The sequence below is a fragment of the Leptinotarsa decemlineata genome, unplaced genomic scaffold (assembly GCF_025532065.1).
Source record: "Leptinotarsa decemlineata unplaced genomic scaffold, Ldec_3_MD MMD2_tig00000090_RagTag_RagTag, whole genome shotgun sequence".
Classification (NCBI taxonomy): domain Eukaryota; kingdom Metazoa; phylum Arthropoda; class Insecta; order Coleoptera; family Chrysomelidae; genus Leptinotarsa; species Leptinotarsa decemlineata.
This window is the reverse complement of record NW_027412541.1, coordinates 142,341-214,429: the sequence shown is the minus strand read 5'-3', so window position 1 is coordinate 214,429 and position 72,089 is coordinate 142,341. Positions and strand designations below refer to the sequence as shown.

Genomic DNA, 72,089 nt, shown 5'->3' with positions numbered 1-72,089 from the left:
CACTATTATCCAATGGAAACCCTCTGCCAAACTCTAGTAGAGAAGGTGCTGGCATGATCAAACCGCCAACCCAAAAAAATATATCAGAAATAAGCATATAGATTATGTATATTGGAATAAACTCGAAGAATTGATTGATCGCCTTCGATTACTTTGGAGTTCACGAATGGCTGGTCATACCGGCCACGATAATGAAATATTGTCCATAATTGAGGAATTACGTGAAGAAGGATTAGTCTATTAATTACAAAGTCATAAACACAGAATCAGTTTGTGAAACTGACTCATCACTAAATGATTTGAGGAATGTGGAAATGTGAATTAGCGTTATAACTGAATTGATTGATACTTTTACTGAGCGAGTTGGTGAATTTGATCAGTCAGTAATTAAACCTGCACTTGAACAGTAGAGAAGTGAATCCTTAACATAATAATCTTGAGTAATATGAGTGATGCAAAATGGGAGATTGTGAAAGAAATACATAAGCCAGCGCGTCGAAATTTTCCCCGTCGAAAGACAATAATAAAGGGATTTTCGGACTTGTGGCAGATGGATTTGATGGAAATGCAATCATATGCTAAAGAAAATAACGGTAATAGATACATACTCATAGTAATCAATTGTTATTCAAAATATGTATGGTCAAAACCGTTGAAAAATAAATCTGCTGATTCAGTTACTGCAGCTATGGCAAGTGTGTTGGAAGATGCAAAGCATGTGCCGAGAAACTTACAATCTGATCACGGTAGTGAGTTCTATAATTCAAAATTTTCATCGTTAATGAGGAAACACCATATCAATCATTACTCAACATTCAGCACAAAAAAAGCTTCAATTGCCGAACGAGTTATCAGAACTTTGAAAAGTTGGCTTTATAAACAATTTTCACTTCAAGGCCATTACAAGTGGTTGAAAGTTCTTCCTAAAATTACCAATCAATATAACAACAAAGTTCATCGCACCATTGGCATGAAGCCTGCAGAGGTAAAACCATCTACAAAATTGTTCGTTTATACAAAATCTGAGAAGCCAATTGGTAAACGTGAAAAAAGTCAATTCAAAATTGGAGATATGGTGCGAGTTAGTGAATTTAAAAACATATTCGCCAAAGGTTATACTGCAAACTTTACCACTGAACTTTTTAAAGTTGTGAAAATTAATAGTACGGACCCTATAACTTATGAGCTAGAAGATGTGAATGGACATCCAATCAAAGGTTGCTTTTATAAAATGGAGTTGAATAAAGCGAAAGATCCCAATACATATTTGGTTGAAAGAGTTTTGAAAAAGAAAGGACGTCGCCTATTTGTGAAATGGTTGGGATTTTCTGGAGATCATAACTCTTGGATTGATGAAAATTCATTAATGTAATTGCAGTATTATTGTTTTTGATGAAAAATAAAGATATATAAATGAAATTGAATTTTTTTTTTTTGAATTTTGATTCTAAATAGTAAAAAAAAACAAACAATATTCAAACTGATTTTATTCATCACATTTATATCTATTAATGCATTTGTTTAATTATTAGCGTTCGTTGTGATAGGTGGCACCATAACCAATGGAATGTAAGATCGAATAACGTTGCCATAGATTTCTAGTGTCCTCATCTGATCTTCACTCTCCAAACACCAACAATCCCGGAAGTGAAAGTTCTCATCGGGATGGAAATCACCAACATTTTCACATGATAACCATCCATTTCTACACATACTACATAAATTGTTCCAACAATCTACTTTGTAGTTATCACAACGCATACAACGTTGAATTAGTAACTCGCGATTTGATGCACAATTCACACACATATTTCTACAAATTCCTATATTGTTATACACGATTTTGGTAAAACATTTGTAGCACTGATGATGGACGCATACTTCAGGAGATGAATCATTTGACGTCTTCGGAATTGTGAATGGACTCGGAACTGGAACTGGATTCTCCAACACACATCTACGACACAAACCAGTACATGGATTAATATACGTCTCAGGCCAATAACCTTGACAATTATTACAAAATATAGTTTTATCAATTTTAATTGGATCGCCACACACTTTCGGTTTTGAATTCCATTCTTTCGGAAAAGGCATATTAGTATTCACTATTAGATGCTGCAATATTCAACTGACAAATTCAACTGCACTCTCATGAACCTATTTTTCCTATCATAAACTCATAGAGAGAATAGAGGGAGAAGAGTGGTGGGGCTACCACCTCCACAATCGAACAAATCATAAAAATCGAATGCTGATTCTAAAACTTCACTTCACTAGTACTATTAGTAACTTCAAGCTTTTCACTCAGAAATAAAGAAAAATGAATTCTGCAAAAATTAATGAAGTTTTGACAAGGTTGACACTTGAAGATGAAAATAATTGGTTTTCGGATGAAGAAGACGAACTTCCCAACATCATTATCGAAGGAGAAGATAACATCGGAGGAGAAATCGATATATTCGATGTAGCACAAGAAGATGGTGGAGCCATAGCTGCTGCTGATAATTTGCAGGATAATGATGGTGTAATGGATCCAGAACTTGAAGATGAAGGCATTGATGATGATCCAGCGACAGACAATGGCAACATTATAATAGGGAGCCGGTGGATGAACATTAGTGAGACAGTGGAAAATAATTTAGATCTGTACTGTGTGACGGACTCTCATGTGCGTATACGAACCATTAATGATAGCATCCACACATTATGTTGGTGTTGTTTTAGATTTTATTCCCATCGAAATAGAAATAATGTAGGCGAATATGAACATATGGATTTACATTTCACTATATCGATGATGGAAATAACACAAACTTGGTGTGAATCTTGTGACAGACCTCTGACGAATTTTCGCCGTTTAGATGCGTGCATTATTTGTAACAATGTCCCTCCACAATGAAATGTTATAATAAATATCATTGATTTCACTATTGTTGATGTTATTTTAATAATGAACCTTTTGATGGAGAAGAAAAGTCCTTCTCAAAAAATATGATTGACACAATATACATGATAAACTAAAGTATATTGTTAAGACATCCAAGTTTTTTTCTTAAAAAATAATTGTATTCTAGTCGACGATTTGAATTCAATTGAATTCTTCTTCAGAGCTCAAAAAGTCTTTTTTTCGTGTTGATGATGTTAATAATTTAAAACCTATCAGAGATAGTAGATACATATTTGAAAAATAAAAATCATTGCAACAACAAATTTTCGAGACAACATCAACACAAAACGAGATGAAACAAACAAATGGCTTTATCTTTATATTCATCATTCATTTTTCACATTGAATTTTGTATTGAACTTACCTAATTTTTTTCTAACATCTATAAGTGATAGATATGAGTAATCAGTTTTCAATAAAATAATGTCTTAGGTTGAACACTGTCCCAAACCACGCAGTATTCCGTGTGCACCAACCAAATTATGTACACTCCGAGTACACTAGCGTAACCTAACCATTCTGATCATCATCGATAACGACTATTTCAGGATCTGGAGAATCAGCTATCATAATGATTTCTGGGGGGTCGGCGAATTGATTTTGTACAATTTCTTCATCCAAATACGGTTCCATAAGGTCAGGGCTGGGTGAATCCCGAAAGATTGGAAAAAATTCATTCATCACACCAAAGTCGGCGTCGCTATTATTTGGGTCGTCAAATAGACCGTATTCGTCAGCGTCGAATTCGAAACCACGGTCCTCATCCAAATCAATTGTGGTGTCTGAATATCCATCAAAGTTGTTGTCCACACCCGTTGAATTGATAATTTCAACTTGAATGTCTCCATAAGCTGAATCCTCAGAAGGAACGAAATATGGTTCACTCGTTGAATCGGCTTCTTGCACAACCGGTGTTACTTGATTCATGATGAGGGAACAAGTGGTCTGTTACTTGCAGTGTGAAGCTGAAAATCTCCAATCTTTCGACATTGACAATGAATGACATCACAAATCCTTGGGATATTTTGTGTCACATGACCTCGATATATGAACACAACTTATTTATATCTCATATGACCTTGTGTTATGAAATGTCATATACCCTCCGACATGGAGTTTTGGCCTTGGTTTTACTTGATTCATTATGAGGGAACAAGTGGTCAGTTACTTGCAATGTGAAGCTGAAAACTTCCAATCTTTCGACATTGACAATGAATAACATCACAAATCCTTGGGATATGTGTGTCATATGACCTTGATGTATAAACACAACTTTGCGTGTCTCATGATCTTGTATTATGATCAAGTCATATAATCTCAGATGACATCACAAGTCGCTGAGATATTTATATCTCATACGACCTTGTGTTATGAAATGTCATATACCCTCTGACATGGAGTTTTAACCCTAACGATTGACTTTGTTTTCGACAGATAACTTTTGAATGTAATGAATGATAATCTCATTCTGTTTTCTGAAAAATAACCATTGATTTGTCTTCATCTGAGTCATCCATCTCAATATAGGATGTAGAATTTTTTTTGATCTGTGGCATTGACGACATTTAATAATCAATGCTACAATCATTTTAATTTTTTCAGAAATTGAAAATAACTTTCTAATTGTTACTTTTATATATTTTTTAAATAATCAGATTTGCACTTTTAGTTATGAGTAGAAAGTAACATACATAAATATTATTTGTTTTTTAGAAATAAAAATGACTCATCATTACTTTCCTTATTTATTTTTCAAAATATACTTTTTTACATATAAATAGAAATTGCATTACATAACTTTATTTTGTTTTTTTTAAACTAAATGATTAACTGATACATTCATTATTCATTTTTTCAAATATGAATAATCAATTTTACACTTTTAAATATGACTAGAAAGTGACATTCACATATAACTTTATTAGCAACATACAAAAAAAAATATTTACAAAATATTTATTGCGGGAGATTTCTCGACACGATTGCTCTGAATAATACAGATATGGAAATAATATAGAAAATATTATGATACATGTATTGCAAATGTACAGGGAAAGATAAAAATTTTTACAAGAGATGTAAGATGGAATTTTCATGTATCTCCTTACTGAAGATTTCCAATTGTCGAATTTTGGGAGAAAGTTTTTTCATGTGAGCAGATCTCTCTCGTTGAGCTGCTCTCATTTGTTCACATTCCACTTTGAGGGGAGAAACTTGCTCTTCCAGTTCAACAAGTTTTTCCCTCTTCGCTATATATTCCGTTTCGAAGCCATTGTAAGCGTGATACATCTCTAGAAATTTGTCTCTCCTGGATCTCATAAATGAAAACCAATCGTCTGATTTTTCGAGGTCAATCGTTGGGGGAGGCGTGCTTCCAGCACTGAAATTGTCGTATTCAGGAACCTGTGGAATGAAAGGATATGATGAACTAACATCTTGTCGCGTTTGAGTAATGATAATTACCTGATGGAGTGATGTAGAAGGTCCTGCTATGACTTCCATCTCTCTCACTTTTATCGACTTGACTTTATCCCTTTTTTCGTGTTTCGCCTTGTGTCTCCTTCTAGATGGCGACTTCGAGCTAGACTTTTTAGACTTCTTCGCCTTCTTCATTATTTTTTCATCACTCTCCATTTTTTTTCTTTTTCGTCTCTCAAGGTCATCATCCGAACTGTTCTGAATGATTGAACTATGTGGAGATCCCATATTCTTTGAATATGTTTCCTCCATCTCTAATATGTTACTCACAACAGTTTGTGATAAGTTCGGAAGTGACTCATCAAGATTCTGGGTGTGAGTCGCCATCACATTATCAATGTTTGAGGGATTGTCATTCATCTCCACATGGTTTGGATTGAATCCATTTAAAAATGATTTAGCATTGTGCATCTGCTGAATGGAAGTCATCACCAGTTGTGGTATCTCCCCGCCTTCCTGAATGATCACGTTCTGGTGGACAATTACATCCCTGCGCTCCATTTCACACATTTCTGATCGGTTCACAGAGCTTGATGGTTTTAATAAAGCTTCTTTCAACAAAGACATGGTTCTGAAATCAAAAAATAATAGACAATATAATATGATTAAATTTAATTAGCTAACAAAAAAGTTTTCATCTTTTCTTTTCATCACCTTGATTCAAAACAGTGGAAATCTTTAAGAAAAAGCAATTTCAAAAGAGGTAACTATATACGAAGAAGTAACGTTTAATCACAATGTACCCTTTCTAAAACAACTACTTTCAAAAAAACATTGAATTACATGAAACAAAAATTACATTCAAATTAATTACTTTCATATGAACACTGAATCATACAAAAAAAAAAATACTTTATAGAAAAACAAAAACCGTTCTTTACCAAAATTATTCTCATCTTAAAATATAACCTTTTCAGTTTGATATGAATAATATAGTAGGTTGTACTCACATCGAGATGAATTTTCAGCTGCTAAGATTTGAAGGCTTTGATGGAGTTGCTTCACCTGGCTGCTTTATTGAACTGAAAGGAAGGAATCAATTTCAAAAAAGAATTCCATATAACATCATCAAAATCTCAATGACCTTTTAGAAACCTTCAAACTTGTTTCACACTTTTCAAGGTTGTATTACGTTCACATAAAAACAACTACTTTCATAGAAAACAATGAATTATATGAAAAAAAACTCTGAACTAATAATTTGATATGAACACTGAATTATACAAAAAAAAAATTTTGAAACTGAAAAGAAGGAAGCAATTTCAGACAAGAATTTCATATATCATCATCACATCTCAACTTCCTTTCAGAAACATTCAAATTTTGTTCAGAATATTCAAGGTTATATTAAGTATAAATAAAAACTCTCTTTCGAAAACATCTACTTTCATGAAAATCAGTTGATTTACACAAAAAAAATACTTTTGGAATAGATAATTTTATATGAACACTGAATTGAATACAAATTAGAAATTCAAAAAACTAAACACTCCTAAAATTATAACCCTTTCAATTCGAAATGAATAATATAAGTACACTGTACTTACATTGAGATAACTTCAACTGCTAAGAATCGTTGATGATTATTGGATTGCTTGAGTCAACTATATCACTTGACTTGACTGTGTCACTGCAAGTTAGTTCGATGGGTAAGAGATACTGAAACAGAATGATGTGTCGTCCCTTCTGATTCTGTTCTGCTGTTCGGAAAGGTCAGCCCTTTCTGGTGGGGATTGAATTCGAGTCTTATGATTTGTCCCAACGATACAAAATTGAAAATGGAAGAAAAGGGTAGTAACAGTTTATTGTTGGTAGAAACTAATTTGAGATTTTACAATTGTTCAGAGTGCAGGGTCATATAATCACAAAATTGTTAGAATTCCGTCTTTATTACCCTATAAAACTTCCCGAATGTCCTAATGGACATTTCGACGGTTTCTACCTCAATTATGTCAATGCACCTCTGAACGTGCTAATGAATTTTACGATCAGGGTTTCCTACCCGAATTTTTTTTCAAATAAACCATTCAACCTCTTGCATCCCTTCAATAAAATAATATTGTCTAGACACGCTATAAAAGTTCCTGAATGGACTCTTCGAGGGTTTCTATCTCAAATATGCCAATGCACTTCTGAACGTGCTAATGGATTTTACGGTCAGGGTTTCCTACCCGAATTTTTTCTTCAAATAAACCAATCATCCTTTGGCATACCTTCAATGAAATAATGAGATTGAGTAGAATACTGCACCATATAATCATAAAATATTTTCTCTCCAAAAATAAACCAAACAACCTTTTGCATCCCTTCAATAAAAGAATGAAAATTGTCTCGACATCAACAGCATATAATGATAAAATATTTTTTCTCCAAATAACCAAACATCTTCTCGCTTCCCTTCAATAAAATAATGAAATTGTCTAGACTTCAGAGACATATAATCATAAATTTTTGTTTGAATATCGATATTTTCTACCCACAAATTTACAAAACTCAGATACTAAACATCCTTTTTTCCCAAAAATGGCGAATACGCGCAATTGTCAGTTTTGGAATAAAATATAATAATTGAATATTTTTTCTAAATCATATACTCGCGCTAAACTAATTGTGACTCAATCACTTATGAACATGAAATCTTAATTCTAATTTATAGTGACACCACAAACGATTTGAACGATTCTTTTCGTCAAATATGAATTTTCCAAAATGTTAAAAGCAAAAATTAGATTTGTAAAATTCAATTACTCGATTGCTCTTCCAATAATGCAATAAGGAGATCTAGGTTTTCATCGATGGTATTGTTGGAATCTTTCATTACTTCCAAAAGAATTCTCAGATTCTGTTGGGAGCTTGTTTGATAAAATTCAATATCGGAATGACCCCAAGGTAATGTTTTGGTAGTATTCGGAATTATGAATCTTTTATCATCGTTATGCGACAGAGCGACTTTATTACACATCAAAGTATAAATATCATGTAAATCACTTCTGAATACATTCATCTTTCGCAATATTGTTCCACCTGTTTCAACAATCCTAATGTAATCGTCAATTGAAATCCGATTTTTAATCACGGATTTTTTGACACCCTTAGCCCTTTTAATTTCACTTGACACACTTTGGATGTGATATGCTTTTGCTCCAGTCCCATGAAAACTAATAATAGTATCGTTTGGAAGTTCGTCTTTCATATTTCCAATTACCGACTTCTTAACTGGCACATAGAACTTATTATCCAACGAAGTGTCAAATTTATCAACATTCTCAATGATAAATTCATAAAAATTATCTGTCATTATTTTCAAAATCAAAGAGTCTGTGTCAGTGTAGAGAAGAGAAGAACGTGATCCGAAATGTTTTTTAATAACATCATAGAAAAAGTCGTAAATGACAGTTTTCGACATATCCAATATACTAAACCCCAGATACAATGGTTTGTTGTAACAAACCTTAACTTTATCCATATGTATGACTACAAAGTCTTCTGCAATTATGGATAATGTTTTGAAATTAGGGCGAGCTATCAAAGCGTTGGCACCCATTCCTCCCCGTATAGATTCCCAATGTGTAACAATTCGAATGTCTCTCCTGTTGTAAACATTTTCCAAAGTTTTCCCATAAATAGAGTTCACATTTAATTTGAAGTAATTCTTCTCAAACTTATTGGTGGCTTCATTTCTCAGTTTAGTATTTAAATCGATATATTTTTTCAACCATTGTGACTGATCGAATCTGAGAACTCTATGGGTTCTAATCAGCTTTAAACCATTACGAAGCGCCTGTTTCAAATTTCTATAATGAACGATATATTTATTTTTATCATTCAAATTAGGTATAAGTTTGGCTATTTTAGACTTTGACCCAGGCGGTATGATACTTTCAACCAAAAATGGTAAGTCTGAATGTAAATCGTGCATTTCAACGGGGTAATGAATATCAACTTCAAGAATGTATCCTTGAGAATTTTCATCTGGAATACTGACGATATCTAGTTTACTTATTTCATCGGAGGTCAACCATGTGAACCCTCCAAAAGGTAGTGATTGAGACATGCTATGACCATACAGATTTGTTGCATCCAAATACATGATAAATGATGAAGCTTCATTAGGATTATAATTTGGAAGGAATTGATTATTTGCAATGTGCTGTCTCTCCGAACATTGACTAACACCGCCACGAATACCTTTTTGAAAAAAATGCACCATGTCTATATCAGTTAATAATTCCAACTTGTTGCCTGTATATTTCAACATAGCGTCTCAAGAAAGTCCTGGAGATGTGAAATAATGTGCAGGTTCCAATTTATATGTACTCAAACTCATGTTTCTGAAATTTTAGAAAATATCACACAGTAATAGAACATCTGATTTTAAGTAAATATCAGAATATTCACCCAAATCACGACAATTGAATGTTTTCCATACCTGCTTCACTCTATCATATTCATTATCAGAAATATGTCTTTCATTCAGTTTGTCAAAAAAGTCCGCCTTTGATGGTATAGATGAATAATTCAATTTATCTAAAGAATCGATGAAACTGTATGGAAAAACACTTTTCTGTCTCATAAGTTCAAATTTATCATTTTCTGGAAAATGTTTTCTCATTTCCACAAAATGTTTCTCATCTAAATTATCGCCCAACTCTTGAAGAGATGCACTCATAAATTTGAAACTATCAATGAACCTTAATTTCAAAAATACTTTTTTCAATTGCTCATTTCGATTTAATTTGTTTTCCATAAATAAATGTTTCGTGAAAGAAATATATTTCTCTTTAGTTTGAGCGAGGACGTCAACTTTACTTTTATTGGTGCATAAATCTTTTATGAACAAGTGACAGTCATACCCACTAAGATTATGGAAAATGATCGGAATGAAATTGGGCAATTTGAAATTGAGATTACATATGGAATGTGTTGCTCCAATTCTTTTTTTTCCTGTCAGGTGACAATGATCACGGATTTTAATGTCATTCTCTTCGAATGTCTTTCCACATATAGCACATGTAGTGGCATTATTGAAATCATTTTCTTCCTCAACAGTTAAAGGGTTCATTGGAACGATATTTTTCAAATATTTGTGATATATATTGGTGACGTCAGCCTCCAACTTTGAAATGAAAACTTTAGATGCATCAGCCCCTCTATACAATACGAATTTTGAAATTGAATCATCAAAAGAGCACTTTATGAAATATGAGAAAGCGTATGGTTCATGAAGATAGGTTCGATTTGTGAAAGACTTAGCAGGATTTGGCTCATTTGTGTGCAGTGGTTTAAGAATTGATTCAAAATCACCATACACCGTGAATGGAACCCTCAACTGTTTCTCAATATTTTCAATTACAATCATTCAATTGATGTCGCAATAAACCCCGCTCATTACTGAAGTATAATAAACAACCATCACAGAAATATTTTCTATGTTCATGTGCTGATATTTGAGATGATACTAATCTCGATAAATCTTCAATCCAACAATAATGACTGTTACCAGAATCATCCATTATATTAAGCAGATTCACATGACTATTAAGTCTACGTTTCGAATAATGTAACGGGCCTACAACATCAAATGAATCTTTACCGTTTTTGAAACATTTTTCTAAACCATAAACATTGATAGAGCAATCATTCATAATCTCAAATTTAGGAATATCTTTCAACTTTACTGGAAAATCCATACCTGCTACATTCAACACGGTAGAGAAGTGAGGATAAGATGAAATTTCACACACTCTCACACTGGCAGGATACAGAGCTGAAGTTACAGCCCATGCAAAACAGTATTGATCTTGATTAATAACATTCACAACACTTTTCTTCAACTCAATGAATTTGGGTAACTTGATATAAGAAGAGCCTCCAAGGGGACTATACTTGTTGACATTTACTTCCATAAACAGAATTTCCTCGATAGTCCAACCTGAAAATTTATTTTCTCTCCACATCTAATAACAAATTTTGTGAATACATCACTTACCTGAATCTCGATGTTGAAATTCCATTGCTTGAGCAGTTAAAGCATCAATAAAAATGTTATAAATCACATTCAAATCATTCGATTGATCGACAACTTGATTGGGACTATTGAATGATTTTACTTCTAAATTCTCCTTAGTTTGAAGATAGTAACGTCCAAACACCTCCATATTGACTTTCACACTTTTATGGATAACTAACACTTCTTCGAATATTTTAAAAACTTTTTGCTTCAATTCATTGAAAAATTTGTGTAATCAATGTGATGGTTTTGACTATCCACTCTATAGCTCACAATTCTACACTTGAATGCTGTGCGTATGATTTTAACACCGTCCCCATATTGAATACATGCATTTGTTCTATGTTGCAAAGTCCTCCGATGAATATTCATCTGATCACTTGCAATATTCAAATTGCAACACAAACAGGTTTGCATTTCTGGAGATAATGGAGCGTTTAACCTAGGCCTCTTCGACATTGATGGTCCTTCATTATTTGCAAGAATACATGATTCTCGCTGATGACGACGCAAGTTATCACTCCGAGTGAAACTATTTCCACATTCACTACACGTATACATCTTTTATATAATACCACACGATTATGATGAGAATACGGACAAAAAAGAAACATTCACAACACACATGTTATATGTGCATAACCCCCCACTCCAATGCAAGGTAAATCTACGTCATTTTATTAAATATCACTCAAACTCAAGGTAATACATCAGTAATATCGTTCAAAATTTTTCCCAAGGTCATATGACGTGTTCGAAGCTCGAAATCGCTTAGGAAATTTCCTAGGTCATGTGACCATGCAAGGCCTAATCATAGCTGTACAGTAAAAAGCGGTTCACGGTCATGACATCACACAAATCTCAATGCCAGTCATGGGCGGAGAGTAAAAAAGGGGTTTCACCTCATTATGTTACACATTACTCAAGGTCAACTCATAGGCAGAGAATAAAAAAACGAATCAAGGTCACAGTCAGTGTTGTGGATCTGGGGGGCCTAGCCTTGGGGGGAGGTCCAGACCCGTCTTTCCCCCTCTACTCACCTGAACAGTTGAGAATTGAATGGTTAACTTCATCACTTTGAAGAAGTCATAGAGAAGTAGTATGAGTAATGCAAAATTGTAGGTCGTGAAAGAAATACATAAGCCGGCGCGTCGAAATTTTTCCCGTCGAAAGACAATGATAAAGGGGTTTTCGGACTTGTGGCAGATGGATTTAATGGAAATGCAATCATATGCCAAAGAAAATGAAGGTCATAGGTACATACTCATAGTAATCAATTGTTATTCGAAGTATGTATCGTCAAGAGCATTGAAGAATAAGACTGCTGATTCGGTTACTGCAGCTATGGCTAGTGTGTTGAAAGATGCAAAGCTTGTACCGAGAAACTTACAATCTGATCATGGTACCAAGTTCTATAATTGAAAATTTTCATCGTTAATGAAGAAACACCATATCAATCATTACTCAATAGGCTGTAATTGCGGAAAGATTTATCAGGACGTTGAAAAGTTGGCTTAATAAACAATGTTCACTTCAAGGCCATTACACCAGGCTGAATATTCTTCTTGAAATTATCAATCAATATAACAACAAAGTTCATCGCACCATCGGTATGAAGCCTGCAGACGGTAAACCATCCACAAACTTGTCCATTTATGCAAAATCCAACATGCAGCGCGGCAAATATGAAAAAAGTCAATTCAAAATCGGGGATATGGTCCGAATCAGCAAGTATACAAAATTTTCGCTGAAGGTTATACAGCAAACTTCACAATTTAACTTTTTAAAGTTGTAAAAATCAATAGTACAGAGCCTATAACTTATGAGCTAGAAGATGTGGATGGGCATCCGATTAAGGGTTGCTTGTATAAAATTCAGTTGAAAGAAGCGAAAGATCCCAATACATATTCGGTTGGGAGAGTTTTGAAAAGAAAAAGACGTCGTCAATTTGTGAAGTGGTTGAGATTCTCTGAAGATCATAACTCTTGAATCGATGGAAGTTCATTAGTGTAATTGTAATATTGATGTATTTGATGAAAAATAAAAATACAATGAAATCGAATTTTTATTAAAAAAACTGTTCTCAACAAACCGGCACTATGAAGTCATCCACTGTCGACATCAAAATAGAATTCGAAACACCCAAGGTGATGTTTTCAGCAAACACCAAAGTATATACATTCGCGTTCGCAACATCTCACTATTCATCATCGATTGTTCCCACTAACCCAAAGCTATGAACTCGTCCACTGTCGACATCAAAATAGAATTCGAAACACGCAAGGTCTTGTAACTTCCTGATCTCACCCGTTATCCAATTCTATATGACCCATTGTATGGCCAGCCATCGCTGGGTTACAATTTGAACATAGGAAGATACAAGTTGTCTTATAGAAAAAATGGTTTTACATCAATAATTATTGATATTTCATTTGAAAAAAAAAGTTTTTCACACCATTGACTTCTACGTAAAAAAGTGCTTCAGAAATGTTTCAATAGAAACGAGGAATTTTTGCATTTTACATTTTGCAACTCAGAAACTATGATAGATATCTTCCACCATTAAGTTTGTTATAAAATTTGAATTTCAAGCACATCCATCATTTTCCATCTATTCAGTACGAAAACAAGAGTTTTCGATACTCTCTATAAACGGCCATGCCAGAATAGACTACACTATGAGCTTTCAGAAAATGAAGGAATTGATTACTTTATTTCCATCGCAAATCTATTTTACTCTTCAGGACATTATGAGAAATATATACAAGTATATACGAGTGAAATCGCTATCGACAACTTCTACAATTATGAAGTATGAGTGCCCCGAATCTAGTACATCGCACCCTTGCTGTCAAAGCGGCACTGTAATGCATTCTTGCACCACCGGATTCTCGTTCTGACTAAATGAATCACAGTAACCGTCTGCTCAGCGAGCAAGTGTGAAATGTCAACCACAAGATGGAAGGCAGGGGTCCCGCAAAGAGCAGTCCTTTCGCCGCACCTCTTCTCCGTATACACAGCGGACGTGCCCAAGCCAGAGAACAACTTCAAAAAGTTGACGCTCTACGTGGACGACACGGCCTGCTGACGAGATCCACGAGCCAAGTACATGTCACAACAGGCGAACAGATAAGAGGAGTGGGCCAACCTGTGGAAGATCAGTATAAACCCTGACAAGAGTCTGGCGATACTGTTCACTCGCAGGTTTGTAAAACCGGAAGGCATTGTCACCTTCAACGGACAAGAAATTCCGTGGACCAACAAAGCGATATACCTGGGAGTCATCTTAGACAGGAGATTAACATTTCAGTCTCATGTACGGCAGAGAATCGGAATGGCCAGACACGCCAGACAACGACTGGCACCAATCATAGGACGCAGAAACAACATGGGGTTGAAAGTGAAGTTGCTGATGATCAAAACCGTTCTCATGCCCATAATACTGTACGCCTGCACTGCCTGGGTCCAGTGCACACAGACATACAGGAAGAAGATACAGTCGTTCATAAACGCGAGAGTAAGGGCCGCCGTGAACCTATCGTTCTTCATCCCCGACAGATTTATATACGGAGACTCAGACAAAGCGATATACCTGGGGGTCACCTTAGACAGGAGATTAACATTTCAGGCTCATGTACGGCATAGAATCGGAATGGCCAGACACGCCAGACAACGACTGGCACCAATCATAGGACGCAGAAGCAACATGGGGTTGAAAGTGAAGTTGCTGATGATCAAAACCGTTCTCATGCCCATAATACTGTACGTCTGCACTGCCTGGGGCTAGTGCGCACAGACATACAGGAAGATGATACAGTCGTTCATGAACGCGAGCGTAAGGGCCGCCGGGAACCCACCGTTCTACATCCCCCACAGATTATATACAGAGACTTAGAGATACAGAGACTTAGACCTGGATACGCAATATGTGGACGTGTATATGAGAGAACACGCAAAAAGCGTGTTCGATAGAATCAGATTGCACAACAACCCAGCGCTACGCGATCTACACGATGCGTTGAATATGGATGACTCCAGATTCCGAGAAAGGGACAAACACCCAAGGCCGACAAAGTAGAATCTACGACCGCCCCCCCGAGTCGCCGTTAGGCGACTCCCCTAAGAAAATTAATCAGACTTTCTTTCAGCAAGTTCACCGCAGAACAACTCGACCGCGTTTCACATATCCTTGGATTCACTGAGGAATGCCCGACGTAAGAAACAACAGCCGCCGGTTAGTTTTTGGGGGCCCCCATGTAAAAATTCAGTTGGGAATAGCCATGTCATAGCAATAAACTGATCGCGAGAGAAAAGCACCCAAAGGCTGACTTTCGACCAAAAGAGGTTAGATATCAATCTTGCTGAAGTGCCCATCAGTAAGTTGAGGACCGCTCGAAGAGCGGGTGTAGATGGATTGGGGTATTAGGTTCTCCTCGCTAACTAGCTAGTTCCCCCTCCAGCTGGGGGGGGGGGAAACTTCTACTTCAGGGCACTCAACTCGGGAGGGGGCATGGAGGTTCGAAGTTCAGATACTTTTCGAATTGAGAGCGCTATTGATTGATATTTGAAAAGACTTCTACAAGCGATTATTGCAAATTGGAATTCGATCTTCGAGGAGTTATCGACTTGAAAATTTGGAGATTTATTCAAGGTTGGATTATTTTGGATTTACTTAATCATACCTTAGTCTGTGCAGGTTCCTGCTTGGCCCAAAATCCTACGAAGGAAAAGTAGATCCCTACTAAAGTTGCCCGGTATTACTCCACCTTGCGGTGTTGAAGGTCGAGGTGTTTCGAGATTAAACTCGGGAAGGGGGGGGTCAAGACTTCATCAGTTACGTTCTTTGGGCGAACGATCCAATTTAACCGTTGAGACCTTACCAGGACATCGATACATATCCTGCGAGCGGCCCTCATCCTAAGGTGCAGTTCAACAGTTAGGTTCCGAAACAGGAGACGTTTCGAATGCAACGAGGGAATCTTCAATGAGGAATCGCCGGCAGGCGTTGAACGTAGAAAGGGCCTCCGAAATACAGGGTGTTCCGGAAGTGTGGATGAATATTTCGAGAACGGATAGGAAGTTTTCATCGATGGTTCGCCGGCGGGCGTAAAACGCAAAAACGACGCAGTTAAGGATGTCTGACGCCAGGCGTCGCGTTGCCCCCAAGCGACAACCCTCAGCGGTTCCTGGGAGGAGTGGGACGTCGTGCACGCAGGAGTGCACAACGTCCGAAGGGAGTTTGAAACTGGCGTCCTAACGGATGAGTTAGGGGGTGATGGAAGGCCAGTGGGTCACCTTGAAACCGAAAGAGGCTTGGGGGTGGCTTAATGGCGTGGCCGGTGTACCAAAGAGACTCCCTTCTCGCTCTCACAACGAGACCAGCTGAAGATCGTGAACCTCCAAGAGAGGAGGAACTCAGCAAAATGTAACTCCTAGACGAGGAGAAGGTGAATCTGCAGGAGGGGCCTATGGAGACGTCTGAAGGTCAACGCCGATTCACGAGTGAACGTCGTGTCGGGGACAGACGAAGATCTCGAATCGTTGCACTAGAACACAGCAGTACGCAACGCAGACAGAGCACTGCTGCGACGAGGGATGAACTGCAGAACGTGTACCGTGCAGCAACGGGGGAGGGTGATAGTGACAGCGACGATGAGGACGTTGGACTTACGGTGATAGTGACCAGTACCCTGGTACACTAGAACCTTGTGAGTGGAACGAGTACTTTCCTATTGGGGCCGAGAAGGGTGCCACGACAGAAACCTTGTCGTTCCATGACAATCATGACAATCAGGTGGTTTAAGGGGCCCTTTCCCTCTCTTGGGCCGCTGATGGGGTCACGTCCTGTCGAGCAAGAGCTGTTACATTGCACTAATACATGTGCATGTGATGTACTGACGAGCGACACAGATTGATAACACGTGACTCGGAACGACTCACGTGTCGATTGTAATTAAAGGGGAGGAAGTGTCGTGAAACAAAACTGTTTACTTCTGTTTCCCGAGCCTCAGTGCGAGCTACGCCCACTCTGAGGGCACAACTGGAAACTTGGAAATAATGCTTTCCACTGATATTTCGGCTCAGTTTATGGAAATTAAGATTTGGAATATCATTTCCTATATGTTAGGGAAAATCTTTTACAAGATTGTAGTTTTCGCAAAATTTTTAAATAGGGAAAAAGTTGACTTTTCAGAAAATGGCTTTTTCAGTCATTTAGATAGGAAAAATTGTGCTTTTTTCTAAGAAGCACCGATAGACTTTCCAATTAGCTTTCGTTTGACACCTCGATCACGTCTCTAACGTGAGTGGGTCAGATTTTACGTAGACTCGGAAACGAAAAAGATCACACTTTCAAACTCATTTTACAGCCAGAAGGAATGGAAATATCGAAAAATGTTATTTGACTTTTCGATTCGGATTGATGCAAATCAATGAATGAAATGAAAATTTTTGAAAAATGTTTGCAATTTCCGAGTATTTCCGAGAATTACCGACCGTTGCCCTGATGGCAGAAATCACACTACCAGCTAACGTCTGATTGGCTGTAAGCGATCAAATGATTATTGATTTTTCGTCGATCGAAACAGATCGTGATTTTGTGAGCGATATGATTGGCCGAATAGAGTTCGTCCAAGAATGTATGAATATACGGATTTTTACATTCGAAGTTCACAGAGATTGCTGACTTCCGTAGAGAGCAAACGTGTCCCAGCGATTAGGTGTGTTTTTGCCGATTTTTCTTGTGAATGAACAGCCGTGCTGTAGTGTTTCTGGCTCGGCGTAGTTTCGTGCGTTGTGTTATTTGTGCAAACAAAAAAAACGTTTCTGGTGAGTACGTTTGAATATTTCATTTGAGTTACATTCATTATGCTCACGCTTGTATTGGTGCTCTTTTTTGTTGTAAAAAAATGTCTAGCAGTATGGAGGAACTGCTTCGCAATCTGGCTGGGAGGGACAAAGCCGAGATTGTTAGCATCGTTTGCCAACTAATCTCGTGCTTTGGCCTAAACCAGGCAGACTTGCATGGCAGCGCATTGCCGGTTCCTGGGGCCAGTTGTCAAAACCTGACGGCTGCGAAACAGGGAGTGGCTAATGCTCCGACTGGTAGTAACTTTTCAGACCAAGAATCGGATACCATAAGCGTACTTTCCTTCTCCTCCTCAGCGTCGAAGAAGCGTCGTATCAGCGACGATTTTCCACCTTTACCAGACGTATCCAGCCGCAAAATAAGTGACCCAACGACACAAAATCGGGTCGACGAGTTGACCGCACCTAGCGGCAATACACAAAGTGAAGACGAAATGGAAACTGACATAAGAATCAATCACAGTGCTTCAAAAAAGCCAAAGCCCCCCTATTGTTGTCCGTCAGAAGGACGAATGGGTATCTCTGTTGAAGTTGACGACACAGGAGAACATCAAGTTCTCCAAAGCCGTCAACTTGCATGACGGCATTTGAGTCCAGCCGGAGACTTCTGACGATTATTGTCGGTTGTCTAAACTCCTGGTGAAGGAAAAAATTCCTCGCCACACATACTCGCTCCCTGAAGAACAACAAATCCGTGCCAGAACACTTGGCAACTAACGATGTTCGTGAGGAGCTCGAAACCAGAGGCTTTGACCTCGCATCAGTAACGTACATGAAACGCTTCAATAAGCCCATGAATAGTTCTTGTTCTATTGAGCAGGGACCAGAAGCATATTTTCGAGGTCAAAGACCTTCTGAGCATGAAGATCCAGGTTGAACCTCAACACCCAAAAGCTTCGGTGGGTCAGTGCCACCGATGCCAACGCTTCGCCACTACCAACGCAACGGCTAAGCAGTCCCCATATGCGTAAAGTGCGCTGGCAGGCATCTAACCAGTGCCTGCAAAAAGGTTAGGACTGACCCCCCGAAATGTAATAATTGCAAGGGGGCCCACACCGCCAACTACCGTGGCTGCCCGGCGTACCCGAAGGTACAGCAAAAGGGAAAGTCTTCCGCCAGGAAGCCAACCCCTCCAAGAAGACCCGCGGGGTCTGGACGCGTCCAGAAAGGGGTCAGGTTTGCTAAGGCTGCATCTAAAGGTGCAAAGCCCACCCCTTCTCAACCTGGACCCTCTCCTCAGACGCAGGGGGTTTCAGACATCTGTTCCGCATTGGATCAGATGAAAAAGTTGTTCGTGCAATTCCCCGTGTTACAGAAAATGTTCACGGTGAATACTGACGTGATAAACGGAACTGCCAATGTCTAGAAAACCGACATTGCCTGAATCTCTGAAGATTGCTTTTTGGAATGCTAATGGCATTCGTTCTGAAAAACTCGACTTTGAGAACTTTTTAACTGAAAATAACATCGATGTGGCTCTAGTCCAGGAGACACATCTGAGAAACGAATCTTTTGTCATTTCAAATTACAGATTCTTTCACAGAGAACGTTTCGGACGTGCTGGAGGTTGAGTTGGCATTTTTGTCAAACGATCCCTTCAATGTGTCCAATACGGTGTTGACAGTGTACGATTACACGGAACTGAGGCTGTAGGTGTCGAAATTCAACTGGGTAGAGGTTGTCACAGAATAATCTCTGTCTACAATCCCCCGAACAATCGATTACTCTCTGAATCACGGGATGAACTGTTGATGGGAAGCAACACTCCGACAATTCCTGCTGGTGACTTCAACGCCAAGCACAGACCATGGAGCAGAGCCACTAATCGAAACGGCCAAGCGCTCCATGCGCACGTTGACAGACATGAATATCTTGTGCTGGGACCAGATGAGCCTACCTACTATCGCGGGCAGATCAGGCCTGACGTACTAGACATCGCGCTCCTCAGAAAAGTCTCTCTGACTAGCGAAATTTACGTTCTGTCGAAACTGGACTCTGATCATAATCCAGTAATCCTGGTATTGACCGATGATCTTCCTTTCCCTGACTATCACGTGAGATCCAAGACGGACTGGAATGTCTTCACAGCCCAGCTCGGAGAGATGCGCGCCCCTCCTGAGGCACTTGACTCTCCCGATGAACTTGACGTGGCAGTCGAACGTTTCGAGCTTTCTGTAAATGATGCGTTTCGAGCGGCTACCTCCAGGAAGGAGTGTCCGCTGACGAGCTACAATGAGTTCACCCCTCGTATCAAAGCCTGAGAAGGCTCTATCAGCGAACCCTTTTCCCAGGGGATAAAATTGCGGCAAATAGGATGGCCAATCGAGTAAAACAGGCCATCTTTGATCACCGGAACGAAAGGTGGGAAGAGCTTTTGGAATCTTTCGAACCTGGGAGTGACGAGCTTTGGCGAGTCACTCGCAGGCTCAAGGGGAAGAAGACTGCTCTCTCACCCATTCACGGAGAGCGCGGAGTGTGCTACTCCCCCGTTGACAAAGCGCTAGCCTTTGCTGACACGATGGAACGTCAGTTTCAACTTAACGTTGACGACGATGACTACATCGACCGGGATATGCTGTTGGAAGACCGGGTTTACCGACTCCTCAGGGAGGATGACGATGACAACATCCTACAGGAAAATTGCATCGAATGTTTACTGAACATTATAAACAGTTTGTTGGCTCTCAGACACTTCCCCAGAAGGTGGAATCATGCGGTCGTCGTCATGATCCCAAAACAGGGTCAGAACCCGCTGTTCCCACAGAACTATCGCCCGATCAGTCTACTGTCATCGGCGGCTAAGCTGGCTGAAAGAGTTGTTCTTCAAAGGCTCAGCGAAGAAGATGAGGACCGGAATGTTCTGCCTGATGAACAATTTGGCTTCAGTAAAGAACACTCCACTGAGTTACAGGCTCTATGGCTGCTCGAAAACACCATCAAAGAGCTTAACTCCAATGGAAAAGTACACATAGTACTACTCGACATCTCGAAGGCCTTTGACCGTGTTTGGCACGAAGGCCTTCTACACGAATTAAACGAGTTCGACCTGCCTCGGGGCCTCATCCGGTGGATTGGGTCTTTCCTGAAAGACAGGACATTCCAGGTTAGAGTAGAGGGCTCTCTGTCTGACAACAGAGAGATCCTCGCTGGAGTGACACAGGGGGCCGTGCTCTCTCCGACGTTGTACTCACTTTACACCAGTGACCTTCCAAAGCACGAGCGTGTGAAGATATCTCTGTACACCGATGATACGGCTCTCCTCTCATCTTCCATGGGTCGAGAGCTCGGTGTCATCTACATGCAACGGGCATTGGACGACCTCGAGCGCTGGTACCTTGATTGGAAGATCTGAGTGAACCCGGAAAAGACTCAGGCGATAACCATAGGAAGAATGAAATCTTCTCCGGCCAGAAAAGTGAGAATCTCTGGAAGGGAGATTGACTGGCAAGCGCGGGTAAAGTACCTCGGCCTTCTACCGTAGGCTCACTTGGAACCCGCACATAATGACCGTTAAATCTAAGATCGAGGGTCGGATAACACGTATATACCCTCTGATCAACAGAAGATCAAAAATGAGTCGTCTTGTAAATAAGATTTTCATCTATAATACGAAGGCCAAGCCTGTCATCATGTATGCTTGAGGCGTCTGAGGACAAGCGGCGAAATATAATATCTCCATTTTGGTAGTATTGCAAAACAAGTTAATGAGGATGATTGTGAATGCTCCTTGGTTAGTGCGGAATGAAGCCATCCTCAGAAATTTGCAGCTGCCTTCCATTCGGCAGTCCATTCAGTCGAGAAATCAGAGAGTTTTTGATGGTGCAGAAGCTCATAAAAACCCATTAGTCAGGGAAGCTATGGATTATACTGTAGACGACCCCTCCTGATATAGAAGGCCCCGACACTCTGTCGAATGAGGCCCCTATGTCCTCCGTTGAAAGATGAACAATTTCTTCATCCCACCCACCCCATCCAGGTAGGGGTACACCGTGATGGGCGGTACTGATGTCTGAGGACATTCATGCCGCCATACCATCAACCCACCATCAGTTATGACCCGTTCGTCCTTCTGAGAAACATCAGTCCAAAGGGTATGGGAGCCAGGCTTCAACCTGTCTGAAATCAAGACGACGTGTAGGTTCGAAGTTCAGATACTTTTCGAATTGAGAGCGCTATTGATTGATATTTGAAAAGACTTCTACAAGCGATTATTGCGATTCCTGGCTGGCATTTGAAATACTTGTTGGATATTCGAAAATTATTGGAGAGAGATTTCTGCAGTGGATTGTTGGATATTCTTCTGGGTTATTTTGAAGGATTCATTGATATTCTATAGGTCTTATTAGAACTGAAAGAATTCGTTTATTTTCTCTTGTTCTTATCAAAACTGAAAGAAGAAAGATTTTCTTTTAGGTTGGACTTTGAGTTAAAGAATTCGAGAGAGTGTTTTCTTGTACTTTTCAGAACTTTTAAGGAAACAAATTGAGATTCGATCTTCGAGGAGTTTTCGACTTGGAAATTTGGCGATTTTTTCGAGGTTGGATTATTTTGGATTTGTTCAATCATACCTTAGTCTGTGCAGGTTCCTGCTTGGCCCGAAAATCCTACGAAGGAGAAGTAGGTCCCTACTAAAAATGCCCGGTCTCACTCCACCCGACCACCTTGCGGTGTCAAAGGTCGAGGTGTTTCGAGATTGAACTCGGGGGGTCAAGACATCAGTAGTTACGTCCTTCGGGCGAACGATTCAACTCAACCGTTGGGACCTTACCAGGACGTCGATACCTTTTATCCATATCCTGCGAGCGGCCCTCATCCTAGGGTGCAGTTCAACAGTTAGGTTTCGTGTTCCTGAAATATTAGTTCAGTTCACTCTGTAGGCCTTGGTTAGGGAAAGATTAATTTCGTGAAAAAGAATGAACTTGAAATTTGAACTTTCCGTGTATCCTTCCCTCTGTCTATTTCCAAGCCAGAGTCATTTTAGGGAACTTTTTCGAACCGAATTTGCAGACTAGGGCCAGACAAGCGCAAGCGCAACTTGCAATGGGTACGACAGTGCCTACACGCGAGGTCACACATTTCGACCGACTTATCCCACCTACAGACAACTTTAGTCGCCCTATTGCGACTTCGACTGAACTACGAGGAAACCCAATGGAATCTGTGTTCACCGGACACATTATTCCGAGCTGAGACAGCTAGTCTGAGGCTGTCTCATGCTAATCGTAATATTTTTGCCGACTAGACCACAAGTACCGTGGTCGCAGAGCGACAAAACCCAGGCACTATCGGTTCTGTTGTAAGCCGATTAGATAGAGAAAACGATATGTCACAAAGGACTCAGTCCTCAAATCGCGTAAAAACTTCGGGTTTTCAATCTATTCTATACCGAATTGAAGATTCTAAAACGCCGAAAAACCAGCAGCACAGTATTCTCCAGGAGGAAAATGAAACGACTTTCCAGGAGGAAAGAAATGTCAGGGAACGTCAGGAGACGTTACCCGTGACACGGAAAGAAGCCAAGACACAAAGCGCGCCCCAATTAGGGCTCCGCGCTATGATGAGTGCGACAAGGAGACCCGCTATACTGAGATCGGTCGTGAAGAGGGAGAGTCGCCGAAATGCATTTGCCGGAGAAAAGGCAAATTGCGAAGAAATTTACCGGCAGAGTTAGAAGGAGAATGGAATCCCTCCAGAGACAATTCTGTCTTAGAATAATGTTTTCAGACAAAAAGAAACGGTGGCCACTTATGTGGAGACACCGAAACCAACTGTGTACAGGGTGGACAGTTACTCTGTACCAAAGAGTATAGTCCAGGAAGAGAGGCCATTGTCGGCCACGACAAAGAGTTCGTGCCATAGCGGACAGGACATTCGAAACAGGAGACGTTTCGTCGAGGGACATGGGATGTTTCATCGCCGGTGGGCGTAAATCGCAGAAACGATGAAGTTAAGGACGTCCGACGCCAGGCGTCGCGATGCCCCCAGGCGAAAACCCTTAGCGGTTCCTGGGAGGAGTGGGACGTCGTGCACGCAGGAGTGCACAACGTCCGAAGGGAGTCCGAAACTGGCGTCCTAACGGATGAGTTAGGGGGTGGTGGAAGGCCAGGGGGTCACCTCGGAGCCGAGAAAGGCTTGAGGGTGGCTTGGCGGGGCCGGTGTACCAAAGGGACGCCCTCCTCGCTCCTACAACGAGACCAGCTGACCGAACAAATAAAATGGTACAACAAACGAGTCGGACAGCCCAGACAGGAGGTGAGTCTCGAAATTCCTGAGGCTCAGGTCTGTGAGGCCTGCTGGCCGTCTCGACGAAGCGGAACGGTATATGGGGTGAACGGCGGGGTCGACGTTACCGAACACGCCCCCGTCTACACCTACGAGCATGATTCAGGGGAAAACGACGTCCAGCGTACCCGGCTGGAAAAGGAGATCTCCCAAATCGATATCGTGGAAAGAATGATTCAGAACTCAGGTCTTACACCAAATTTATACAAAAAAATGTTGGTGTGGGGAATGGTGGGGAGAGAAAAGTGACATAAGATTTATGTAATGTTCCATACTGCTTCTACAGATATTGACTTCTTCAAAGAAAAGGAGAACTGAATGAAAAAAAAAAACAATATAAATTGTGAGAAAAAAACTTGATCCATTATGTAACTAGTTTTTTTTTATTTTTTTCTCAAGAGATTATTTACATGAGATGAAAGAATATACAAATTATTGCGAGAGATTTGTCTACAAGTGCTTGCCTTTTCTTTTTAATTATTCATTGTAGATTATATATACAGATAAACTTGAAACTATTATTAGAAAAATTCACCTACAACTGACTCAATCTACTTTAACTCATCGAAGAGGTTGCCCAATGGAAGAAGTAACTTGGAAATGCTCCCCTGATTCGTTTGACTCGAACATACCTTTCTTCATGTTTCCAACCGGTAACTCTCAGTAAGAAGTTCAGATTCAATATTCTCTAGGCTGGTGCAGAAAGTGGTGCAGGGAGCAATATTCTCTAAGGCAGGTGCAGAGGGTGTTCTTCTGGTAACGGGCCATTTTCCAACTTCAGGGTTGTTTTCATCGAAAACTTTGCGATATTTCGCAATAACACCAACCATAACCTTTGGCGTTGGTTGAACCGGCGACCACTTGCTCTACGGGGGTTTTGGGTTATCGAACTCGTCCTCACTGTCGATATTCTCAAAAATATTGAAGAAAGTGTTTTATTTCTTCGGTTCGAGAACACCTTATTTAACTGCACCTGCATATTTCTGACGTAGTACATTCGCCTTTGTCGTCACCATCTCATGGGATAGCATCCTCGAGGTCGATGGGATCGCCAACGATGTCGATGGGTTCGCCGTCGAAGTAGATGGCGTCAACGACGATGAAGACGCCTCCACCTCCTGGGTTAGGGCCACTACCTTTTTCGGCTCCGTGGTTGGGGCTGAATTTTTTCCATTCCGGATCGGAAAGAGCATATCCGGGATGATCCCCTCACCCAGCATACCCATAACATCCTCGTGGGGTCAGTCATGACACCCTCCATTGGATCTGGCATTATGATTCTGTCAATGGCGGCGAAGTTGAAGAAATCCATATCTGAAACAAATAGAAAACATATAATTGGACAATATCATATTGTTAACTTACCTAGTGGTGGTTGTTTTGCAAATTGTTATACAAGTAAAAAGTGAATACCTTGCGTGTTACGGTGGAGGGTCGAATAGACCCACTCACTTTGGACCTAACCTAAAAAAGTGAATAAAGCGACACTGGTCCGGGAACAAGCAATAGAACTGATCGGCTGGCAGCTGAAAGTCACACTGGCGATATTCTGAACGGAGCCTTGTTTCAAATACTCCAACTAACCCCCAACCTTCCACTCTCTACCTTCAATCTTGTCATTCTTTCTTTGTAGCCGAGCGAGTGAAAAATTTACCACAATCACAAGAATACATCTCTCAATATGCTCTCACAAAATCACTCGATGTCAGCTGATATTAGAAGAAATCCTCAACTTCTTTTCAGACACTCTTTAACTCACTCGCAAACAATTTCTAAATGCCGCAGATATCTTCTTTTGATGATTGCATGTGAAAAAACGTATTTCCTATTTGATGGATAGTGAGACACCTCCCAAGTAATATAGCTAGAGGAGTTCTGGCTCATTCCTTATAGAAAAACACGTGCAAATTCAAAGCAGATCTATTCTGGACCTTTTTGGACCTAAAGACCACTTCACACGGAAAAAGAGCAAAGGTCAGCGCCTTGTCTCTGTCAGATGTCCATTATGTGCAAACTGAGCCTTAGCCTTCAAAGCCCACTTCAGAACATCTCCACTTCTCCACTTTTACCGTCATTTAGTCGACCTATCAGCTACCACGCATACAGCGGGAAATTCAAATCAGTAGATGAACAAACTTGTTCCTGGCGCAAAATCCCATGCATTTTCTTATGGAGCTGAACTTTTTGCAATTTTTGTTTCAAACAGGAGTGAGGGAAACATGTGACGTCATCGACGCAGGATGGAATGAGTATCGCAGCGATTCAAGCGTGAAACTTCGCCCCTTGGCCCCCTTGGTACTCCGCCTCACCTATCAGCTCCCTTAGTACTCCGCCCCCGGCCTCCTTGGGATTCCGCATCACCGCTCAGGCCTCCTTGTCACGTGATTCTGATTAAAAAAAGTTTATAGTTATAAGATTCGAACCTGGTTCGTCCGCGCGGTAGGCATTGTCCTTGGCCTCTACACCAACGTGAGATATTGAAAGTAACTGCGAATGATGGGTATTTATAGCGTTAGTTTTGGAGGGACAGAAATTGACTCATTTCATCGTATCTCTCGTATCATTGACACGTATCGAGGTTATACGCTGCCAATGCCAGCATGGCGGTTCGGCGTTGCCGGTTGTGAAATTCATCGTTGTTTATGGGGCAATGTAGCGTTGCCGGTTTTAAAATTGAGCGTGAACGACTCGACGAAAATTGGAAACGCGAAAGTGATATATCAATAATAATTATTCAGATTTAAGAAAAAATATAACAACCCAACAAGTCAACCTACGATCCCTCAATGTGTACGGGGTGTCTCAAAATACATCATTGGAAGAAAGAAACATGGCGTCGAAGTGTACAGGTTGCATCAAAATACATACAACATTCAAGAAAAAGAAAACAAAACAGTTCCACGAGGCTGTAGGTTTTAGTAGATGAACAAGGCGGATTCTGGCCCACTTGGGAGTGGGAGAAAACGTCATCGAAATCGACGCAGGATGGAACGAGTATCGTAGCGATTTAAGCGTGGACCCCCTTGCCCTCGGCCCCCCTTAGTACTCCACATCACCGCTCAGGCCTTTTTGGTACCCTACCTAACCCCTCGGCCCCCTTATCACGTTCCAGTCACGTGATTTTAAATAAAAAAAATGTATAGTTATGAGATTCGAACCTGGATCGTCCGCGTGGTAGACATTGTCCTTAGCCTCTACACCAACGTAAGATACTGAAGTTAACTGCGAATGTTGGGTATTTATAGCGTTAGTTTTGTCGGGACCGAAATTGACTCAATCATTATACTTGACAGCATTTTTTTGATTTCCATAGAATGTAATCGTCATTATCATACTGAAGATAGGAAAATATACTTAGATTTGGGAAATAATTAATATTCCATGTGAAGATGTGTATGTGTGAGAGCGAGAGACGCGTGTGACGTAATCGATACACAAATTTACGTGGCTTTGCTTATATTGAGAAATCTCTCAATAATTCAAATGAATCATTTGAATAATTTATCGTACAGAATTGTTTCATATCCTGTTATCAGTAACCACACAAAGATAAGTGCTCGATTCATCGATACAAAAGTATATGGAAACAACAAAAGTTATAGAACACACAGAGTCATCTATGAGTCACTAGCTGAACTATCTATTGGTTGAAGAAGGACACTGTAAACACTAGACTCATAAGACTGCATCTGTCAAATGTCAATACATGCCAGCATAGCAGGTTCGGCGTTGCCAGTTGTACAATAAATCATTGTTAATGGGGCAATGTAGCGTTGCCGGTTTTGGAATTAATCGTGAACTACTCCACGAAAATTGGAAGCGCGAAAATGATATATTTTATAATAATGAATCAGATTTAAGAAAAAATATGACAACTCAACCTGCGATCCGTCATTGTATACGGGGTGTCTCAAAATACATCATTGAAAACAAACATGACGTCGAAGTGTACAGGGTGCGTCAAAATATATTTAAAAAAAAAACATGTCCGTTTAACAGAAGTCTAGCATTCCAACATGTCGGAAGTCTCGTATCTTTGTTAACCAAGTTAGCATCATCAGGTGAAAGAGGAGATTCAAAAGTGTCGAGAGGTTAAGCGTTGTGGACTCAACGTGAGGGCAATGGGAGAGCGAAGTATTCGACAATGACATTTCAAAATACGTGACTTTCCGTGCGTTTTCGATCGTTTTTGTGCGTTAACGATCGTTTTTCGAGCGTTTTCGACCGTTTTACGTGCATTTACGGTCGTTTTTCGTGCGTTTACGGTCGTTTTTCGTGCGCTTTCCATCGTTTTGCATACGTTTTCTATTTTTGTTGAGGGTATCATAAGGCGGTGAGGTTAGATAAAAAATAAGGAATGATTTAGAAATTTATTATACATTTTACTTTTGGTAATATATCACGAAGCCATTTCTACAAAATATTTCGGAGACTGCAATTGTAGTTGGTTCGCTTGCGAATGTGATGCATACAGGGTGAGACACCTTCGTTGTTGTCGAATGTGGGAACCATCCATGTTGTATTGTCATAGCCCTCCAAATTCACAACGCGTGACGGTATATTCAACTCGTGAAATTTTTCAGTTAGAAAGTCATGTTTTTGATGTCCTCGCACATAAATGACATCGACACCTTGTAGATTTTCCATGAGGATGGCATCCAATTGATTATATTCCACAAAGCCAGAGGAATACCTCAATCCGTGAATGTTTCGCTCCAAGTAACAGGCGGTACGACGATCTTCTTTACTCAAACTGGAAAATGGTGTGTTTGGCAGCAATAAAAAGTTACTACACTGAATTCCAATCCAAATGGCTATTTCTTCAGGATGGAATTTTTGCTCGACGGTGAAGCCTTGAATATCTACAACAGCTATTCTCATGTTGACTCTTCGATTGATACTGAAGCAAAATCACATGTTCAGTTCCATTTCTTAATAATTTCGCTGAGTGGGAGGTGTTCTATGACAGTGTCGTGCACAATGATGCAATAGGCTCTAGTATTTTGAGGAAATCCCTCGGACGCTTCGATTTCAAGTTTTACATCAACACTGGAACTTTTGATGCTCTCATCCCTTCTGGAACAATCGATGACAAAGAGAGCTTTGTCCGTAAAGATGGTGGAAGTGAGAAGAGGATTATGTTGATTGGTCATTTTGTAGCTGAGGCCAAATTGTGAGTAGTTGAAATAAGCTTGTGAAAAATTCCCCTTTGCAAAATTCAAATGCATATTTTCCTTGGGGTAATTCTCGCCGTTAAGAGTGAGCGTTATATTGGTAATATTCAAATGATTGAATATTGTTGGATCATTGTTGACTTTAGTGTAGTCACGATTTTTTTGGAAACATACAATTACATAGCGAGGGCTTTCGAGGAACGAAGAAGTCTTGACGGCCCATATTTCATTTTTTGCACCTTGTGTGAGAGCAGGCAGCATATGAAGTTCCCATTTTCTGAACGGTATGAGAATGGGAGTGTCTGCTTGGATAGCTTTCAACAGTTGCAATTTAATTTGATCATGCGGAAAGAGTCGTTTAACTATCAGTTCGATATTTTCAATTTCCAATTCAACTTCCGTTTTCGGTGTTAGTGCAGCAGGAGTCTCTTCTATTTTGAAAGAGTTGCTATCATCTCCAGCTGGTACTAATCAAATGGTATGTTTACCGTAGAAAACACTGATAATCGTTGAAGATATTCAAAAAAAGCTTGATGGGTATGAGCATGTTGAATGTTAGATGAGTTGTGTTGATGACGCCTATATTGTTGGGAAAAGTCCAACCGGAGGTGGCCAAGTGTTTGATATCTTCGTCGGTGTAGATGAGAAAGCCTCTAACAGTACTAACAATTCCAAGTTCACGAACTGCTTCCAATTACTTACCACTCTGCTCATAACTAGCAGATTGAAACATGAAAGCACCAGCATTGTTTACGAATGACACCTCACCGTCCCCTTTAGTCTTCTCAACTTTTCCACTAATGAACAGAAGACTATCATACAAAGCATCGTAGGCATCAGATTGATTGATGTTGATTTCAATAACATCGTTGCTGCGAAAAGATTTGACATATGGATAGTAGGTCCGCCATTCTACCTTTTGTATGGACTCATCGATTTGCAGTTTTCGAAAAATGTTGAACACTTGATTGGACAACATGATAACCAAGAGATTCCAGAAACAATTTATTTTCCGTTGTCAATAGTTGTCGACTAGTGAAGATCTTGGTGAAGACTGACTTGGGGTATGGAGGTGTATTATTTTTATAGATAGTCAGCACCATACTTCCGCTTCAATTCAAAACGAATAATTATTTCTTCGTTTCGGAAATCAATGAGCCTAGAATGTTGGTCGAACACTCGTAGCGTGATATTGTTTATTTCGTCTCTATGTGCAATAGGTAGGTAAATGGGGTGATTAGGTGTTTCGTCAATTGCATACCCCGAATCAACACCAACAGCAAATTCGTATATCGTATGAGTCGGTGTGTCGTTGTATAAGGCTCCAAACGTAATGTTGCTATCTATGTGTATGGTGCGTACTTTAATGATATCCACAGGTAGATCGGATTAGTGATGTAAGTTTGGTTTGAGAAGAGTAGATGAAAAGCCCAGTATGTGAGCCAAGCTATTTGCAGGTCGGAAATCAATCGAGTGCTTCAGACAGAATATTTCACTTTTCAGCGTATTATTATTCGATTTCACATAGAAAAAATAGGCGTGATGTATCGTTTATTAATTCTTCAATGTCACCAATTTCGTAAGATCCAACAGGTATATCGATGCTTTCTGTTTAGTTTTGTCAGCGTTTTCATAGTAGTAGAATTTCGTACCTTCTTCAATGTTGGGTATACTGTTGTACGAATGGAAACTGAGCAAAGTCAAAGTATATTCAGAATCAGAATCTAATCGAATGGGTGGATTGAAATCGATGGAGAGCGTCGAAGAACGACTCGTTAGCGTTAATATCATAGACATGACTAATATAATGTCAGTATGACATCTCCTTAAATAATGATTGAAACAACAACATTTTACATAAAAATCATGTATTTCTACAATAACGATGTAACGATGACGCAGCTGATGTAGGTGGTGGTACCTCATGTCGGTAATGGATGAAACATGGTAAACGAATCTGCAAAGCGAATCGATGTTGGTAGTCCTTTGGTAATCTATGCCAAAACTTCCAATAATTCCCAAGATTTAGCATTCTCAATCAAAAAGTCGATCGATAAAATTTTCAATTCAGCATCGGTTAAATCTCGCAAAGTTTATCTCCAACCATTTTTGCAGACATTATGGAGCAGAAACTGTAGGCACAGATGTCCGCAATTACTCTGGTCAAAATTTTGATACTGATCATTGTTATATGTAATCGTTAGACCCCCTCCAAAATATCTGACCAATTCCATTGGAGGTTTGAGATTACCGAAACTATCAAAATATTGTACAGCATTGCCGTTTTTAACGTAAGCTACCCAATGAGTGCCTTTATTCAATCGAGAATCCAAGTTCAATACAGCACATTCTCGCAGTCGAGGACCACGAGTTGGCAACGTGTCGCGCATAAAGACTCCACGAAAATGTGGAATTTTCAGTTTACGGGCACATTTTTGAATTTTCGAATCGTATAATGCTCTATGGGGTAGCTTCAGTAGGAGTTTTTTCGCTTTTTCAAGTAAAGACCTCGCCCTTTGCGTTGCTGTTGTTTCTTTAGGAACAGACCAAATCCTCGAGGTGTTTTGCGTAGGTACAAACCGGAACCTAAATGTTCCATAGCTTTATTGTGGCGTTGATCTTCTTCAAGTTTCTTTTTGGTATTTTTAGCATCTATTGTGGTTTTTGCGATAGCGCCTGCTCCACCTGCCAATGAACCCAAAGCTGAAAGGGCAGCGAATAAAGGTATGAGGGGAAGGATTCCCCCAGATTTTGCTTCGAATGGTTCTTACGTCCTCCAGCCGAAGCACTAGATTTCTTAATATTGGTAGGATGTGGCTTCCAATTTTTAGTATTTTTTTTAAGCATATTACGTCGAAAGGACAACCCCATGCCGAGCTTACGTTTCGCTTTCATTGTTGTAGTTACGAGCCAAGCTGCAGCTTTTTCACCAAATCTAGCGTCTTTCGATTTAACGCGTTCCGAAGCTATATTTTCCAACACTTGATCTGCTTTATGACGGTCTTCTAATGAGTCGCATTGGGAGTACGCGATATCGTGATCTTTACAATATTCGTGCAAAGGATTTACACCGGTGTCACTGCGTTCCAATATCTTTTTCAATTTGGTGCCTGGTCCGCAAAACTGATAACCAGGTCGATGTAATTCGAACGGGAGCTTATTGATAATCGAATTGACGACACCTGCACCGGAGTAAGTCAAAATTGAGAATGATTGGGTGATGACTGTGATGTTTTTATTTATAACCGTAGCGCACTCATTATCCAGCATCACATCATGAAAGTCGTTCAACAAGACAAGACATCACCTATTGAAAATTTAGAGTTTTTTAATGAAGTCAACAATAGTAGTGTAGTTGGGAAGCATGGTATATTATTACCCATTTCGTTTCGTGAAATAATTTGTGGGCCGAGTGGTTGTGGAAAGACAAACGCTATCTCAACATTGCTATTCCACCCGAATGGCGCCAAATTTGAAAATATCTACGTATTTTCAAAATCATTGTATCAACCTAAATATCAAGTGGTTCAGTAATTTTCAGTAAAGTCAAGGGGTTGGGATATTATCCGTTCAGGGAAAATGGGGATATCATAAGCCCTCACGAAGCCAAATCAAATTCCATATTCATTTTCGATGATGTCGCATGTGATGGCCAACAGAAAATTCGCGAATATTATTCTGTATGTAGGCATAAGAACATTGACGCCGCCTATCTTTGTCAGACATATTCCAAAATCCCCAAACAATTGATACGAGACAATTGCAATATGATTGTACTTTTCAAACAGGATGAAATAAATTTGAAACATGTATCCGATGAACACGTCTCTCCCGACATAGCTTTCGATGAATTCAAGAGAATGTGTGCCGAATGTTGGCAACATCGATATGGAACCGTTGTAATAATGAAAGATTTCGATAAGAATGGTGGACGTTATCGTCAAGGATTCGACAAATATATGAGTATACACAGTGCGTGATGTAGTATCATTAACCATCATGAAACCGTTAAGCAAAGAAGTTGATGTTATTCGAAAGAATGAAATCAACGAAATTGCACGCATCATTCGAAAAAAATATTTGGCTTTGAAATTGGGCAAATCCGAAGAAGATGAGTCATTGCAAAGATTTTTCAACCCTCTGTCTATTCCATTGAAGAAAATAGCTAATGAAACAGCAACACAGTCAGCTAGTACCCTATTGAAAACTGAGGCAAAAACCGAAGTCAAACAAGAGACAGTGGATGAGCCTGAAACGACTCCATTCCAATCCCTCGTACATGTTGCAGGTACAGATGAGGATGACGATGATGATGAAAACATCTTTAGTGGGTATGCAGAAGACGAACAAGACGACAACGTTGCGTCTGGCATAAATGAACAAGTTTTAGAAGAATATATCGATCAATATCCGATAATGTCTCAACCGTACATTAAAAAACATTGGGGAAATGACAAGGAAATCGACAAAGTATGCGGTCCCATATATGATGACGATGAACACCCGGTATATATGAACTGTTATTTCTCGACATGCCTGAAAATTATAACACTGAGGATTTGAATGTATACAAAAAGATTTTGAATTTATCGAGCGCTCACAAGAATTCGGCTGGGCATCTGAAAGGCACACAGAGATACAAGTACACCAACATAATCAAACCGTTGTTTTCTACAGCAGGAAATCGTCGTTAAACTGGTACTGGGTTTTTTCAACCTAAAACACCTCTTACTACTACTACTGCGATGACATCATGTCTACCCAAAACGTCACCTCTTTCAATGACATTCAATACGAAACCAATTGAATACATTTATTGGGACGATCCCAACGAGTTATGCGAACGTCTCAAATTATTGCTAGCCTCTCGAGATGCAGGAAATACTTCACACAACAATGAAATCATTGCCATTTTGAATGAAATCAAAGGGGCAAAAATAATTCTATAAGATACACTACGTTCCCCAATACATTATCATTTTCAAAATGGTTATCGATAAGTTTGGACGTAGCGACAGCAACAGAAAGCAAAAATTGCCAACGCCCTATGGAGGATGTTTGTTGCATTATACCTCAGATGGTAATATTCATTGTGGTGATGTGAAATTGTGTCATGTGAAGAGCCCCACCGCTGATTACGATGTTGCTAATAAAAAGTATGTGGATGGAACCGATTATGAACTTGCTTCATTTATATATCAACTAGCTAAGAAACACCAAAAAAAATGATCCAAGTAGATGAAAAACTAACCAAATTTCAAGGTGACATCTCCAAACAAATACCGAAATAAATTCGAAGGTACAATCTACCATCAAGGAAATCGAAAAGATACAAAATAAGGTTCAAGCAAAACCGTAATAAAAGAGTGGGGTTCACACATCTTCACCATCAGTCGTCATGACTTCCAAAGACAAGATTCAACTTGTCAACGAACTACATAAACCAATTAGAAAAAATTATCCTCGACGCCGTACAGTTATCAAAGGAATAGATGACTTATGGCAGATGGACTAGGCTGAGATGAGATCGTTCGCTCACCAAAATCGAAATTTCAAACTGATTCTAGTCGTCATAGATTGTTTTCCGAAATTTGTGTGGACTCGACCACTGAAATCAAAAACGGGAGAGGAAATTACGAAAACGTTTACAGATATCTTGACACATACGAAACTTTGTCCAAAAAATTTACAAACCAATCAAGGTAAAGAGTTTTACAACAATAAGTTTCAAACTTTGATGAAAAAACATGGAATGAATCACTACAATACGTACAATATCAGTAAGGCTTCTATGGCTGAACGTATCATTAGAACGTTAAAAGAAAGACTTTTCAAATATTTCAGTCTGAATGGCACCTACAAATGGTTGAATGTCTTGCCTGAAATCACAAAATCCTACAATGATACGCGACACTCGAAGACGGGCATACAACCTTCGAAAACCACCAAAACTAACAAAAAACAAATTCTCAAATCAACATACACCCATGTGAAAATAGCTGGACCAAGAAAATTCAAAGTCGGTGATGTTGTACGAATCAGTAAGGCGAAACACGTTTTTGAAAAAGGCTATACGCCCAATTGGACTACGGAATTATTCAAAATTATCAAAGTCAATATTACCAACCCCGCCACCTTCATGCTAGAAGATATGCAGGGTGCACCTATTAGGGGTGCTTTTTATGGAGAAGAATTACAAAAAACTGCAAATCCTGATATATATCTCGTTGAAAAAGTCTTGAGAAAGAAAGATAAAAAAATGTACTGATGTAATGGCTGAGTTTGGATAACAAACACAACAGTTGGATCGAAAATGTCGATTTTGTATAGAATCTTATGGAAAACAAGCACACTGACGAAGTATTGAGAGGGCCTTTTGTGAAGAAATATTTGTGTGTTTAACAAATGCACAATATCTGAAATGGACCACGTGATCTGAAGCTATAAGAGTGCATGCAAACACAGATGGATATTCAGTTTGAAAATGTCTCTTGATAGTGGTTACGGTAGTGGAGTTGAAGTAATGTTCGACAGTGATGGTGAAGATCATAATGGAACTCTAAATGCAATAGACAGAGCGTTGGAGCAATACGAAGTGGCTGCTCGAAACGAACATCAATTGCTGTTGATGGCATTTCCCATGTCGTCTTATGAAATTCGATGTGACCTAAGTCCTTGCAGAGACTTCAGCCCATGCATAATTTTGAAGCAGCAGTTCTCCATTCGTTCCATCAATTCAACAAGTTATGAATGGGCGACCTTCATTGACATCCTGCAACAAATGAAGGAAAATTTCTTTGAATCACAAATCGATGGATATGTAGACGAATATGATCCAATTACAACACGTTGCGGGGATTACATTTACTTCACACAGTACATCGAAAGTAATACCAAACAAGTTTCCATTTCCAAGGACACCACGAACATGGAGCTCTTTCAACGAGATGTAAACGAGATCCTGAATACTCAATTTGGTGTGCTATCTGACAGTATCGCTATGCTGGATGCTTTGAACTTTTGAAGCTATCTGTATCTGTTTCATTAACTTGCAATTTTCTATACCTAGAGTGGGCACCATGAAATCGTAATGGAAATCAAACATGCATGTTTTTGAAATATCTGAAATTGCCATTCCGATGTACAGAGGTTTATTGAAAACAAGTTCAGTCCTTTTCAATTCAATAGCCACCAAGGCTGTATCGAAAACGGTTCGACTCTGAAATCGGGGGCTCGCAATTAAATTTTTGGCGCCATAACGACCGTTCCAGGAATTCACAAGTTTGACCACCCTGTGTCACCGAATGTTTTCCATAGTTTTCCCAAAAATTGCATTTATCATTAGTTTATATAGATTTTTGCCAAAAGAACTGGTGGCTGCATTCCTTAGACGAGTATTCAACTCGATGTAGGGACGCAACCATGCAGATTGTTTGAATTTCAAAACCCGATGAATTTTGGTTAGAATCAAACCGTTTTTCAATGCTTGTTTCAAGTTGCGATAATGCAAAATATATTTGTTTCTATTATACAGGGTACCCATTAATTTTTTTTGTTTGGAATTTGGTGGTGCTTGATGCTCTGGACAAAACGGAAAATCTTTATGTGAATCATGTAATCTCTCAGGGTATTCCAAATCAACTTCCAATATGTAGCCTTCTGAAGCATTGTCAGGAATTTCAGTTACATCTTTGTCAAAATTTTCCACCCACTGAAAACCGTCGTAAGGTAAGAATTCTGACATTGCTCACCCATATGAATTATTGACGTCTAAATATAAAAGATATTTTGGAGGTTTTTCGGGATTGTATGCTTCCATATATTTATTATTTGCTTCAGAATATCTATTTGAATAAACAGATATTCCGCCCCTTATCCCTTTTTCTACAAACATAATCATGTCAATGTCTTTTAAAATTTGTAATTTACACTTCGTATACTTCAACATGGCATCCCACGTGTGCCCAGGCATATTATAATACCATGCGGGGTCCAACCCATAAGTTGCCATGCTTTTTTGACGGAAATTTTCAAAAACGTCTGCCAGTAATAAAATATCTGTTTTCAAATATAGGTCCGCATACGATCCCAAATTTGTAATTTCGAATGATTCCCAAACATTTTGTGCGTGGGCATATTTCTCTCCTGTTATCTATTCATCATTCAATTCATTATAGAATTCTTCTCGTGATGGTAACTCGTTGATGTTCAATTTTCCATGCTATCTATATAATTATACGGAAATACTCCCTTCCTGGTGAGAAGAGCGAATTTCTCATCATCTAAATGACTAAATTCTTTTTTTTTAATTTCCAAATCATTTTGATCCAATGTGGATACTAATTCATCCAACGATGTTCCCATGAATCGAAAAGAATCTATGAATCGAAATTTAATTTTAGTTTCAGCATCCTTCTGTGTAAAGGAAATAAATTTTTCTTTATTTGAGGGAAGTATGCTCACACAGCCTTTTTTTGCGATATCTCTGATAATGAAGTGACTGTCGTATCCTGAAAGATTATGAAAAGTAATGGGTACCACGAATAATTTTCGAAAGTTGACATTACAGGGGGCTTGGTGGGCAAAACCGCGGAACGCCCCCGTATAGTGATCGTGATCGTACACAATAACATCTTTGGGGGCGAACGGTTTTTCGCGAATATGACAAGTCGTTGCAGCACCGATATTATTTAAAGGCACTGTCATCGGCTCAATATTCTTAATTTTGGATTCAACAAATTTTGCAATATCAGACAACTCATCGGCAAACCATTTAATAAAGTCTTCACCTCGATAGCTTTTGAAATGAGAGAGATTGTCGTCATAGGAACACTTGAAGTAGTAGCCTGCACTGGAAGGTATATGTTTTTGGTGTTTTGTAGTTTTGTTAATCAGCAAAAATTATAAACGGGCATTTTTGTTCATAAACATAATTTCGAAATTCCACATAATCGTATGTAGGGAAGGAAATTATACAATCATTCACTTTTTCGCACAAAACAGTATGATCATTTAATTTTTGCTGTATTGAAAAATAATTGAGGCATCACAAAAGAATTTTTTGTCTTTCTTTTTGTTCAGTTGTCTACCTAACAATCGATCCAACAATAATGGAATTCAATTTCAGTCTCGTCATCGTCATTAATGGGTGGAGCCTCATAATCGTTCAATTTTGGGAAATATTCGTCTTGAATCAATGAAAAATTAACATGTCTGTCTCGTTTTGTTTTCCTGAGTCTGGCAGGTACTACTACAAAAAATGATTTTTCCTTTATTTGATTCAATTCCAAAGTGTACACATTTACAGAAATATCATAAGTTTTTCAAATTTGGAAATTTGATGTAAGTCCATATAGTCCATATATATAGAATAGTGTGGATATTTTGACACTCTTTGTGGATGTTTCGCTACAGGATACAAGGCGCTAATAATACTCCAAAAGAAGCACATTTCGTCATTGTTTTGTACATTAATGCATGCCTTCTTCCTTGCGATTTCTTGTGACAATGAAAAGAAAGAAGAACCGTTACCAATCACATATTTATTAATTGCTACTTCCAACAAAATAATTTTACTCAAAGCCCACCCCGACAATTGTTCTTCAAATTCGCCTAATTTATTCAATATAACATCCACAGCGTTTTCATTGTACCAAGCAGTCAAGTCCGTAACTGAATCGATAACTTTATTTGGTGTACTGAAATATTTGCGATCAACAATTTCCCCATCATTCGACTTTTTAATAAAATCTCCTGAAAATGTAAAATTAACTTTGAGACATGACATTTGTTTTAAAATTTCAGAAATCTCACGTTTGAATTATGAAAAAGCATCGCCTAGAAACTTTTTAGGATCTTTATGAGTTAAATTCATGATTACCCCCGTTGTTACTCTACGATTGAAAACATTGTTAACAGTTTGCCACTTTACCCTGGAGCTTCGTCGCTTCAAACCCATGCCTGTATGTTTATTATTCATCATTTTGAAAATCACTTCAAAGCGTTTCAATTCCCCAATTTTTTTAATTATTTTCTTTTTTTCTCCAACCGAAAATTTAATTTTTTTCATAGCTAAAACGCATTTCCTTATATGTTTATTGATAAATTGTATAGCTTGTTTGGCAATATACTCTGAATAATTATTTCTAATGACTGAAAGGTAATTATCAATTACCGACTTGATTTTTGGAAAATCGACCATTTGGATTTTATTTATTGACATGACTCACCGATATTTTTTTCACAAATGAAATTCTAGGTGTTATGAGTCGGTTTTGGAAGCTGCAGAGAATTGAATTTCGTTCTGTGGACACTGTTGAGATGGTTCTGGAAGCTGCTGTAATTTGAAACTCGTCCTGGAAAGGTTGCTAAGTTGGATTTGGATGTAGTTGTTGAGATGACTGAACTGATACTGCACGGGTTGATGTAGTGTTCTGAAATAAATTTGATTTTCAATGCAAATATACACCAGAGAAAAATAAAATTCAAGAGTGGGGGTAATGTGTTTCATGGAGTGATTGTGAAAAATGAGCGAGCTACAGTTATAATTAAAAAAATCAACTGTCATTCAAAACAACGAATTTAAAACACATATTCTGCAAGTACTAAACACATAAAAAATATTGAAAACACTTCTTCATGCGGATCATATCTATGAATGAAAAACTTTTTGAGTCGAACAAAAAATATAGTATACAACCACAAACTCTATACATAAATTAAAGAAAGAAAAAATGGGAAAGCAGTACTAACCTTATTTTCGTACAATTTCAAATGAAACAACACGACAGCGTATTTTCCTTGTGAAAAATTCTTCTAATTGGGGGTGATACTCCTCCGTCACTCGGTGTGGTAACAAATTGTTGTTGTTATTAATTGGTTCCCTCTTCACGACTGAATTTGAATTTCAGGAAATCCACCTAAGAGAAACCAAAAATAAAAAAACCATTGATGTTTCAAATTATACGAACACTCTCTCAATAAACGACAACATGAATGAAAGTTATTCGTAACTTACTATGCGTTTTATTCAACTAGAAAGCTGCTCACAAAATGAGCTACAAATGAGCTGTTTACTACATAATAAATGTGTATATAGACAAGATATGGCATTGTCAAAGACAACTAGATGAAATACGAGAAAAACTCTTATTCAGCTTGGAGGATTCCCGAGTAAAATTCATAATCCAGTTTTCCGGTTCTGAGGCTGCCATCTAATAAAACATCAAAACAAATTGTGCGGTACAATAATTACTGTGAGAGATAGTATTCGAGAAAAATGGATGTCAGCAATTACCAGTTCTTATCTTTTATTCATTATTGAAGATTGAGAAATATCAGTAATTGTTATTTCTTATCTTCTGATGTATGTAGGATAAAAATAGTAGTCCAGGGTTGGCTTGAGGAATACGTAAATACCTCTGAACCGTTTTGTATTACAAAATAATTGAAAAAAACATCAATCCTCAAAAACTATGTTTAGAAAAACACTCAAGTGTATAAATCTGAGAAAAATTTTGGAAAATTAATAATAATTCAACAACTTTCACGACCTTTGAATTAAATTAAATTTGAATTAATTCTCTTGCGAAAAAGTCAAAAACGTATAAAAAATCTTGCAATGAAAACTCATGAAGTGAACATGAAAAACACTTACTTTCAGATAAAATCACTAGTATCACTGATACAACTAACTCATCATCTCGCCTCGCAGGAGGTATTTATAGGAAAATAAGTGATGACAAATTATGAAACCAAACAAAGAGCCTTTGTTCCGTCGCTTTGAAAACTGCTTATCTCTGGGTGATGATTCAGCATTGGCAGTGATCAATGTCACCTTGGGTATGAATAGGAAAATAGGTGATGACATATTATGCAATCAAACAAAGAGCCTTTGTTTCGTCACTTTGAGCCACGTATCTGGCTTTACCGATAAGTGATAGCGATAATTCTGCATACCTATATATATTTTTACCAACTTGAAATGAAACAACATTTACTCAATAAAAATATTCATTTTTTTATTAAATTTCATAATTGTTGTACAACTCTTATAAAATTTTTTTCTCTAGCCTTGTTGCGTATCCTGGAACAAATTCAACAATTATTTTTTTTTAAATGACGAAGATCTTGAAATATCTTTTTCAATTCACATTTGAATGGTGTATTCTTTGGAATTGCGCCTGCGCAAATACTGCTAACTGACCCTCATTGACTGATGTGGAACGAATCAATTTCCATTGTTTACACTAGCCTTCATGCATATTTCCTTGGAATTTCACCCATATTCGGTACGTTCACATTCCTCTCAAATTCCTTTAGTTTACATCTGTATTCTCTGAATGCCATTATAATACTAATTTTTGTTTACCAACGACGTACGGAACATCGTTTTCCTTCGGAACTATGCAAAACAACGTATGTTGAAATGTCATTGTCGAATACTTCGCTCTCCCATTGCCCTCACGTTGAGTCCACAACGCTTAACCTCTCGACACTTCTGAATCTCCTCTTTCTCCTGATGATGCTAACTTGGTTAACAAAGATACAAGACTTCCGACATGTTGGAATGCTAGACTTCTGTTAAACGGACATGTTTTTTCTTAAATATATTTTGACGCACCCTGTACACTTCGACGTCATGTTTGTTTTCAATGATGTATTTTGAGACACACCGTATACAATGACGGATCGCAGGTTAAGTTGTCATATTTTTACTTAAATCTGATTCATTTTTATAAAATATATCATTTTCGCGCTTCCAATTTTCGTGGAGTAGTTCACGATTAATTTCAAAACCGGCAACGCTACATTGCCCCATAAACAATGATTTATTGTACAACTGGCAACACCTGCTTGCACTAGCAACCGGTAAATCTCGATATCATCTCCATCTCTCTTTGCATCGATTACGTCACACGCGCCTCTCGCTCTTACACACACATACACATCTTTACATGAAATATTAATTATTTCCCAAATCTAAGTATATTTTCCTATCTTCAATATGATAATGACGATTACATTCTATGGAAATAAAAATAAAAATGCTGTCAAGTATAATGAATGAGTCCCGACAAAACTAACGCTATAAATACCCAACATTCGCAGTTAACTCCAATATCTTACGATGGTGTAGAGGCTAAGGACAATGTCTACGGCGCGGACGATCCAGGTTCGAATCTCATAACTATAATAAGGGGGCCGAGGGGTTAGGTGGGGTACCAAGAAGGCCTGAGCGGTGATGTGGAGTACTAAGGGGGGCCGAGGGCAAGGGGGTCCACGCTTAAATCGCTACGATACTCTTTCCATCCTGCGTCGATTTCGATGACGGTTCCCCCCACTCCCAAGTGGGCCAGAATCCGCCTTGTTCATCTACTCGTTTTCAACTTGCAATCCCTCAATGTGATCGAGGTGTCTCAAAATACATCATTGAGAACAAACATGTCGTCGAAGTGTACAGGGTGTGTCAAAACACATCATTCAAGGAAAAAACACGTCGGTTTCAAACATGATATGTGTATGATATGTGTATGTGTATACAGGGCGTTCCAAAATACATTATTCAAGAAAAAAACATGCCGGTTTAACAGAAGTCTAGCATTTCAACATGTCGGAAGTCTCGTATCTTTGTTGACCAAGTTAGCATCATCAGGAGAAAGAGGAGATGACACCAAAGTTGTCGAGGAGTTATGAATTGTAGAGTTAACATTCGAAAATGGGGAAAGCGACCGTTTTACAAGCGTTTCGACCGTTTTACGCGCGACAGTTTTGCGTGCGATAATTTTGCGTGCGTTTTCGACCGTTTTCCGTGCATTCTCGATCGTTTGCGTGCGTTTTCGACCGTTTTTCGTGCGTTTTCGATCGTTTGCGTGCGTTCATTCGTTATCGTTTCATCGTTATTGTCGTAACCGTTTTTCGTGTTTCAATATTACAGTCATTAATCACTTAATGCGTTTTGCTAACCAAGTAAGCATCATCAGGGGATGACTAAAGGCCACGCTTTGTCGTATGAAGGATCGTTTTGCGAATTTTCAGACTCCTGGAAGGAAATCTTGTGGAACACTCGACCCAACTTCTGTTACAGAGTGGTGTCGGAATGGAGGAATCAAAAATCATTCGATTGAAAGTGTTAAATGAAATTGAATTGGACATTGAGTGTCGAATAATAATAGTGATAAAACATTAAAACTTTTGAAGTGACGTGGTCAGCGTGGGAGGTGGTGGCGTGTGTGATGATCTGTGGAAATGAATGAGTCATTACAAAAAATGATAGCGCAACTGTCAGAAGTTGTATATTCACTAATAATGATCGGATCGTCACGTACAGCACGTCAAATGAAAGGATAAGAAATGCAGAATTCATCGACAAAGAGAAAACAAAGATAGCGCAACATGTCAGAATGGGACTAAGCCAAATCTTCGTTAATAATAGTTGAATCCCAACGTGCAGCACATCAAACGGTAGGGAAACGAATATTATTCACCAAAGGAACGTCAAACTGATTGTTGGAAGGATAATCCGAAGTATCAAAAATTTGTGACAATCTTGACGTATGATTTCATGAGGATTCTGATTGCATATTTCGTAAATCAGGCTATCTGTATCGGTGTAGAGAATTACATAATTATCTCCGAATCGATGGCGCATATAGCCATAATGAAAATTGTATATGGTAGTCTTTGCCAAGTCTAAGATAGTCTGTACTACCCGTATCGGTTTAGTCAGATAAACTTGCACTTTCCTCAGTTCTACTGCCACCAAATTATCGTTGAAGATCTTACAATTTTCGAACTCTGGCTTAGCGACCAGCCCATTTGGTGAGGAGTTTGATGTTGACTCTTCTTCTAATGTCTTCCATGGTTTTCCCGAATACTGCATTGTTCATTTGCTTGAAGGGGTTTTTTTCAAACTCATTCGTAGCCCTTTTTCGCAACTCAGTATTCAAATCAATATATGACCTCAACCATGGCGATTGAATGAATTGAAGTACTCGATGAATTTTCGTTATGACAAGACCATTAGCAATGGCCTTTTTGAGGGCGCGATAATAAATCACATATTTTGCTTTGTGATGAAGGGTAGCCATCAATTTGGTGAGCTCTTTCATTAATTTCGGGTGCTTTTTCGTTTTTGGATTTATATGTTCAGGGCAGTATGGTAAGTCTTTATGTGAATCATGTAGCTTTCTGAGATATTCCAGATCAAATTCAAACATATAACCCACGTTGCTCTCGTCGGGTATTGATGAGACGTCAATATTGGTATCGCATCACTTAAACCCATCATATGGTAAATACTATGACATCTCCCACCCATACTGGTTATTCACGTCGAAAACATGAGGTATGTGTCAGGATTTGAAGGGTTATAATTGTTCAAATATTTATTGTTCGCATGAGCTCTTCTCTTCGAATCCCTCGTTCGACAAATAGAAACATGTCAGGATCGGTGAGTAGTTCTAATTCAACTTTGATGTATTTGAGCATCGCATCCCACGAAAGGCCTGGTAGCGTAAAGTAGTGGGCACGGTCCAGATCATGAGTCCTAAGGCAGCTTGCACGAAATTGTTCGAATACGTCAGCGAGGAGGAGAATATCTGTTTTTATATATAAATCCACATATTGTCCCTAAGTCTGACAACTGACTCTCTTCCACACATACTGGGCTCGTTGATATGTCTGCTGTTGTAGAAGGCATCAATAGGTGGCAAGCAAGCTCCATCAAATCTATCGAATGAATCACACTCAACGTTAGTTGATAAAAGCGCTCGCGCAGCTGAGTTTAGTCATTCTGTTACAGATATTTGAAGTGGAAACATCTTATCACAGAAAAATGGCGCTCTTTGCTGACTTGGTGCAGTATATCTCCTCTCTTTTGGGATTGATAACCACAAAGTTCAATGCAGAAACTGCTCTAGATGGATCAGAGAATGTGATAAAGGTTCACGAAAAATAAGGAAAGCGGTAAAGACCGCATCATCATTGGATGAGAAGCAGCATTTGGAAGCCTGTTACCGTAATATCAAAAGTCTAAGGAGTCGTTTCAAAGTGATACGAAAGAAGGGGGCGGGACGGGCATCACGACCTGAGGGTGCTAGAAAGTGGGTTCATTGGGATGATTCCCAGTCGGCTTCCAACACTAGAATTAGATCTGGTGTTATTTCCAATCTCAAACATAAGGACCCCTCAGCTTTTATGGATGACTGCAAGGCTATCTTCAAGCGGAGAATTAAGAACGCTCTGAAGAAGGATGAATCTATCAAGGTAAATACCACCTTCTGCGGAGAATTTGAGATAGTGAATGAAGGGAGACAGATTACTGAAGGAGTACAAGTACTTCACTATTGTGAACTTTTCCATATATAGAAACACCGCCCTCAATGATTGGTTCGATGAAAAAATTACATAGAAATTGAATAGTTTCAAGAGAGGGGCAGCGGCTGAGCGCTGAAGAAGATCTTGAACTTGAGTGTGAATATAAATAAGTTCACACCGCAGCGGGGGTCTACCCCAAATTTCACGGAAAAAAGCATGTGTTAATATTAAGAACAACGATGAAGCCTGCTTTGCGTGGGGTGTAACCTCAGCACTTCATCCTGCGCAAAATAATGATGATCGTACTTGATCATATCCTCATTATTCCAGCGTTCTGAAATTGGAGGGTATACAATGGCCGATGACTTTCAAGCAGATTTCAAGATTTGAAAAACTGAATGATATTACTATCAATGTTTATATCATTCAAAAGAAATGTGAAACGTTCATTACCCTACCTAGAAAGCTAGACATGTGATTTAACTGCTAATTCAAGACAATTATGATGAATGTGAAACTCCAGTCCGCTATCACTACGTATGGATAAAGAACTTATCAAGACGTTTATCGAAACAGTTGAGTGAAGCACATGGTCAAAAGTACTCTCGATCCCAAGAATAATTACAGAAACATACTAAGGATTGCCAGAGAATCAATGAAACAGCTATAAAGATGCCTGAGGAGGGTAAAAACATTCTCGAGTTCAAAAATCATTAATATTAAGAAAAGGCTCTATTCGTCGTATACGCCGACTTGGAATCCATTCTAAAGCCTACTGATGATCCTAAGAAACTTAAAATCATATTCCGGCAGCTGTGGGTTACTACTTAAAGTGCTCATACGATGACACTTTCCTTTCATATGTTCAAAAATCATTAATATTAAGAAAAGGCTCTATTCGTCGCATACGCCCACTTGGAATCCATTCTAAAGCCTACTGACGACCCTAGGAAACTTCAACATCATATTCCGGCAGCTGTGGGTTACTACTTGAAGTGCTGATACGATGACACTCTATCTTTTCATAGGGCTTATCGCGGAGAGAATTGTATGCAATGGTTCGCTGAAAAGATGGGTCAACTAGCTGAAGATATGACTACAGTGTTTTGGTGTCCATTCGACATCGATATGACTGCAGAGCAAGAAGTTGAGTTTCGAAAAGCTACACACTGCCACATCTGCGAAAAGCCCTTCACTCACGAAGACATGAAAGTACGCGACCATAGCCATCTCATGCCATGTGATAATTATCGTGGCCCCGCCACGATGAAATGATGATGAAATGCACATTTCATCATCACAGATATTGCATCTAGAATAAGGGGTACGATTGACCTGCTCCCCATCACGAAAGAAAAGTACATCACTTTCGATTCATCGATTCTTTCCACTTCATGAATTCATCTCTGGATGTGTTGTCATCATATTTGACAGAATTTCCCAATGTTGAGTTTCATTTCTCTGAGTTACCTGAAGGCTTGGTTGAATTACTTACTGAGAAGGGGATCATGCCTCATGCTCATATTGATTCTTTCGATAGATTTGATGAAGCTTGCTTGCCCCCTATTGATGCCTTCTACAACAAATTAGAAGATGAGCTCTGCCCCAGCAAACTATATCAACGAGCCCAGGATGTGTGGAAGAGTTTCAGTTGTCAGACTTTGGGACAATATGTGGATTTATATATGAAAACAGATATTCTCCTCCTCGCTGACGTATTCGAACAATTTCGTGCAAGCTGCCTCAGGACTCATAATCTGGACCCTGCCTACTAATTTACGCTACCAGGCCTTACGTGGAATGTGATGCTCAAATACACCAAACTTGAATTAGAACTACTCACCGATCCTGAAATGTTTCTATTTGTTGAACGAGGGATTCGAGGTGGCCTTAGCCAAGTTAAATATTTGAACAATCATAACCCTTCGAATCCTGACACATACCATACTGCCCTGAACATATAAATCCAACAACGAAAGAGCTCCCTAAATTGATTACAGAGCTCACCAAATTGATGGCTACTCTCCATCACAAAGCAAAATATGTGATTCATTATCGCGCCCTCAAACAGGCCATTGCTAATGGTCTTGTCATAACAGAAATTCATCGAGTACTTCAATTCAACCAATCATCATGGTTGAAGTCATATATTGATTTGAATACTGAGTTGCGAAAAAGGGCTACGAATGAGATTGAAAAAAACCTCTTCAAGCTAATGAACAATGCAATATTCGACAAAACCATGGAAGACATCAGGAGAAGAGTCAACATCAAACTTCTCACCAAATGGGCTGGTTGCTACGGAGCCGAAGCCTATATTTCTGAGCCAGAGTTCAAAAATTGTATGATCTTCAACGATTATTTGGCGGCAGTCGAACTGAGGAAACTGCAAGTTTATCTGAATAAATCGATACAAGTAGGACAGACTATCTTAGACTTGGCAAAGACTACCATATACAATTTTCATTATGGCTATATGCGCCATCGATTCGGAGATAATTGTGTAATTCTCTACACCGATACAGATGATAGCCTGATTTATGGAATATGCAATCAGAATCCTCATGAAATCATACGTCAAGATTGTCACAAATTTTTTGATACTTCGGATTATCCTTCCAACAATCAGTTTGACGTTCCTTCGGTGAATAAAAAGGTTCTCGCGATGATGAAAGATGGGAATAATGCAGTTCCGATGACTGACTACGTAGGCCTTAGATCGAAATTGTATACAACTAGGGTATTGGAAGATGGTATCAATAAGAAGCGGCAGCAGTCGGTAAATGATGGCTATGATGAGGATGAAATTAATCAAATCATCTCATGTCTGGGGGTTACCAAGAAGGCAAAGGGTGTCAAATCTTCTGTGGTGAAGGATAAAATTACGTTCGATGATTATGTGAATAGCTTAGATAATTGAAAGAATATGAGAGTCACTCAAAATTTGATTCGATCCGATAAACATCAAGTACATTCCATCGCCCAATACAAGATCGCTCTCAGTCCTGAAGATGATAAACGTTATATAATTCCAGATTCACACAATACGCTTCCTTGGGGTCACTATTCTTTCCCTCAAACATCAAATGCTCTGGATATAAACGATTAGACCATAATTATCAGTATATATGTATTCGACTGCAGTTCAGCTGGGGAAAGATTTATATATTATTAATGAATGTTCAACTAACTACTTCATATTATCAATAAATTTAAGGTATATCGATTTAAAAAACTTCAATAGCAGCACAATGTGTCGATACTTGTAGAATGTAATTACGAATATATTAATGAAATGAGTAGATATCAATAAATATGTTGTAGTATATTTTTTGAATTTATGAATGATTCCTTCACACGTTAGAAACTTCCAAACCCATCTCCCTTTCTGGTTCAACTAACCCCTCACTCATAACTAACATGATGCTTCTTTACGTGGTGGTGCCATTACAAATCATTATGATTCAACCAAAATAGACAGATTTCTCATTTTCACCAATATCCTGAGTGAAAACTTCCTATGCTTCACAGAAAAGGTTTTTTGATTAATTCAATTTCAATTGTTCGACTGATACTTCAAACTGATATGTAATGAGATGGAGATGCGCTTATTTCTACACAATTTTTCATGACCCGTTACATTGTAAATCATATGGATATTTGAAAAAAAAAGGTGCTTGAAAATGCGTGTTTTTGGCTGCAGTTGAAGTGACCAAAATCCTCTAGATTTTTATCCATGGGATCATCTCTTGTATATAAAGCTCCTGTACTAGATATCAATAATTTTAGGAATCAAATAAATGACAATTGTAATGTCATAAGGGATACTCCTGTACTAGATATGAATGATTTTGGGAAACGAATGAATGACAATTGTAATGTCATCGTGTATTTTTAAATGTGTCAGATAATTAATGACAGATCGATCGCAGTCGTATATTTCATCGGACATTTCGCTCATTCACTTCAGGCTCGAAATAGTTTATTATTTACTTTTGGTCTTCACCCCACCATCAACTACTTACAACTTCACGCCAACCTAGTCAGTTTTGTGGTGACAGTGTGATAGTGAAACTCCAAACTTAAAGCCTCCTTTTGGTTTGATTATGATTCAAACTGCTGCTATTGAATTCTACTCATAATTGTTGGTAAGCTAACAACATTGAATTTCAAGTTTTTTCAATGTTTTTTCTTTTTATTTGCATTTCTTTCTTTGTTATTCCACATTAGACGCTAGATATTATATTTTCCTTAATCAGCAAATGAAATCATTTGAAATGAGAACCCACATCGACCTGTCACGACTAGAATAGTGAAAATAGGTCATGGGGTTCTTTTGACTTCGTGAAATGACTTACTATGTTTTTTGACATCTCAACGAATCCATTGATGTCAAAATCATCGTAATCGGACGACCGTAAGTGAAAACAGGTCACTACCTGTTTTTGACGTATTCGATACCTTCTCACCCTAAGGAATCCAAAAATACACTAGTAGTTGTTCATAACCCAACAACTTTTAATTTCAAGTATGTTCCATGATTTTTTTGAAATGTGTAATTCTTCCTATGCTTTTTCACATCAGACTCTGTATATTATACTTTTCATGATCTACAAATGAAATCATTATAATTGAGTACCCACTTCGGTATGTTGCGGCTAGTATAATGAAAATAGGTTATAAGTCCCTTTCGACTTCGAAAAACGAATAATTATGTTCCATGACATGTAAACAAATCCATTGATGTCGAAATAATCGAAATCGGATGACCGGAAGTGGTCGTCTTTTGATAGATTCGAAACCTTCCCACCCTGAGGAATCCAAACATATCATATGTTTCAGTATACAGGGTGTCCCTGGACTTCCTCTTTTCCTCTCGGGAATGTATAGATGGGGTCAAAATATCACCAGTACTTCATATAACTTTTTTTCCTAAAAGTCTTCGTAACCAAGTTACGGGCCCTCGAAGTTACAATATGAAAAATGTTTTTCTTTGATAACTTTTCAAGTGAATATTCAAAATCATCCAAATTTTGGTAATTGACTAAACAAATGAATTCCGTCGATGAGCTTTCATGCAGGAGTCAGTTGTTTTGCTACAAAGTCAGGAACGGACTACCCTCGATGGTCCACACCCCAAAACTTTGAAATGACAGATATTTTTCAATATTTTTCAACAAAATAAGGTTACTTGGACAATTTTATGAATAAAAGTACTCGTGTGGAAAGTCGATCGGAGCAACGAGTCTTGATAAAAATGTAGTTCTACTCGACGACATCAAACCCGCTCGTCCACCATTATTTGAAATGAATAATTATCAAAGCAGAAATAATAATGATAACGTTAATTCAACAACATTTATAACAGGAATAATACAAAGTATGCTAAAATGAAGTCGTAAACAAAAAGTACAGTACCTATATGGAAGTTTAAGTCACAATTGTGATAGCAGATATTTTTTCAAAAGAAATATCAAGTTCTGTAGATTCGTAGTGTTTTTAAACTAACAAGCTACTCTACTATGAAATATCGAATTCATTCCATATTTTGTATGTACATAATACGTGTAGAATAATCACGTTTCGTGTTGATCAGTTATCTGAATCTCATGAAACTCAACATTCGAATGTTTCAAATTCTTCTTCACAGCTAAACTGTTGAGGAGTTTCACTGATAATTATAATTTTATGGAAGAAATTCTTTAACACGAATCTAAATTTAGCTGAAAAAACGCACATCGGAAAAAATATTTACTATACTAATAAAAAGCAAACGAATGAACTACAAAAACGGCTGCACATGATCAGGTGAAAAATATCCAGGGAATAATTATGTTCCATTTCTTTCACAGATGTTGACAAAAAAACCTTTTAGAAAGTTTTGATAAAAAATGAGAAACTGGAATGCGATTTTGTTTTGTTGAGTGGTGCGTTGTCATATGACTATCATTGTATTGTCAATATTCTATAGGATATTTTGAATTTTTTTGATATGGCCGAACAGTTTACATTCAATGAATATGCAGATATGCATGTATTTTATGGACGAGCATTTTGTAATGCTGCAGAAGCTCGTCGTCTGTATTCCGAGCATTTTCCCAATCGAACGGTACCGTCAAGAGAAACATTCGAGCGTGTCGATCGCAGCTTGAGGAAGACAGGTATGTAATAATTGATAATTAATTTGAGCACGTTGTTTTATTTCGATATTATTGTAGGTACAGTTTTGCCAAAACGAGGTGGTGAGGACGCTCCTAGGACTGTACGTACCGTTGTATTGGAGGAAAATATTTTGGAAGCCGTCGCTGATGATTTTTCAATGAGCATCAGAAATTTATCAGAACAGTTCCATACATCCAAGTTCACTATTCATAGAATAATTAGGGAACAACTGCTCCACCCATTTCACATCCAGAAGGTACATGCCATGACACCTCAAGATTTTCCAGCACGACTGGAATATGCCAATTGGTTGATGGATAGGCAAAGAGAGGATATGACTTTTATTAATCGAGTTTTATTCACTGATGAAGCAGGTTTCAGTAGAGATGGAGTTATCAACTCTCATAGTCTCCATATATGGGCCGAAGAAAATCCCCATGGGATATTGCAAACCAAACACCAACGGAAATTCAACGTGAATGTTTGGGCTGGTATCATAGGAAACCATCTTATAGGACCATTCGTTCTACAGGACCGATTGAATAGAGAACGTTATTTGGAGTTCATTCAGAACGATTTGAATGGACTTTTGGAACATGTTCCATTGCAAACCCGAAGAGATATGTGGTTTATGCATGATGGCTCTCCTCCTCATTTTAGTTTGATTGTGCGTGACCATCTGAACCATATTTTCCACAATAGATGGATTGGTAGAGGTGAGCCATATTCATGGCCATCGCGGTCTCCGGATTTAAATCCATTGGATTTCTTTCTGTAAGGGCATCTAAAAAGCCTTGTTTACGCTGCACCTATTCACACAAGAGATGCATTGTTGAATAGAATAACATTACATTGTGAAGCCATACGAAACGACCCTGGAATGCTATTTCAAGTACAGAGAGGGTGTCTTCGCAGACTAAGAAAATGTATAGAGAGAGAAGGTGATCATATCGAGCAGTTTCTGTAGCGGATTGTTCATTTCTGTTTGCTCTTGAGGCTCTTGAGTTTCGTTAGTTAAACGTGTTTGCATTATAAAAATTCGTTATGAACATTTTACCTATCATTTCCATTTTCCTTAAAAACTAATATTTTCGAATAATGGTAGACATCTCAGGATAAATGTTGTTGAATTAACGTTATCATTATTATTTCTGCTTTGATAATTATTCATTTCAAATAATGGTGGACGAGCGGGTTTGATGTCGTCGAGTGAAACTACATTTTTATCAAGACTCATTGCTCCGATCGACTTTCCACACGAGTACTTTTATTCATAAAATTGTCCAAGTAACCTTAATTTGTTGAAAAATATTGAAAAATATCTGTCATTTTAAAGTTTTGGGGTGTGGACCATCGGGGGTAGTCCGTTCCTGACTTTGTAGCAAAACAACTGACTCCAGCATGAAAGCTCATCGAAGGAATTCATTTGTTTAGTCAATTACCAAAATTTGGATGATTTTGAATATTCACTTGAAAAGTTATCAAAGAAAAACATTTTTCATTTTGTAACTTCGAGGGCCCGTTACTTGGTAACGAAGGATTTTGGGAAAAAAAGTTATATGAAGTACTGGTGATATTTTGACCCCATATATACATTCCCGAGAGGAAAAGAGGAAGTCCAGGGACACCCTGTATAATGATTTTTTCATTTTCTTTGTCAATGAATTCTGTGTTTTGAATCAAGCTCTCACAATTGTAATACACTCATAATTGTTCATTACCCAACATCTTTTAATTCCAAGTTTGTTCAATTACTTTTTTGAATTTGCAATTCTTTCTATGCTATTTCACATTAGCCGCTGGATATTATATTTATTACTCCATCTTTGTTTTTTCTCTGTCGGTACACTCTGTATTCGTTTCCCTACTGTTTGATGTGCTGCATGTTGGGATTCAACTATCATTAACGAATATTTGGCTTAGTCCCATTCTGACATGTTGCTCTATCTTTGTTTTCTGTTTGTCGATGAATTCTGCATAACTTATCCTTTCATTTGACGTGCTGTACGTGACGATCCGATCATTATTGGTGAGTGAATATACAACTTCTGACAGTTGCGCTATCATTTTTTTGTAATGACTCATTCATTTCCACAGATCATCACACACGCCACCACCTCCCACGCTGACTATGTCACTTTATAAGTTTTAATGTTTTATCACTATTATTATTCGATCCTCATTGTCCAATTCAATTCCATTTATCACAATCAATCGAGTGATTTTTGATTCTTCCATTCTGACACCACTCTGTAACAGAAGTTAGGTTGAGTGTTCCACAAGGTTTCCTTTCAGGAGTCTGAAAATTCGCAAAACGATCCTTCATACGACAAAGCGTGGACTTCAGTCATCTCCTGATGATGCTTACTTGGTTAGCAAAACGCATTAATGATAAATGACTGTCATATTGAAACACGAAAAACGGTTATTTTTTTGATGATTTGATTTGAATTTCCCACTGTTTGCACGGTAGCTGATTGGTCGACTAAATGACGGTAAAAGTGGAGAAGTGGAGATGGTCTGAAGTGGGCTTTGGAGGCTGAGGCTCAATTTGCACATAATGGACTTCTGACAGAGACAAGGCGCTGACCTTTGCTCCTTCCGTGTGAAGTTGTCTTGGGGTCCAATAAGGTCCAGAATGGACCTGCTCTAAATTTGCACGTGTTTTCCCATAAGGAATGAGCCAGAACTCCTATAGCTATAATACTCTCCCATCACAATATGTACAAAAAATTGCGCACACATCGCTAGTAGGCCACTCGGCAGAACAACTCCATCATTCTAAATCGATGAGCTTACAGAAAGTAGTGGGGGCATTCATTAGTGGCTGGAACTTCGTGGAGTGCAGGTGTGAGGTGTATTGAGTGCTCATGTTAGTTGGTGAATGTTGTGTGTGTGTGTGTGTGTGTGTGTGTGTGTGTGTGTGTGTGTGTGTGTGTGTGTGTGTGTGTGTGTGTGTTTGTGTGTACACATACACATTCTGTATGCAGAATTCAATGTCATTTTTCCCTTTCCCTCCACTGCCACTAACTGACTAGATGAGCTCACAAATTGTTTAATAGTTGAAGGTTTTTTGTGTTCAGACATGTGTACTCTGTACAAGATAGTTTGAACCTTCTTAGTACACGTGTATGCGCTTCGCGTATTTCAAGATCAAACAATTGTTATGACGTCACACACACACTCCCAATTTCTCAGGCAAAGGAATATTTCTATGCTATGCACCAGATTTATCGTTGAACGTCAAAACTAATTATGCATCAGACATATCGTTCAAGATCACTTTAATTACACCACTTCTCATTATTTGGTCATCAATGACGTCATTGTGGTGGGGGAGGCTTAGAACTGGTTCAAATCTCTTACTTTACACTATACGACTTTCTTGGAGGTGGTGAAGAAAATAGATCAGGTTTCTCTTGAGTAGTGAGATCTTCAGCAGACGATTTACAATGAGTTTGTTTCCTTCCAATTTTGCAGTTTCCTTTTCAGTTTTTGCTAATATCAAGTGATGAACAATAATTTTTCTGTTCTCTTAATCTTTGGGTATAAGATCTTCACTTATGAATGCTCCGGTATTTTGAAGTTTCGAGCAGTTGCTTATAATGTCTTTTCTTTTCAGTTGTGAATGAAACGTCACCAAAATTGGGATGGATTTACTTCGCGATTTCCCCAGTCTATAAGCGTTAGTTGTATCAAAAGTTTGCATTTTTATTTCAAGAATATCTTCAATTGTTTCTTCAATTACGTTTACAAGGTCTTCGTTTCCACCGGCGTTCTCTTTTATACCGTAGAAAACCAAATTGAAGCTTCTCAATTTCCTTTCAATACTTTCCTGTTTAGTTCTCAATTGATGTTTTTCTCCAGAACTTTAATTCTTTCATTGAGTATTTCAATTCTTACATTTATTATTTTTATGAATGATTTCAGTTCACGGTTCCCGTTATCTACTTTTTCTGAGAGAATATTATTTACTCTTTCTAAGAGGCTGTACACATCTTTATTTGTCATGTTTTCTGTAGTCTCTCCTATAATATTCTATCGGCGCCACTGGAATATTTATTTCGGTTTTATTGTAAGTAGCCCTTTTTACAGTTGAAGGATTTCAATGTATTTGTTGTTTTAATTTGATTAATTATTCATGACTGTACACGAAATTTGGGATTTGTAGAGATCTCATTATATACTAAAGGCACTTTTAGATACAAAATGTCCACATTGTATAATGTGTAACGTTCCAATGAATGATATCGTTTCAAACTCATAACGAGTGTTTGGGGTTTGAACTGAATATGACAAAGTGATTTTAATATAACTTAATGTTGATATGATAGTGGTTGATTTCAAAGCACTCTTTCTTTCGGGTAATTTGATGTTTATGTGGAAGTACTTTTTTCGGTAGGGCTTTTTTCTCTGGAGAAGGTTCTCCTATTCTTGTGTGAAGAAGGTGAAGTAGAAAAACCAAAAAGCTGTATTTCTAAAAATAAATCTCGACAATAAAGTATACTTTCCTCATTCAGAATGCAAACATATTATATCGTACAGATTTTATATACAACAAAATAGAAACAAACAAAAACCAATTCGGGTAATAGCTTATATAATTGAGATAACGTGAATAAGATGGAAATCAAATTTTTCATTATCACTCTGACCCATTTTATTGAATGATAGTATTTTGAGTGGTTCTGATCAATATCCCAATTCAAAAAATATTTATAATGTACGAGTGAATTCCTCTATGATCATTAACTGCCTAAATGATTACTTTTGCATCAACTATATTGAAGACAACAACGATAAAAATAAAAACAACAATAAAAATGAATTGGCGCTCCGGGGCGACTTCATCGATTCCAGTGGCGCATTTGCTTCTTCAGCTGAAGGAAAACCCACACCAAGCACCACATCATCTTTTGCATTTACACTTTCATCTCATCGAGCCTTATCATAAATAAAAAATCATCATCGGTATAGCGGACAAATTCGTCTTGATGAAACTTATTATTCAGCAGAAAATCACTCCTAAATTACCACGACGCATTGCATCGATTCGCTTCGGTAAAAACAGTTGGGCGAATAAGAAATAAATTCCATTCAAGATAACAAAATGCCTTGAAAGCACTTCAAAATAGAGTGTGAAAACTTTCTATATTTTACGCAAATTGATTCATTTGTTTTAGAGGGAAATTCACCTCCAAAAAGTTGAAATTAATGTAGATTGGATTCAGAATATTATTAGTAGTCTGTTATGATATGATGAGCAGAAATTCGAGAAACTTAAATCTCTGCAAAGTTGTAATTACAAAATAATTCGATTTCTGAAGTTAGAGTCCTTGTAATTCTAAGTTGTTTGAAATAATCCAATTGAAAACTGTGTGTTTCGGCTTGGAAACTGGCTTTGAATAGGAAATGGTCATGAGAACCCATGATTTTTTTCAAGGTATGAAGTGATTTGATGCAAAACAATAATACTTCATGATTTAGGTATAATCGTTCTCTAACATCGGAGAGAATTTCCATACTATATAGGTAGGTACATCGTATGAAGAAAAACATATTCATCATCAAGAAAAATCACCTGACGTGTTGTTCATGCCTTTGAGAATTGTAACAAACTTCATTCAATATGAAAGTAAGATTGACTAAGTATGTTAATCAATCTCTCTCAAAAATGTGGCGATGCATTGAAGCCTCTGCATTGCATTGGAGCCTCTGGAGACACCCTACATTTTGTTTTATGAGAGAGAGGACATTGTTGGATCAAGATCTTCAGATGATGTGGTGCTGCAGGTTTTTCCGGGGTTTCCTGCAGCTGAAAAAGCAAATGCGCCACTGGAATCAATGAAGTCGCCCCGGAGCGCCAATTAATTTTTATTGTTGTATTTATTTTATTTTCAAAAATAGTTTGAAAAATTTCAACTTGGATTATTGTCATAACTCCAATAACTCCTTGAACGCGTATTGAATTTTCATATAAAATATAATATAAAAATCAGTTTTAACTTTTCATTCACACTGTACACAATTTGGAGAGATACTGACAAGATGGAATCAGCGGAAAATATTTTCTTATAGAACTTACTTCCTACGATTTTCAGAAACAAAGAAAAAAGGCTGAAAGACCGAACAAGGGTCTTTTTGAATTTGCCATTTTGTTTTCTGAAATCTAATCGTATTGGTGATCAGATATCCTTCATAGTTTATATTTATTTGGAAACATTTGAGTCCATTATTTTAGCACAACACTCCTGAATGGTATTCTCTAAATGTTCTTTATTTGCAAATGGTCTGTGCTTATACACTTTTTGTTTTAGATAACCTCATAGAAAAAAGTCCATCGGCGATAAGTCCGGTGATTTTGGTGACCAATAATCTTTCCAATCGCGTCCTATCAAATTGTTCCTAAACATTCGACTGAGACACTGTTTCAAATCTACCGTTTGTGGATCGGTGCACCGTCAAGCTGATACCACAAATTTTGTCTAACACTTAGAGTCAGATTATCCAAAACTTTAGACAACTGATTCATAATGAAATTTCTGTACATGTCTGCGTTCAAATTTTCTATAAAAACGTATTCGCCGTACAATGGCTTCTTCACTTACTATATTCTACATATTCAATGAATATTACTGGAGTTTTTTCCCAACACCAAATCGTTATTTTTAACACCTCGACACGTGTTTCGATCACCAAGTGATCATCTTCAAAGAGGAAGATTAAAACTAAGAACTAGTGCGAGCTAATCCTATGCATGCTATAAAGGTAACCCATACAGGTAAACCATCCAGGCGTACCAACCATACAGGTATACCAACCTAAATTAATTTTACAATTTTGCCTTATCTATTATTTTACAATATATGTTTATATAAAACAATTTTCAGCTTTATAAATATTGCCTATTTATTTTTGCAATGTGTCCTTATGTAGTAATCAGTAAACCCAACAACATTATTTTATTTTATTTCAACAAGCTATATAGTATGCTCTTTGGTATAGGTCCGTCATCGTTATTCTTAATATTATTGTGTTTACTTATTTCTACACTCTCATAGGCATATGAGAGTGTAGAACCTGAAATCCTCAAAAATCAGATGTGGAGAAATTATGTATGATAATGTCCGTGTAAGATGGTTTGTGAAAATTTGCAAATTCATGTCTATTGTTATTTTTCGTAATGGTTGTTTCAAAGTAATTTATTGAATTATTTACCTCCTCAGTGGTAAATTTTATTGACGGGTGTATGGAATTGATATATTCAACGAACTTGCTGTACCAGTAAAACTGACTAAGATATTATCTATGTCACCGTAGATAAGTGAAAAGAAGTAAATTCACTCCCGTCAGTCTCTTTGATGTTTGAGAGAATGATTGAGGCAAGGAAAGAAAGGGGGCGCACGGACCCAAATAGTATGGCGCAGGGGCCACCAGAGTAGTAACCATGGCAACCAGAAAGCCCATGAAGAGGCAACTCGAAGCCTCAACCTTGAAAACGTCACCTGGAACGTAAGAAGAATGGACAGTAAGAATGAGGAGAGAAAAAGGATAAAAAGGGGCATAAAGGAAGAATGGCAGAGGGAGTGGGAAGAAGGAACGAATGGGCGACTGTTATACAGGTACTGTTGAACAGTCGGATTTGAATCACTCAATCTGTCGAGGAAGGCTGTCCAATTGTTCACGGGGCATGGTAACTTCACGGGTTACCTTGCCAGGCTCAACCTGAGACCTGAGGTGTCATGCCCCTGTGGCTGGGGGAGCCTGAAACGGCAGTGCTAGAGAGGTGTATAGAGGGAGAGAAAGTCGGATGACGCAAATGGAAGGAACGACTGGAGCGAGAAAATGGGGAAATGCAGCTTAGGGGAACCAATGAGAAGGAAAAGGAATGGATCCGGGTAGCGAATGAATGGGCGGAGAGTGTGGTGAGGGATGAAAGGGAATAATGACGGGCAAATTGCCACATATAAAACTGCGAGGAAAGCGATACGCGCCCCAGTCCTGTTACTGGCCTGGCGGGTGAACCCCAAATTATGTATTGATTTGGAACGCCAGATAATATAATGTATTGTTTGCCATGAGAACTCAATATTAGTTAGTTAGATAGATATTAGTTAGATAATAGTTATTGTTTGAAAGAATGTAAACTTTAATTTTCTAGTAATTGAATGTAATAATATATATGAACAATAAAGATACCCCCGCTGGTTTCGTCCTTCCGTGTGGCCGGCGTTATGCGTCGACTACACGAAGGGGGGGTGAGTTCAGAGGAGTAGGGGTTTCATTAACAGTGGTGGCGTTAGATAGAGGGAAGATGCCTAGCTGTAAGGGTCTCGAGCCAGGTCAGCGGAAGGCGATGGCATTATTCATGTACCAGTAAAACTGACTAAGATATCATCTGTCACCGTACATAAGTAAAAAGAATTAAATTCACTCCCGTCTGTCTCTTTGATGTTTTGGGTCAAGATTTTATTTTTTGCTGGCATATGGCAGGGCGGGAGGGTGACGGCTAAAAGCTGTTGTGCACCTCTGCACGAGGTTCGATAAAAATATGTGACCATGATCTGACTTCATCATTGCTACGGGGAGCTCCCAATAAATGTCTTATATGATTGTGAACTGTTTAGGAATTCATAAAAAGTAAGACAAGATGGTGAAATGAGCGTATATTTTATATACTAAAATGATATAATTTAGATCAAAAACTTATGCTAATATATTTTAAACAACGATAGTTAGAAATGTTGGTTTTTGTAACTCCGTAAAATATACATTCATTAAATATATGCAACAATTACCAGAAACATCACAGATTCAAGTGGTAACGATAGGAGTACAGAAATAACAATACAAATGCAGTTCACTTCAACAGCAAGGCACTCCAGCACCACAAGAATATACATATGTACATATGTCATATATGTCAAAAAAAACTTTCATCGTGAAAAGAAGTGTTTTTCACCGTGAAAAAATTGTTTTTTTTTTTCACTGACGAAATAACTCACAATTCATAAAAATAAGAGAAACCCACAGAATTTGCAGTTCGAACAGTTTTCATCGAAATAAGGAAAATATTTGCATTTGAGGGAATTTTCTGACAACTGTCATATTTTAAAATAAGTTCGTCAAATTCAGGAGGTGAAAAAATCATTCAATTCAAGTGGACCAGTTCAACTAAAAGCTAAGTATTCTTAAAATATATCTTTTATATATAAAACACATATTTTACTCATTTTAAACCGTAGTTCTATATCATTCATTTCAATGACTGCTAACGATGGCCTTCCTCTTGATAACAAATTCTGTAAAATTTGTGAAAAATCCTTTAAAACAACGAAAGGTCTCAAAATTCATAATGGTAGAGTTCATAAAATTTCTAATACAAAATCTTCTTTAAATGAATCAGTTTTCACACAAGCTGTCGATTCCAACGTTTGTTTGAAGGATGGAAGATGATCATGGACCAATCTTTGCCAAGATTGAAAGGACGTGCTTGAAGATCCGCCAAGACATGGAGAATACCCACAACAGAAAGTGGGGGAAGTTAGTGAGGAAACAATGCCCAAATACAGACCGAAAACAGGACAACTATGAAGCCACCAACGTCATCAACATGAGTTCCCGCCCGCTCACGGGAATAGAGGAATCCTTGTTGAGGAAAGGCCTGAATTTTGCCATTACGCCAACATCTGTGCCCACTTTGGAGATAATTACTGCAGTGGAATCCACCAGTTCCCTCATTGACCAGACCGAGGCAGAAGAGTTCAGATGGAAAATTAGAGAACAGTTGGATCGAGAACCAGTTCCAACATCTAACATCAACAAGGAAGAACGTAGAGCTCTGAACGGCCTACGTAGAGACAACACCATTAAGATCCTACCTGCAGATAAAGGAAACGCTACTGTGGTAATGGATACCGTTCTCTACGAACAGAAGATCGAAGAGGTTCTGCAGAAGGGACGATACACAAAGATCGTACGGGACCCAACTGCATCAATCGAAAGGAAGTTGTACCAGATTTTGAAAAAACACCAAGTCTATTTTTCGGACAAGGAAAGATCATGCCTAACACCGCACCACAGTAAGCCCCCTCACTTGTATGGTCTACCCAAAATCCACAAGAAGGACGTTCCGCTTAGACCGATCATCAGCTCTAGAGATTCGGCTACTCAAAACTTGTCTAGATTTTTACTTCCCTTAATACAACCATTACAAGGGAAAACATCGTCTTTTGTGAAGAATTCAAGACATTTTGTCGAACTACTAGGGTCAATTGAAGTCACACAGGAAGATCAACTAATTAGTTTCGACGTGGAAAGCCTTTACACCAACGTTCCGGTCGAAGAAGCACTCCAAATCATACAGAGAAAGCTATCCGAAGACGGGAACCTGAAAGAGAGAACGAATCTACCTATAGAAGTAATTATGGAATTACTAGGATGCTGTGTACGAAACTGTTATTTCCAACTGAAGGACGAATTCTTTACACAAGATGAGGGACTGCCAATGGGATCGCCACTTTCACCAGTCATAGCCAACATATATATGGAGTGGTTTGAAACTCTGGCCATTGAAGAAGCCCACAAGAAACCTCGAGTCTGGTTGAGATATGTTGACGACACCTTCATAATATGGAACCATGGGAATACTGAACTAGACGCCTTTCTGAAACACATCAACAGCGTGAGACCTTCCATCACTTTCACAATGGAGAAGGAAATCCACAATGAATTGCCATTCTTAGACGTTTTGGTGAAGAGGACCGACACTAAGTGGGAAACATCTGTATACCGAAAACCCACTCATACGGGACAGTATCTGAACCACGAATCCAACCACCATCAATCGACGAAAAGAGGAATCATCAAGACTCTATTAGACCGTGCTTTTGGGCTTTGTAATACAAAGGAAGGTCTCGAGAAGGAACTAGACATCATCAGAAGTGATCTTCAGCGGAATGGATACTCCAAAGCGATGGTAGAAAAGACTTTGGCCAAAAGACAGCAGGAGCCTCGCAAGGAAGAGAAGCCGTCACAACCAGTACTTTCAATTCCCTACATCAGAGGATTATCGGAAAGGATAAGAAGAATTGGTTCCAAGTACAACATTAGAACCTGTTTTAGATCCGGTAACACTATCCGTAGCAGCCTCACGAAAACCAGGCCCCCAAACGCGGACTGCGATTCCAAGAATTGCATTTACCGGATACCCTGTGAGTGCGGAAAATCCTATATTGGTGAAACTAAGAGGCCATTGAATATTCGCATTGCCGAGCACAAGAAGCACACACAGCGAGGAGAAACCAGCAAATCAGGAATAGCAGACCATGTTTGGACCCATCAACACAACATCGAGTGGTCCCAAGCTGAGATCTTGCACAGAGAGGAACATTGGTTCAGGAGAAAATTTAAGGAAGCCGCATACATGTTGTCCAACAACGTATTCAGCCAGGCCAGCGTAGATATACGAAACATATGGAAACCCATCATCAAACGAGAAATGACCAACTCCCGCCAAATCGGTCATCTCTCACGGAATCAGTGAAGCGGAAAATGGAAAGTAGAGAAAGTGAAAGTATTTCAACGACCTATAAAATAGTCATCTCTCGGAGGAATCAGTCCAGTCATCACCCGAAGACGATTGTAGATACCAACAATCGAAACGTTGTGAACTAACGTGACTTGGAATCTCTACACTTTTTTATTTTTATTATTTTCTTTTTGCATTCCTTTAATTTTTATTTATTCAATTATTATATTTTTACTTGTAGGTTATTTTACTATCATTTCATTTCAGGTTTATTGTTGCTTAATATAATTGTGATTTTCAACTATTCTTTTTTTAATTTTTCTTTTTTTACTTGTTTCAGGGATTTCAAATCATTTTATATAATAGACAATGGAAGTCCGAACTAGTGAAATTCTGTCGATTCTGTTCTGTTGCCTTATTCTAATAAAGATACTTCATTCAATACTACGTTTCATGAAAAATTGTCCTCATTGAAACGATCCAGTCACATTATAAAAAGGATTTCCAAATCTGCAAGAAATTGCTCTGCCTCTGCCCTTTGTGAAATTATAGAAGAATGTTTACATACAAACTCTCCAACAAGCTGGGAAAACTTTTAACTTTCTCTTATTGTTCTCCATCCCACATGCCAAGGACTCCCGTAGATCTTCTCTAGCATTTCTTATAAAGAAAAACAAACTTCTTGATTCCAAGACCAATGTAATTCCATCTCAGATCGATAAAAGGAAATATAACCAAAGCTTTTCTAAGCTTGTTTTGAGTAAAATAGCTGATGGTGACATCAGGTCAGCTATCAAAATCTTCAGCTCAAGTGATACGTTGGCCGAATACGATGAATCCACACTTTCAGTTCTCCAATCAGAACACCCTCGATCAGATTCCTCCACACATTCTCTGGATTCGCAACTACCACACGATTTTTCAGAGTTTTCGGTGTTTGAATTTTCAGAACATGTAGTATCGGAGGCAATTGAATCTTTTCGTTCTGGTTCTGCTGGTGGTTTGGATCTTTCCGCCCTAGTCATATGCAATACCTCATTAGTCACAGCTCTGGAAATTCAGGACAGAAACTTCTTTCTTCTGTTACAAAATTATGTAACTTCCTTTTCACTGGAAGGGTTTCTCCAGAAATTTGTTCTATACTTTTTGGCGCTTCACTGTATGCTCTTCGGAAGAAGGATGGAGGAGTAAGACCGATTGCCGTCGGTACCTTTTATCGTCGATTGGTAGCTAAACTTGATCGTATGAGGAAAAAAGACGAACTAGGATCGATGTTACGTCCACTACAGTTTGGTTTCGGTACTGCAGGTGGATGTGAATCTGTTGCTCATGTTGCTCTAATCTTCATCCAAATCCCGATTCAAAAATTTTCCTGAAAATAGACTTCAAAAATGCCTTCAACATGATTGATAGAAAGAAACATCATGTTTCGTAAGGTTGAAGATTCGTTTCCAGGATTATATCCCTTCTTGAGTCAGTGTTATAAATCAGCTTCCTATTTGAGTTTTGGTGAACATCTGATTCTATCTGAGAGAGGTGTTCAACAAGGTGATCCCTTAGGACCTGCTCTTTTTTGTCTGACCATCAACGAACTCACTAGAAGCTTATCATCTGAATTTAATTGTTGGTATTTGGACGATGGCTCAATCGCTGGCGATGAAAACAGTGTTTCAAAGGATTTAGAAAAATCATTGATTATTCAAAACATCTTGGACTTGAACTAAATTTTGAAAAAGAGATTTGAAAATAAGAATTTTGGAAAAGTCTAAATGGAGTCTTCTGGGTGCTCCTCTCTCTAAATATTCACTTTCAGAACATCTTCGAGAAAAACGGGAATCACTCAAATTGCTGACCACCAGATTGAATGAACTTTCAAAACACGTTGCATTTTTTCTTTTGAAAAATTGTTTGGCGATTTCAAAACTCATGTACGCCCACAGATGTTCCCCCACTTGGTCAAGTCAGTTAGAGCTTAACGAATTTGATAATTTACTCCGCCACACGACGGAATATGTTACAAACAATCATTTCAATAATGATTCATGGCTCCAAGCAACTCTTCCTGTAAACCTTGGCGGATTAGGGCTACGTTCGGCTTCTTCCTTAGCTTTACCAGCTTTTCTGTCATCAGTCAATAGTGTTTCCGATCTTATCGATTCCATCCTTCCTTCCATATTTATCAATATCAAAGACGTTTTTTATTCTGAAGGTGAATCACTTTGGCATGCCGCAACTAATATCGCTCCTCCTACAGATAAAAAGAAAATACAAAGTGTATGGGACCGACCTCTTCTGAACATTATAACTGATAAACTTCTAAAATCTATGAGTGTATACGATAAGGCTCGTCTAAAAGCAGCAATGATGAAGGAATCGAGTGCTTGGCTGAATGCTTTACCTGTTGCATCTCTTGTAACACTGTAACACTATTAGACGATGAATCTTTGAGAATAGCAGTAAGACTTAAGATGGGTTCATCTATTTGTGTTTCTCATACTTGTGTTTGCGGTAGTATAGTTGATGAGATAGGTACACATGGTTCGAGTTGCAGGAGAAATGCAGGGCGTACATCTCGACATCACCAAGTGAACGACATATTGAAACGAGCTATGTTGTCAGCGGATGTTCCTGCAATTCTGGAACCCTTAGGTACCAGTCGAGATGGTGGTGAACGACCAGATGGTAAGAAAGCCGCATACATGTTGTCCAACAACGTATTCAGCCAAGCCAGCGTAGAAATACGCAACATATGGAAACCCATCATCAAGCGAAAAATGGCCAACTCCCGCCAAAACGGTCATCTCCCACGGAACTAGTGAAGCGGAAAATGGAAAGCGGGGATAAGTGAAAGTACTCGAACGACCTATAAATAGTCATCTCTCAGAGGAATCAGTCCAATCATTACCTGAAGACGATTGTAAATACTAACAATCGAAACTTCGTGAACTAACGTGACTTGGAATCTCTCCACTTTTGATTTTTATTTTTTTTTTCATTTCTTTGTTTTCATTTATTCAATTGTTCTATTTTTACTTGTATTTTATTTCACTATTATTTCATTTCAGGTTTATTTTGGTTAATATAATTGTTATTTTCAGCTATTCATACTCAATTCTTCTTTTTTAGTTGTTTCAGGGATTTCAAATCATTTTATATAGTCAATGGAATTCCGAACAAGTGAAATTGACCAGATGGTATGTCTCTCATACCATGGAAATACGGTAAACCTGTGGTATGGGACTTCACTTGTGTTGACACGGTCGCGGCTTCCCATCTAGCCGAAAGTTCCAAGTCTGCTGGAACTGCAGCATTGTCTGGCGAGAAATGGAAAAGAAAAAAATAACAAAATCTTGGAAACAACTATCAGTTTCATCCAGTAGCGGTTGAAACTTTGAATGTTTATGGCCTGGAGCCTCTGTTATCACCGTTCTACCTCTTTTTTGATAGAAAAAATTAGTATTGCTATTCAACGTGGCAATGCTGCTTCAGTACTTGGAACTATTCCTCCTTCACATAATATTGATGAGATCATGCATTGCCCTAATTTCAGTACGGAACTGAAGCCTCTTCGAAACAAGCCGAGATATGTGGATATCCATCAGTCTCCTATCAAGGTTAATTCACAAGTGATTGATCCACCTTCTTGTTTTTCAGTGCGGTCAGTGGACTCAGGTCATTCTTGCCCCCCAAATATGAGTTGCAGTCCTCGTAGAACTAGTTCCTTTTCAGTGGAAGAGCTTCATGAAGCAAGAGCTGAATCGATCCCTCAACGAAACCCATCTTCACTTGGAAGGATCGATCGCAGCTTGAGAAATGGTTTTATGGAGATTTTGTGAAACATGTTCTTCCTTACGAATCAGTAGATAGTTGTCCTGAAATTTTAGAGAAGAAAATTGGATAGCATTTTATATATAGCATTTTACAAGTGTTGTTCATGACGAAGAATTTCAAGAACGAAGTTTTAATGATTAACGAGAACGGGAATGTTTCCTACTTATTCATCAAACTCAAACACCTGTTCATGCAGCTGCAGTTTCGTCAGAAGGTATCATCTTTCCCTCCAACCGAATTTCTGGAGTCTTTGAAGTCCACTAGATACTCGTTAGGACAACGAGAGGATTGTTCCGAATTCTTGGGGTTCTTACTGAATACTCTTCGTGAGCAAAACAATAGCAAAATCAATACTCCTGACCGCTCTGGACTGAATGATTCCGTACAGCCCATCTCGTCTTGTGTTTGTAAATCTTTTGCTGGAAAAATCCTCACTTGTTTACTTTGTGGTGAATGTTCAAGAAGTACCGAAAACTTATGTGAATTTTTGGAAATTCATCTAACTTTTCCTAATATGACTAATAACCAGTCCGTGCAAAGCTTATTGTTAAATCATCTGAAAATGGAATTTTTAACAGGTGATGATCGACTATATTGTCAAACATGCGCCAAACTAACTGACTGTTATAAGGAAACAAGTATAGCTGAGGCACCAGTCAATCTAATAATAACACCGATGATTTTCAAACAAGACTCAACCTCTAACGGAAGCAAGAAACTCTTTGGGAGGTTCGAAATAGATGAACATTTCAACCTAGCAGATCACTATTATAATATTCATGCAGTCATTGTTCACTGTGGTTCTGGCGTTGAATTTGGTCATTACTATGCCTTGGTCAAAGATGGAACGGACTGGTTTAAGTTTGACGATAGCCGTGTCACGAAGTGTTCTGGCAATGTATTGAATTTATTGGAGCCTCTGGAGACACCCTACATTTTGTTTTATAAGAGAGAGGACATTGTTAGATCAAGATCTTCAGATGATGTGGTGCTGCAGGTTTTTCCGGGTTTTCCTGCAGCTGAAAAAGCAAATGCGCCACTGGAATCAATGAAGTCGCCGGAGCGCCAATTAATTTTGATTGTTGTTTTTATTTTATGTTTATCGTTGTTTTAATAAAAAATATTTTAAAGGTTTTTCAGAATGATGAGTTTTTGATTTTTTTTAACATTAGTTTTCAAATTTCTATTGGCAAATTTCTAAATATAATAAATTCCTTCCCTTGTGAAAAGAGAAAATAAATAATCCAAAGGAAAATTATCACAATCAGTGGCACATAAATTGTTGAAACTTCTGTCTCTAGATGAATGATACATTGAAAAATTGAATCTGGAGGCATATATAAACTCCCAACTGTTTAGCTTCTGTATTGCTATATGCCTTGAAAATACTATATACCTACATTTGATTCATTCAGTGTCGTACTAGCCGCCGTGGCAAAATGTGTACATAGGTACTTCTCATGAATATTTTCTTGAACATTTTCTCAAAAGATATCCACAAACATAGCCCAAGCTGTTGCCTTCTGGGGTGGCTAGAGTTCTATAATCATTTTTCTCTTCTCTCAAAGGTTTATAGGGATTTTTTGAAATTCCACAATAATCTCCATGTCTGCATCTGTAATACTAGATAGAATCTCACTAGTGTCTTCTAGACAGTTAGTTCCTTTTACCTGTGTGAAATACTGAAAAGTAAATGTGTTTTTGAAAGCTCTGGTAATTTGAATAAAAGTTGGGTTTCTGGCATTTCCGCAAGTATTCCTAAGTTGACCAAAATAATTTTCCACACAGTCCTTCCTGATTTATATTCCTCGTCAATATGTAGGAGTGTCCTTCACTATGTAGGTTCTCCCAAAGTTGCAGAAATGCCGAAATTGTTATCTGCCACCTCTCAATGAATCTCATTTGTCCAGTCGTGTTTTTTCCTTTTTTTGATATTACAGTTAATTTGTTAAACAATTATTAAACAACGATAAAAATCAAAACAACAATAAAAATCAATTTTATCTTAACTGTATCTTGTCCCTTTTATCAATAAATTATTGTTTGTAAAAAATGTCTTTCGATTATTATTTGTCAAAGTTTTGAAACATGTCTTTGCTCCAAGTACGTTTTTATATTTACAAATATTTTATAAATATTGAATATTCAGTCAACGATTCAAACCGCTTCACCGAAGAAAGTAAGATATTACAGTTCCCAGGACAGCGACTAAATCCATTTGTAAAGTGAAAAACTTTGAAAAAGAAGCAACATTTGATTCAAAGCGTATAGCCGGAATGGACACTGCGCTCGGCTGTCGTAGACATTTGGCTACTCCATACAAAAATATCCTATTTCAATTCGGCTTGTCACTTTAGAAAATGTGAAGATAGGTTGAAGGGAATTCAGAACGTATCGGCATCTGATGTGTTTGACATCGTCTTGCTTTCATATCGCGTCTCAGCTAAGCTCGTTCGCAAGGGAAAATGGCCAGATTTATCACCTAATTCACATCGGCCCAGAAACTGGTTTCATTCAAGAAAATTACATGTACCTACCTTGTAAATTGGTAATTTTTTTTTTAGAAAATGTGAAAGTTATTCATGAGGCGGTGAGATGAGTCTAACTGAAAACTTGGGATCATTCTCAAATTATGAGATCAAGGATTTCAGTGGGATAAACGCATTGACAAAAATGACTAGTACCTATATTTCCTTTTTAATACTGTTCGTATTGATTATACAAGGTAAATTCTCAGGAAATGCGTCCATAGGTATTGCGAACACTATAAAGAGGAAAATTATGAACATTTGTGAGTTCGAAATGCAATTCAGCTAAAATAGTCGGGTCAATACCCGAAAACCGTTGTGCATACTAACAATCGAACGTCGTGAAGTAATTTAGTATGAAACCATTTTCAACTTTTTCAATTTCATTTCTAATTGTTTAATTTTTGATATTCTGCTTATTTTTATTGTGATTTCATTTCTTGTTTTTATTGCTCAATATAATTGACATTTGTAGTCAAACATTTTAATTTTATTTGATTTTTTCAGAGACTTAAAATCACATCAGACAATGTAAGTTGAAGTCCAATATTTCATTTCAGATTCAGATTCAGATTTCACATTTGAAATCATACTCTCCTTCATTTCGCACACTTCCAACCTATCTTCTATAGTTTCCGAAATATTTGAAATTTAATATAAGTATAATGTATTGGGACTTGATACCAATAATTAGGTCACTCGTGGTTTCAAAGTAGGTGTTTATTCTTGAACGGCTACATACATACTCCCCGATACCTACTGTTTTTTTTCCTCTAAAAAACTGACGTCCTCAAATATAAACTGAATTACCGAGTGGCCCACTAAATCAATATACTACAATACTTCCTTCCCAAAAATAACAAAACAAAATACATATAATCTAAACGAAAAAAAATATACAATTTTCGATATTCTAACCGATCTACGGGTTTTATTTCACGTCTTGGTCTTACATTGGCTATTGTACGCTGAGGTGAATGGGAGGTCTCTAGTACTCCCTCGTAACTACTCTTACTGTCTAAATTCTCCCTTGTTTCTTGTCTAAGTTGCATGGAAATGGCGTTTGAATCACTTGTCTCATTATATACTTGTGTTGGTAGAGAAGCTTCCTTGAAAGTATATTTTTTTATTTGATTCAAATATCTCTTCCATACATATCCAAGTTCTGGAATTTTCACTGAATACACTAATTTTTCTAATCTCTCTATTATTTCCCCTTTTATCCAAATAGGATTCCTTACAGTTTGATAGTTTTTAAAAATACCTAAATCTCCTTCCTTGAGATCTATAAATCTTTTACCTTTATGATACTGTTTTTGTTTTCTTAAACTCTCTTGCAACATGATTTCTCAAATCTTCCTTTTCTTTACATTTTTTTTTGGTAAAAGAATATCGAATCGTATACGTAATTTACGGCCAAACATTAAATCCACTGGATTGTATCCAGTAGTACAGTGGACCGCGTTACGGTAATCGAAAAGAAAATTATTCAACACTTTGTTCAAATCTATTGATCTATTTTTTTCCAAGATAATTTTTTAAAGCGTTTTAATGGTTCTTACCGAGTTTTCGGCCGCACCGTTCGACGAAGGTTGAAAAGGAGGGGGGGTGACATGTTCAAAATGCAAAATGTAGGTGTGTTATCTGAAACAATTTTCCGTGGAAGTCCAAAACGAGCAAAAGTAGTTCTCAAAACTTCAATGGTTGCTTTGTCAGTGATCGATGCCATTGGAAAAACTTCATTCCACTTGAAATGAGCATCCACCAAAATAAAAAAATATTTTTGTAAAAATGGTCCCATAAAATCAATATGAAGACGAGACCAAGTTTCATTTGGCCAAGGCCATTTCGTAAATATCGCTCCATTTGGGATTTTCTTGTTCAATAAACAATTCTCACAATTCTTACATACAGTGTGTCTCACTTCTCATGGACACACCCCCGTATCTTCCGTAATATT

General features: G+C 38.2%; 1 protein-coding gene and 1 long non-coding RNA gene across 3 annotated transcripts; both read right to left on the bottom strand.

Annotated features, from left to right (window-relative positions):
* Positions 1-4,879: 4,879 nt before the first annotated feature.
* LOC141481163 (uncharacterized) lies at positions 4,880-9,685 on the bottom strand. Of its 2 annotated transcripts, none has more exons than XM_074172285.1 (4): positions 6,976-9,685; positions 6,379-6,450; positions 5,414-5,999; positions 4,880-5,353 (listed from the first exon to the last, which is right to left on the bottom strand). In XM_074172285.1, exons 3-4 carry the CDS (start codon positions 5,993-5,995, stop codon positions 5,018-5,020), a joined length of 918 nt encoding a protein of 305 aa, XP_074028386.1. In that variant the 5' UTR covers positions 5,996-5,999; positions 6,379-6,450; positions 6,976-9,685; the 3' UTR covers positions 4,880-5,017. The 2 variants fall into 2 exon arrangements, 1 of the variants encoding a protein (XP_074028386.1); XR_012464776.1 differs by having other exon boundaries at positions 4,885-5,353; positions 6,976-9,684.
* Positions 9,686-25,016: 15,331 nt separating this feature from the next.
* Positions 25,017-43,338, bottom strand: LOC141481162 (uncharacterized). The gene is made up of 3 exons (XR_012464775.1): positions 40,514-43,338; positions 39,991-40,194; positions 25,017-25,901 (listed from the first exon to the last, which is right to left on the bottom strand). It is a non-coding gene; the product is annotated as an uncharacterized lncRNA (long non-coding RNA).
* Positions 43,339-72,089: the final 28,751 nt, after the last annotated feature.

Coding starts and splice junctions, on each gene's coding strand:
- LOC141481163 (XM_074172285.1), bottom strand. CDS start 5,995: ATGTCTTTGTTGAAAGAAGCTTTATTAAAACCATCAAGCTCTGTGAAC. Junction 5,354..5,413: donor CTTCTACATCACTCCATCAG/GTAATTATCATT, acceptor TTCATTCCACAG/GTTCCTGAATACGACAATTT.